This window comes from Cnephaeus nilssonii, assembly GCF_951640355.1.
Source record: "Cnephaeus nilssonii genome assembly, chromosome: 20".
NCBI lineage: Eukaryota > Metazoa > Chordata > Mammalia > Chiroptera > Vespertilionidae > Cnephaeus > Cnephaeus nilssonii.
In genome coordinates, this window is record NC_137091.1 from 38,840,920 (window position 1) to 38,912,375 (window position 71,456).

Genomic DNA, 71,456 nt, shown 5'->3' on the forward strand with positions numbered 1-71,456 from the left:
CCGCAGTCTGTATCCTTCCTCTTCTCACAGAGCCCTGACCTGGCAGAAATCCCAGGTGGAGTTACTACCATGGGAAAAGGGAGCCCACCCTGACCTCAAAGGAATCAGGGGATGTCTCCCATTGCTAAGGTACCTGGTCTATGGGACACTTTCCTGTGGTCCCTGAAGATATCTCACCAGCCCAAGGTGTCCTGGGGAACAAGGGGGACTTCCCATGCAGGATGGGACAGGAGAACCCAGGATCTGGGGGTTCTTCCATCTCAGAGGGGCTGAGGGTCCCACGGGGGCCTCTTCTCCCCTAACAGAGGGACCCACAGGATCCCTGGTTGACATTTCACGTGGAGCTGCTCCAGATCCTGGGCCCTGTGGGGAGGCCTAGAGCAGATGACAGAGAGGGACACAGATGACTTGGATGCAGTGCCCCAATGCTGTGATGGGGACACACATAGGGGATTCTCAGGACCAGTCCTTCAGGCTGGCACACTCTTCTGTAAGCCTCAAGAGACTCCTCACCAGGCCTTTCCTTGGAAATCTCAGGGACAATGAGCTTCTCCTAAAACAGCATATTCCCCTGGGGGGGCAGTTCCCCTGACACTAGATCAGGATTTCTCTGGACAATGCCTGTCCTCTCCCTGCACTCACCCTGCCCTGGGAAGAAGTCAGGCAGCCTGAGACCCACCGTGACTAGCCACTCAGCCTGGAGGTCAGAGTCCACCTCTCCCAGGTCTCAGGGTCAGCTCTCAGCATCTGGAGCCTGGTCAGCATCCCTGGCTCTGTCCCTGACATTGGCTGCAGGTCTCCTTCATGACCTCCAGGTGGCAACATTGAGACACACAGACAGCACACCGGAAATGCACACAGGAACCTGGCTTTGGCTAAGGAGGTGCAGAAGAGCCTGATTTCCATCCCCTGCTCCAACAGGCCTCTGGGCTCCTCCCTAGTTCCCGGCTCCTTCTAGGGGCCTTGGAGTACCTGCTCTCTCAGGGGTCTCAGTGCTGCCGCCCCACCCCATGGTTGGCACCACCCATGAGGAAGGCAGGGTGACCACAGGAAAGCCCCCCAGGCAGAGGAGGGACAGAGGCTGCTCCGACCATCAGGAAGCACATGGACAGGCCCTGAGCCACAGCTCAGCCAACAGGCATAGAGAGGGAGGGTCTCCTTGAAACCTTGAGTCCTAGGACCGGGGAGCCCACAGCCATCTAATCTGACCACCAAGCACAGTCCTCACTTGAGAGGACACACAGGACACCTACACCTTCACCCCGGGAACTTCAGGTCCTTCTGAGACACCTGGTCCTGGGTGTCTGTCCGGGAAGCAGGGGCCAGGCAGGTGACAGCTAGAGACAGAGAGGGAGTCCCCTCCCCTGTCATCATTCAGCTGACCCCTCTCTCACCCCAGAGTCACCTCTGTGGCCCTCCTGCTGGGAGGAAATCCAACCTTCCCAGCGCATTTGAGAACACAGGGAAGACCCAGATGAGTGTCCGGGTCACAAATGGAAGGAATCCCCAGGTTTGGGGCCTCCTGGAGCTCTCTGTGTTGGTGACAGACCCAAGGCCTCTCCACAGCAGAGGCCAGGGCTGTGTGCAGAGTCTCAGGTCCACCTGTCCAGTCAGAATCTGCATTTGAACAGGATCTGGAGACCCTCTCTGTGCACAGGAGAGGGGGAGCGGCTGCCCCACCCACACAGCATGGGTCTCAGCCTGGCGGGTATCCACCTTAGCTGGGCAGCTGCTGAAGCAGCGTTTCTATGGTGCCACGTGGGCATCGCAATCTTTACCAAGTTCCACAGGTGATTCACATGCACGATGGTGATGACATCCCTGTGACAAGAGTTCCTGATGAGGCCCCTAGGCTCCTGCTCTGAAGGAAAAATCCCAAGTGATGAGAGGGGGCTCTAGGGGATGCCTGAGACCCACACACCCCAACATTCCAGGCTTGTGTTTGTTCCAATAGGACGTGTGTGTCTGTGTGTCTGTGTGTCTGTGTGTGGTGGATAATCAAAGAAACCGAAGCTTCAGCAGTTCCCAGGAAACAGAAAAGTAGACAGAAGGAAAAGGGAAGGAGGGGACAGGGGACTCGAGAATGAGAGGGAAGGGAGAAGGAGAGAACTAGGGATAGACGCCGCCCCCTCCCACGTGACCGGGAAGCATTCCTGCCTTGGGAGGAGGTTCAATGCACTGGAAGGAAAAAAACAGCAGATCCCACGCAACCAGAACAGAGGTGCCTGGGAGTATTCTCCCAGCTCTTCTCACAGAGGGAGGGATACAACAGACAGCAGACACCATGAAGTCCCCCTCAGCCCCGGTGCACAGAGGGAGCATCCCCTGGCAGGGGCTCCTGCTGGCCGGTAAGGAGGGGACAATACCTGGGGGTGGACAGGAAAAGGGGAGACAGAGACTGGCTGGGGTCTCCTGTGAAGCACAGTGCTCTGAGAGGGGACAGAGGGCTTCTGTTTGGACCTGAGGAGAGAGGATAAGGGAACAGAGTAGGTTGGGGGAGGGGGCTCAGCAGCAGGACAATCCCATGATCTAGAAGGGGTGAGGGGCAGGAACACCTTGACTGCTGTGTGTTTCTAAAGTTAATAATTTCTGAACAATAAGTTTTAGAAACCAATGACAATAATCACAATTTATGTCAGGAGGCAAAACACTTAACCAGGGGTGCTAAACCTTACCACCAAGCTCAGAAATGGGCAGATACCTCCCAGGAGGTGCAGGACCCTGCAACCCTCACTCATTCACCCACAGGTGCTCACAGCCTGCTGCAGGCACTGGGGGTGCAACACGATCAGACAAGCCCCTGCCCCCATGGAGCTCATGTTCTATGGGAGGAGGCATACAAGGGAAGATCTAGATGAGATGTCAGGTCCCCCCTAGTGTCATGCAGGGAACAGCCCGGGGACAGGTCAGAGAGTGAAGACAGAGGTCTTTAGAGGAGGTCATCAGGGAAGGGGTCTCCCAAGGACACCCCTGAGTGTCAGCAGGGGTCTGAGGGCAGACACCTGGGTAATAGTATTCAAAACAGAAGAAATAAGGTCAGAGGTGCTGAAGTCATGGTGGCCATGCTGCTAACCTTGACCAACGGAGACACACACGCACACACACACACCAAGACTGAGAGATGAAGAGACATATTGATCAACTTCTCTCTTCCCTCCTAGCCTCACTCCTAACCCTCTGGAGCCTGCCTACCACTGCCCAGCTCACTATTGAATCAGTGCCGCCCAATGCTGCCGAAGGGAAGGACGTGCTTCTCCGGGTCCACAACCTGCCTGGATTTCTTGGAGGCTATGTCTGGTTCAAAGGGCAAAGTGTGGACAGCGACCTTCAAATTGCATCATATGTAATAGATGCTCAAGAAATACACCCAGGACCTGCATACAGCCAAGGAGCGACAATATACCCCAATGGATCCCTGCTGTTGAAGAAGGCCACCCTGAAGGACACAGGGAACTACACTCTACTAGCCATAAAAGGAAATTTTCAAGGTGAAATAGTAACTGGACAGCTCCGTGTATACCGTGAGTGATTGCTCTCTGACCTCTGGGTATCGGGTGGGGTATATTCTACTGCACACACAGGATTGACATCCCTGGACTCTGTCTCCATCCCCCTCTGCATCATGTCCCAGGTTGGGTTTGGGCATTTAGTGCAGGACACACCCAGTGGAGACAAACTTCCTAAGGTCAGAGTTCCCCTCCCGGATTCCAGCCCTGCAGACATTCTCCACAGAGAGAAGGACCAGTCTGATGGGAGTGACTCAGCAGAGGGAGACCAGTCTTATCCAGGCCCCTGGGCCCCTCCCCATGACCATGACCCTGAGACAGGCTCTGCAGGGATCGGTCAGGGCGTGGACTCAGGGGCCCCTAGGATCCTCACACAGAAGTTCAGCCCAGTCAGTCCCTCCCCAGACCTTTGATCCCAGGCTTCTGATTCCAGGGACTTTGGGGAGCCCATGCCATGTTGGATTTGGTTTGTGGGCAGGGCTGACCGGGAGCAATTACTTCCCAGGTGCCCAAGTCACAAGGCTCCTGAGCTGGTCACCAGCCAGAGCTCAGCCCCAAGAGCCACATCTGGGCAAGGACGGAGCCTGGCCCTTCACCTGAGACTGTGTGTGGAGAGCACAGATGGACAAGGTGGCCAGGCATTTGGCTAACTTCCCTGGGGGACTTAGAAGAGTCCAGAGAAAGGTCAGCATCCTCAGGAAGGAAAAGAGGAGAGATGATGCTTGGGGGTGTGTGTGTGGGGGGGGTGAGGGCAGCTCCTCATCCACCAGGGATCAGCCCAGGATTTAGGTCAGAAGCTGTGAATATTTTATTGACAACCTGGCAGTCAAATATTCATCCTCCTACATTGAGAGGAAACCGAGGCACAGGGAAATACAGTCACTAAAGCGGAGTCCCACAGACCATGAGCAGCTGATCAGAGTCACCTCAGGTCTGTCTGCAGCCAGATCCCTGTCCTCTCCTCCACTCCAGGGGCCTATTAGGTGTCTGTGGTTCCCTAGACCAACCATTGGTTCAGATCCTTTCTTCTTAGGGGTCCTCAGCTCAGAGGGAGAGATTCTGGTCTGGGGAAGGAAAGGAAATGGAGAATTAGTCTGTTTTTATGCTAAAACAAAATTACCTGCAGTAACAATCAGAGTCAGTGCTGGGAACGCCCAGGCCTTCCCCTCAGGTGGCTGATCCACGCCTCCCTGCACTCCCTCCCTGCACTGAACTTGAAACCACTTATTTGCTTCCTGTGTGTTGGTGTCACGCTCACTGGATATAAAGGAAAGGACTTTGCCTTCTCACTCCTCACTCTACACCTGCAACCAGTTCAGGGACCTACGTGTAACAAACACCCAATTGCTTTTGATGAATTAGGAAGAAATAAATGGTGAACAAATGAATGAATGATTCCAAATCTCTTCAGAGACTGGAACCTGGCTGCCGAATCCTTGGAATTCTGGTCACATGGGACAGGCTCCCTGTCCATCTAGGGGCTGAGACCCATGTCTCAGGCCCTTTGCTGCTCTCTAGAGAAATAGTCATTCCTGCCCTGGCTGGTTTTGCTCAGTGGACAGAGCATTGACCTGTGGTTTTGCTCAGTGGACAGGGCATATACCTTGGTTGCAGGCCTGATCTCTGGCCCTAGTTGGGGCGCCTGCAGGAGGCCATCAATCAATGTGTCTCTCTGGCATTGATGTTTTTTTCTCTCTCTATCCCTCCCTTCTACTCCCTCTAAAAATCAATGGGAAAAATATCCTTGGGTGAAGAGTAGCAACAACAAAACAGAGAGAGAGAAAGAGAGAGAGAGAGAGAGAGAGAGAGAGAGAGAGAGAGAGAGAGAGAGAGAGAGAATAGTCTTTTTTGCTATTGGTCTTAGGCTCCTAGGTATTAATAATACTTTTCACATATGAAATACTTTAAATTCCTTTCAAGTTTCTTTCATAACCACCAAACACAAACGGTCCACAAGGGCCAGAATGTCAGCAATCCATGCTCCCCTCTTGCTGTCCATCACCCCTTCTGCATCTGCATCTGCACAAGTCCTCCCCTGCCCTCAGCAGAGGGAGAATGACCAAGGGCAGAGCACATGGTTCTGCTGCCACAGTCAGCTCCTGTCTGTCCCTTCACTCTTTTCTAGCTCATTCCTTGGACTCTGCTCTGTCATTTATTGGCTCACTGGCGCATGTCAGTCACACTTACCTGGGAAGGCCTGACCCAGCTCTTGGCCCCGGGGCCTGAGTAGTCAACTGACCACCAGCTTGCTCTTGGATTCCATGCGTAATTTCTGCTCCAACCCCAGTCTCTAGGATGTCCTGGGAAATGGTGCCTCATAGAAACACACTTCAGCTGGGTGATGGAGGTCTGTGCTGCTGAAAGAAGTAGCCCCTGGTCAGCCAGGCAGTCAGCTGTTCAGTGAAGAACCAGGATAGTGCAGGGTGGTCTCTAGCTCCCCATCCTGTGTCTTTCCATGACCAAAGATAGTTAATGGACACCTGAGAAAGTCTGTACTTTTCCTCAGATATAGAGTTTGAGCTCTCAGATCCCCATGTGTTTATCTTGTGATATACTGGCCTGCTTTACTTTCCGCCCCTCTCTCCCCGCCCCCCGCCCCCCACCCCCCGCTTTACTCTTATGAGGACTTAAGTTGGCTGAGAGGTGAGAGGTCCAACTCTGATTGACGATGCCTTTGGAGGAAGCGAAGGTACCACACAGAGCAGTGTTCTCTTTGTTACCTGCACAGAGTTAACCACACCCAACATCACTAGCAACAACTTCAACCCCAAGGGTCTTGATTTGTGTTTTCCTAGTGATAGTGATGTTGAGCGTCTTTTCCTGGGCTTATTGGCCATTTGTATATCTTCTCTGGAGAAATGTCTACTCAAGTGTTTTGCCTACTTTTCAACCCTGGTTATTTGGTTTTGTTGTTGTTGAGTTGTAGGAGATCTTTACATATTCTGGACATTAACCCCTCATCCTATATATGATTTACAAAGTATTTTCCCTCATTCCATACGTCACCTTTCACTCTGTTGATTGTGTCCTTTGATGAACAGTTTTTCATTTTTATCCAGTCCAGTTTATTAGTTTTTTTTTCTATTCTTTTTTTGGGGGGCATGTGTTCTTAGTGTCATATTCAAGAAATAATTTCCAAATCCAATGTCATTAAGCTTTCCTCTATATTTTCTTCTGGGTTTTATAGTTTTAGGTCCTACCTCTAGAGTTAAATCCATTTTGAATTAATTCTTGTTCACAGTATAAGACAATGGTCCACTTCATTCATTTCCTTGTGGATAAAGTTGTTCATCACCATTTGTTGAAAAGACTGTCCTTTTTCCATTGAATGGCCTTGGCTCCTTTATTGTAACCATTTGATCACATAACCGAGGTTTTTATTTCTGGGTCTCTGTTGCATTATTACATGGACTATATGTCTGTCTTTATGCCAGTGACACACTATTTTGGTTACTTTAGCTCTTTAGTAAGTTTTGAAATCAGGAAGTATGAGACTTCCAATTTCATCCTTCTTTTTAAAGATCGTTGCAACCATTTGGGGCCCTTAAAATTCCATATGAGTTCTAGGAAGGATTTTTCTATTTCTGCCCCCCAAAAATCATTGGGATTTTGATGGGGATTGCATTAAATACGTAGGTAGTTGGGGCGGGGGGGGGGGTGTGTCTTCCAATCCATGAACATGGATGTCTTTCCATTTATTTGTTTCCTCTCAAATATGTTTGGTAGTTTTCCATGTATACATCTCCCATGTATTGGTTAAGTTTATTCCTAAGTATTCTATTATTTCTGATGCTGTTGTAAATGGAACTGTTTTCTTAATTTCATTTTGGGATTGTTCATTGTTGTTGTAAAGAAATAGAAATGATGCTGAGTGTTGATTTTTGTCTCCTTCAACTTCACTGAAATCATTAGTTCTAACAGTTTTTTCCCTATATGTGGAATATTTAGGGTTTTCTACATCTAAAATTGTCATCTGTTAAAAGACATAATTTTCTTCTTTCTTTCCAGTTTGTATGCCTTTTATTCCATCTTCTTGCCTGATTGCTCCAGCCAAGCTTCCAGTAGCGTAGAGAATAGAAATGGTGAAAGCAGCATCCTTGTTTTGTTCATGACCTTAGTAATGTTTTCTGAGTTTCTCCACAGGGAGTTATGTTAGCTGTGAGCTTTCATGTGTGGCCTTTAGCATATCAAATAATTTTCTTCTATTCCTGTAGTCTCTGCCTTTTGTTAAAACCTCTTCTCTCTAGAGATGTCCTTCATGGCAATATCCAATCACAGACCAGGAAGTAAAGTCCTGTTCAGATTGAGAAATCCTTTAGATGGAACCTCTCCAGGTCCAAGATCATGAAAACTGGACTGGGCTGTTTTTATTGCCCAATAAATTATTTAACAAGAGGTAGATACTTTTTCACTTCTGTAAAGTTTCCCTGACCCCAGAAATGGACTGAGGTGGTAAGCTTGCCTTCCCCAACATGCATGAAGTTTACATGAGGAGCAGGAGCTGATCTTTTTTGAAATCAAAGAAAGTTCTAGAAAAGGATCAATATGTTTGTAAAAAAAAAAAATTCCACTTGAGAATGAGGTCGCAGGACACAGCCTGGCCCTGCATGCTGACTGGCCCCTGCCTGCCCTGCTCAGAAAAAACTCCACCTGAGAATGAGGCTATAGGAGACATGGGCTGAAAAGGTGTTCCTGGTGTTGCTTATACAGAGATGTCCATGGGGACAGGTCAGGCATCATCCTGGGGTGATCTGGGGTCAGAGAAGAGGTGCAGCCCCCTCTTACACATTGTCACCTGAACAAAATACTCATCCTGCAGAGGTCAGGGCCACCTTCTGGTGCCCTTTACAGAGACCACTGTGGCCTGTGAGTGGCTGACATCTCTGAGGAAGGAGCCTACTCCCAGTCAGTCACCTCCTCTGTTTCTCCACAGAGCCAGTGGGAAAGCCCTCCATCCGAGCCAGCAATGCCACAGTCACAGAGCATAAGGACACCGTGGTCCTGACCTGCCTCACAAATGACACAGGGATCTCCATCCGGTGGCTCTTCAAGAACCAGATTCTACCTCACAAGGACAGGATGAAGCTGTCCAAGGACAACAGCACCCTCACCATAGACCCCGTCAGGAGGGAGGACGCTGGGGGTTATCAGTGTGAGGTCTTCAATCCCGTCAGTTCCAGCAAAAGTGACCCCTTCAGGCTGAATGTGTATTATGGGTAATCCTCCTCGCTTCCTCTATGCTCTTAAGTTCTGAATAATTTTTTCTTTTAAAAAACTATATTTTTATTGATTTCAAAGAGGAAAGGAGAGGGAGAGAGATAGAAACATCAAGGATGAGAGAGAATCACTGATTGGCTGCCTCCTGCACACCCCACACTGGGGATTGAGCCCCCAACTTGGGCATGTGCCCTGACTGGGAATGGAACTGTGACCTCCTGGTTCATAGGTCAACACTTAACCACTGAACCACACCTGCCAGGCTGGATAAATTTTTTCTTATCTGAAAATGATAGCTATGATGCACTTTCTAAATAGGTTCCTTGTGATTAGTCAGTGACAAAGGTGGAAAGTCCTTACAAGACTTGCATTGAGTCAATACATGCTCAAAAATGTGAACTGACATTGTCGTTATTGTTGACTCAAGGTCACATTCCACACCAGAACCCATCTCTGCTTGATCTCAGTTGCACCATCTCCACAGTGGAGGCAACACCGAGTTCCTCAGAGGATGGGCAGTGGTCGTGAAATGACCGGTGGGAGCACGTGATGAGCTCGCAGGAATCTGAGCTCTGTGCCTCCTTAAGGGGGTTGTGTAGATGGCGCCTAGACTCTGACATGGACAATGGGAATAGACAGGAGGTAAGATCGAAATGAAATGCACTCAACACAAACCAATTTGTCCACATCGTCCTTCTCAAAGGTGGGAGGGAAGAGGATCAGAGAGCCCAGGTCTCATGCTGAGACCCTGGGACAAGGTGAAGCCTGGAGTGAAGGAAGTCTCCAGGCAGGTTCCACCCTCATCTACAGACCCCACCACACATCAGCCTACCTGAGAGGTGCCTCCTAAATGGCAATGTGTGAATCAGGGACATGATTCTGCTGTAGAGACAGGGACTTCCTGTGCTGAGACTCAATGATAGAGGAACCCATGCAGGACAAGATCTCTCTCCAAATGAGGTTTCCCCATTGCCACAGAAGATGCACCCCGGCACACCTGCTCATAGGGGATAGCAGCCCAGGCGGATTCATGCTAGAGGTAAACCCCAAAGTCATGGGCATCTCACACTCTCCATGCCTGTTCCAGCTCCTGCAGACTTTGCCCTCCTGGGCAGCAACCCCAATCTTCAGTCTCCAGGGAATGGCTTTCACCTCACTAGGCAACAGGGATCCTGGACACCCAGCCATCCCTGCAGAGGTTGGCCACGTGGGCACCTGTCCTTGTCTTTCCCCTGAACCTCTCAGGGCCCAGGAGGCGCTCCTGCTGGGATCTTCCTTTATTCAGGGGCCCAGGGAACTGCATATCCCTGAACCCCACTTGAAAGGAAGCTGCCCCTACACTCTTCCTGACTCCATGTGGATAGCTGCACACAGGTGGGCACAAATTGCACAACTTCAGGGGGCGCCCTAAGCTAGAAGACAACATCCAGTGCCTATGGGACTCACCAGCGGTACTGACCTCTCTCCTCCACAGGCCTCAGCTCCTCTCACAACTCAGTCATCCTAGTGAGCTCCATTCCCTCTTTCCACACTTGTCTTCAGGGTATAATTGGCCCACCTCAGCATTGCCAGTCTGAGCACAGGGTGGGTCCCTGTTCACTGTGGAAAGCGGAGGGGCCTCATCCAGAAAAGGGACAGGGCTGAGGTCCCCAGGAGAGGAGCACCCCATGTTCCCATCTGGGCAGCTGACTGGTGACTGAGCTCCCACTCAGTCCCTCAGGCCTCCCCAGAGAGGTCCAGCAATCCAACCACATCTCTGGGGAGGGCTCTCGGGGAGGCAGCAGGAGGTTGGGAGGTTCTGATGCAGGGGGATGCCTGTGGAAGGTGCTCAGTGGGATGGAGAGAAACCTGGGGACAGGGCAGGACCTGGTGTGAGGAATGGATAGAAGCAAAGAGAAGGGTGAGGGAGATCGAACAAGCTGCCCCTCATCTCAAAGGCCATGGGGACAGTGAGCTCTGAGGGAAGTGGTGGCATGAGGTCCATCTGGGGCCCTGCCAGGTCTCCCCTCCCAGAGTATGTCTTGGGGACACTGCCCATGGGAGGTGACTTTGCCCCAGCCTGGCCCTGCATGCTGACTGGTCCCTGCCTGACCTGCCTGACCTGTCGGGCCCCATGAATGACTTAAGTTTGGAGGAGCTGAGTCCCTGGGGCACGTATCTGACATATTCATCAGAAAGTGTCCTTCACCAAAAAACCCCCAAACAGCCCGATTTAAAAATGGGCAAAGGACCTGAATAGATACTACTCCAGAGAGGACATACAGATGGCAAATCAATATATGAAAAGATGCTCAACGTTACTAATCATCAGATAGATGCAAATGAAAACCACTGTGAGATATTTCTTCACACCTGTCCGAATGACTATCATCAATAAGTCAACAACCGAGTGTTGGTGAGCATGTGGAGAAAAGGGAAACCTGTGTACTGTTGGTGGGAATACAGATTGGCGCAGCCACTGTGGAAAGCAGTATACAGGTCCCTCAAAAGTTAAAAATGGAACTGCCGTTTAGCCCACTAATTCCACTTCTGGGAATGTATCTGAAGAAAACCAAAACACTAATTCGAAAGAATTTATGGAACCCTATGTTCGTTGCAACACTATTTACAACAGCCAAGATTTGGAAGCAGTCCAACTGCCCATCAATAGATGAATGGATAAAAAAGCTGTGGTACAGCCCAGCTGGTGTGGCTCAGTGGTTACGTGTCGATTCCGGGTCAGAGCATATGCCCGGGTTGTGGGCTCATTCCCCAGTGTGGGGCATGCAGGAGGCAGCAGAAGCCAATCAATGATTCTCTCTCATCACTTCAGAGAGGCCATTAAACCTTCCCCAGACAAAATAATCAGTGCTGGCACCAGGCCAAGCCTTTGGTTGAGGTCTCAAGGGGCTCATAGGGGCTCTTTAAGAACTTGCAAAAGGGGCCGGAAACACCCCATATTTGGGAGACAAAGAAGGTAAAAACATATTAATAGGGAAAATTCCTCCATGTTGAGGCCCAGAATTTGAGAGACATTTTCCTCTGGACCCACGTGTAATAAATGTAACTCCATCTAAGTATTGCTTGGTTCTTCTCCAGTTTTCGGTAACACAATAGCTGTGCATACAGCAGTCCACAAAACACAGAAGTGAAAATCCAAAGCTTATTAATAAATCCATGCTAGTGTTTAACTTGACATTGTTTGTAAATATTGAAATTTGTTTGTTTAAAAATTATGAGAGCATTGGAGCACAACTGCAGTAGCAAGGCTGATGGAGAACCTTTCACCTGAGAGGATGAGACTCTCTCACTCCAGCCTTGCTATGTCTTGGGTCTGTCAGCACCACTCAGATAGCCCCTCTGGTCCCCTAACCTGGGGATTTTTCTATTTGTAACACTCAACCAAGCTGGGCCCATAGCGCCCCCCAGTGACCACACATCTCTCCCAGCACCCAGACTTCTCTACCAGGACACACACCTACATCCGGGGCTCAGATATTCATCCGGATCCCAGACCATCATGGCGGGGCCGAGAAGATCATCCCAGGGCCCAGGCCTCAAACACAGAATTCAGTCTTGTATCAGTTGTATGGTTTTCCATCTGTAACCCAGACCACCACTTCATAACCCAGATGTACAGTTGAGGTACCAGACCGCCCCCGGGGCTCATACCTCCCTCCCCGGTCCGAACTGCCTTCACAGGACCAAGACCTCCATCCAGGGCTCAGACCTCCATCTGGGTCCCAGACCTTTATAGCGAAGACCAGAAAGCCATTTGGGGGACCCAGACTAGAACCCAGTGCCTATTCCCGCTTTGGAGTCTAAATATCAAGGCTAGTCCTCACCACCATTTCATCAACCTGAGGTCCTGCCCTTGAGCCAAACCTTCCACCTGGGCCCATAACGCCCGCTACTGACCACACCTCTCTCTCAGCACCCAGACCTACATCTGGGGCTCAGACCTACATCCGGGGCTCAGACCTACATCCGGGTCCCAGACGATCATTGCGGGGCCGAGAAGGCCAACCATGGTCACAGGCCACAAACTCCGAAAACAGTGTTGTATCAGAGGACTTGGTCTCCAGGGGTAACCCAGACCACTATTCCATAACCCTGATGTCCAGGTGAGGAACCAGACCACCCCCAGGGACTCAGACCTCTCTCCCCGGCCCTCACGGACATCACAGGAACCAAAACTCCATCCGAGGCTCAGACCTACATCCAGGTCCCAGACTATAATAGCAGGGCCAAGAAGATGATCCCGGGGCCCAGGCCTCAAAAACAGAATCCAGGCTTTTATGAGCGGTGTAGCTCTCCATCTGGAACCCAGACCACCATTCCATAACCCAGATGTCCAGGTGAGGTACCAGACCGCCCCCAGGAGCTCAGACCTCCCTCCGGTGCCCGAACTGCCCTCACAGGACCCAGACCTCCATCCGAATCCCAGACCCTCATGGCGGGGCCAAGAAGATTATCCCGGGGCCCAGGCCTCAAACACAGAATCCAGGCTTGTATCAGGGTTGTAGTACTCCATCTGTAACCCAGATCACCATTCCATAACCCAGATGTCCAGTTGAGGTACCAGACCACCTCCTGGGGTTCATACCTCCCATTCTGGTCAGAACTGCCTTCACAAGACCCAGACCTCCATCCAGGGCTCAGAACTCCATCTGGGTCCCAGACCTTTATAGCAAGGACCAGAAGGCCATTCGGGGGATCCAGACTAGAACCCAGTGCCTATTCCCGCATTGGAGTCTAAATATCAAGGCTAGTCCTCACCACCATTTCATCATCCCGAGGTCTTACCCTTGAGCCAAACCTCCCACCTGGGCCCATAGCACCCCCTACTGACTACACCTCTCTCCCAGCAGCCAGACTTACATCTGGGGCTCAGACCTACATCTGGGGCGCAGAACACCTTGGCCGGGCTGAAAAGGTTATCCTGGGGCCCAGGCCTCAAACACAGAATCAAATCTTTTTATCAAAAGTGCAGTTCTCTATCTGTAACCCAGACCACCATTCCATAATCCAGATGTCCAGGTGAGGTACCTGACTGCCCTCAGGGGCTCAGACCTCCCTCCGCTGCCCGAATTGCCCTCACAGGACCCAGACAGCCATCCGGGCCTCAGACCCTCATGGTGGGGCCAAGAAGATTATCCCGGGGCCCAGGCCTCAAACACAGAATTCAGTATTGTATCAGTTGTGTGGTTTTCCATCTGTAACCCAGACCACCATTCCATAACCCAGATGTCCAGTTGAGGTACGAGACCGCCCCCTTAGGCTCATACCTCCCTCCCCAGTCTGAACTGCCTTCACAAGACCCAGACCTCCATCCAGGGCTCAGACCTCCATCTGGGTCCCCATACCTTTATAGCGAGGACCTGAAGGCCATTCGGGGGACCCAAACTAGAACCCAGTGCCTATTCCCGCATTGGAGTCTAAATATCAAGGCTAGTCCTAACCACCATTTCATCATCCTGAGGTCCTGCCCTTGAGCCAAATCTCCCACCTGGGCCCATAGCGCCCCCTACTGACCACATCTCTCTCCCAGCAGCCAGACCTACATCTGGGGCTCAGACCTTCATCCGGGTCCCAGACCATCATTGCGGGGCCCAGAAGGCCTACCATGGTCACAAGCCACCAATTCCGAAAACAGTGTTGTATCAGGGGACTTGATCTACATGGGTAACCCAGACCACCATTCCATAACCTTGATGTCCAGGTGAGGAACCAGACAACCCCTGGGGGCTCAGACCTCCCTCCCAGGCCCGAACTGCCCTCACAGGACCCAGACCTACATCCGGGGCTCACACCTACATCGGGGTCTCAGAACACCTTGGCCGTGTTGAAAAGATTATCCTGGGACCCAGGCCTCAAACACAGAATCAAATCTTTTATCAAGGGTGTAGTTCTCCATCTGTAACCCAGACCACCATTCCATAATCCAGATTTCCAGTTGAGGTAACAGACCGCCCCCGGGGTCCAGACATCCTTCCCTCGCTCAAACTGTCCTCCCAGCACCTAGACCTCCTTCCGGGGCTCAGTCCTCAATCCGGGTCCCAGACCTATATGGCGAGGACCAGAAGGCCAGTCCGGGGACCCAGACTAGAAAAAAGTGCCTATTCCCTTATTGGAGTCTAAATATCCAGCCTAGTCCTGACCACCATTTCATCATCCTGAGATCCTGCCCTTGACCCAAACCTCCGATTGGGCCCATAGCGCCCCCTAGTGACCACACCTCTCTCCCAGCACCCAGACCTAAATCCGGGGTTCAGAATTACATCCGGGTCCCAGACCTTCATGTCGGGGCCGAGAAGGCCAAACCAGGGCTCAGGCCACAAACTCTGAGCAAGGCGTTGTATCAGGGGACTAGATCTCCATGCGTAACCCAGATCACTTTTCCATAACCCAGATGTCCAGTTGAGGTACCAGACCGCCCCCCGGGGCCAGACATCCCACCCCGGCCCTCACAGCCCTCACAGGACCCAGAACTCCATCCGGGGCTCAGACCTACATCCGGGTCCCAGACCCTCATGGCGGGCCGAGAAGATTATCCGGGGGCCCAGGCCTCAAACACACAATTCAGTCTTGTATCAGTTGTGTGGTTCTCCATCTGTAACCCAGACGACCATTCTATAACCCAGATGTCCAGTTGAGGTACCAGACTGCCCCCGGGGCCAGACCTCCCTCCCCGACCCTCATGGCCCTTATAGGACCCAGAATTCCATCAGGGTCAGACCTACATCCTGGTCCCAGACTATCACAGCGGGGCCGAGAAGATTATCCCGGGGCCTAGGCCTCAAAAACAGAATCCAGGCTTTTATCAGGGGTATAGTTCGCTATCTGCAACCCAGACCACCATCCATAACCCAGATGTCCAGGTGAGATACTGACCGCCCCCAGGGGCTCAGACCTCCCTCCGCTGCCCGAACTGCCCTCACAGGACCCAGACCTACATCCAGGTCCCAGACTATAATGGCAGGGCTGAGAAGATTATCCCGGAGCCCAGGCCTCAAACACAGAATCCAGGCTTGTATCAGGGTTGTAGTACTCCATCTGTAACCCTGACCACCATTTCATAACCCAGATGTTCAGGTGAGGTACCAGACAGCCTATGGGGCCCAGAACTCCCTCCCTGGCCTGAACACCCCTCACACAACCCCGACCTCCATCCGGGGCTCAGACCTCCATCCGGGTTGCAGAACACCGTGGCGGGGCTGAAAAGATTATCCTCGGCACAGGCCTCAAACACAGAATCAAATCTTTTATCAAGGGTGTAGTTCTCCATCTGTAACCCAGACCACCATTCCATATCCAGATTTCCAGTTAAGGTAACAGACCGCCCCCAGGCTCCAGACCTCCCTCCCTCACTCGAACTGCCCTCCCAGCACCCAGACCTCCACCCGGGCTCAGTCCTCAATCCGGGTCCCAGACCTATATGGCGAGGACCAGAAGGCCAGTCCGGGGACCCCGACTAGAATAAAGTGCCTATTCCCTTATTGGAGTCTAAATATCCAGCCTAGTCCTGACCACCATTTCATCATCCCAAGATCCTGCCCTTGACCCAAACCTCCGATTGGGCCCATAGCGCCCTCTAGTGACAACACCTCTCTCCCAGCACCCAGACCTACATCCGGGGTTCAGACTTACATCCGGGTCCCAGACCTTCATGTCGGGGCCGAGAAGGCCAAACCGGGGCTCAGGCCACAAACTCTGAGCAAGGTGTTGTATCAGGGGACTAGATCTCCATGCGTAACCCAGACCACTATTCCATTACCCAGATGTCCAGTTGAGGTACCAGACCGCCCCCAGGGCCACACCTCCCTCCTCGACCCTCACGGCCCTCACAGGACCCAGAACTCCATCCAGGGCTCAGACCTACATCCGGGTCCCAGACTATCATGGCGGGCCGAGAAGATTATCCGGGGGCCCAGGCCTCAAACACAGAATCCAGGCTTTTATCAGGGGTGTAGTTCTTTATCTGTAACCCAGACCACCATTCCATAACCCAGAGGTCCAGGTGAGGTACCAGACCGCCCACAGGGGCTCTGAGCTCCCTCTGCTGCCCAAACTGCCCTCACTGGACCCAGACCTCTATCCGGGTCAGACCCACATGGCGGGGCCGAGAACATTATCCCGGGGCCCAGTCCTAAAACACAGAATTCAGTCTTGTATCAGTTATGTGTTTCTCCATCTGTAACCCAGACCACCATTCCATAACCCAGATGTCCAGTTGAGGTACCAGACCACCCCCTCGGGGCTCATACCTCCCTCCCTGGTCAGAACTGCCTTCACAAGACCCAGACCTCCATCCAGGGCTCAGAACTCCATCTGGATTCCAGACATTTATAGTGAGGACCAGAAGGCCGTTCGGGGGACCCAGTCTAGAACCCAGTGCCTATTCCCGCATTGGAGTCTAAATATCAAGGCTAGCCCTGACCACCATTTCATCAACCTGAGGTCCTGCCCTTGACCCAAACCTCCGATTGGGCCCATAGCGCCCCCTAGTGACCACACCTCTCTCCCAGCACCCAGACCTACATCCGGGGTTCAGACTTACATCCGGGTCCCAGACCTTCATGTCGGGGCCGAGAAGGCCAAACCGGGGCTCAGGCCACAAACTCTGAGCAAGGTGTTGTATCAGGGGACTAGATCTCCATGCGTAACCCAGACCACTATTCCATAACCCAGATGTCCAGTTGAGGTACCAGACCGCCCCCCGGGGCCAGACCTCCCACCCCGGCCCTCACAGCCCTCACAGGACCCAGAACTCCATCCGGGGCTCAGACCTACATCCGGGTCCCAGACCCTCATGGCGGGGCCAAGAAGATTATCCTGGGGCCCAGGCCTCAAACACACAATTCAGTCTTGTATCAGTTGTGTGTTTCTCCATCTGTAACCCAGACGACCATTCCATAACCCAGATGTCCAGTTGAGGTACCTGACCGTCCCCCGGGGCTCATACCTCCCTCCCCGGTCTGAACTGCCTTCACAAGACCCAGACCTCCATCCAGGGCTCAGACCTCCATCTGGGTCCCAGACCTTTATAGCGAGGACCAGAAGGCCATTTGGGGGACCCAGACTAGAACACAGTGCCTATTCCTTCATTGCAGTCTAAATATCAAGGCTAGTCCTGACCACCATTTCATCATCCCGAATCCTGCCCTTGAACCAAACCTCCCACCTGGGCCCATAGCGCCCCCTACTGACCACACCTCTCTCGCAGCATCCAGACCTACATCCGGGTCCCAGACCATCATTGTGGGGCCGAGAAGATTATCCCGGAGCCCAGGCCTTAAACAGAGAATCTAGGCTTGTATCAGGCGTGTAGTTCTTTTTGTGTAACCCAGACCACCATTCCATAACCCAGATGTCCAGGTGAGTTAGCTGACCGCCCCCAGGGCCTCAGACCTCCCTCTGGGTCCGAAGTGCCCTCACAGGACCCAGACCTTCATCCGAGTCCCAGACCATCATGGCGGGGCCGAGAACATTATCCCGGGGCCCAGGCCTCAAACACAGATTCCAGTCTTTTATCAGGTGTGTAGTTCTCCATCTGTAACCCAGACCACCATTCCATAACCCAGATGTCCAGTTGAGGTACCAGACCGCCCCTGTGACCCAGACATCCATCCCTGGCTAGAACTGCCCTCCCAGCACTCAGACCTCTATCAGGGGCTCAGAAATCCATCCGGGTCCCAGACCTATATGGCGAGGACCAGAAGGCCCTTCAATGGACCCGGACTAGAACCCAGTGCCTATTCCCTTATTGGAGTCTAAATATCCAGTCTAGTCCTGACCACCATTTCATCATGCTGAGGTCCTGCCCTTGACCCAAACCTTCCACCTGGTCCCATAGCGCCCCCTAGTGACCACACCTCTCACCTAGCACCCAGACCTACATCTGGGGTTCAGACTTACATCCGGGTCCCAGACCTTCATGTCGGGGCCGAGAAGGCCAAACCGGGGCCCAGGGCACAAACTCGAAACACAGTGTTTTATCAGGGAAGTAGATCTCCATGCGTAACCTAGATCACCATTCCAGAAACCAGATTTCCAGGTGAGGTACCAGACCGCCCCCAGGGGCTCAGACCTCCCTCTGCAGCCTGAACTGCCCTCACAGGACCCAGACCTCCATCCGGGTCCCAGACCATCATGGCGGGGCCGACAAGATTTTCCCAAGGCCCAGGCCTCAAACACAGAATCCAGGCTTGTATCACGGGTATAGTTCTCCATCTGTAACCAGGACCACGATTCCATAACCCAGATGTCCAGGTGAGGTACCAGACCACCCCCAGGGACCAGACCTCCCTCCCTGGCTGGAACTGCGCTCCAAGCACCCAGACCTCCATCTAGGGCTCAGACCTCCAACCGGGTCCCAGACCTTTATGGCGAGGACCAGAACCTATTCCGGGGACCCAGACTAGAACCCAGTGCCTATTGCCTTATTTAAGTCTAAATATCCAGGCTAGTCCTGACCACCATTTCATCATCCCAAAGTCATGCCCTTGACCCAAACCTCCCACCTGGGCCCATAGCGCCCCCTACTGACCACGCCTCTCTCCCAGCACCCAGACCTACATCCTGGGCTCAGACCAACATATGTGTCCCGGACCTTCATGTCGGGGCCTAGAAGGCCAACCCGGGGCCCAGACCACAAACTCCGAACACAGTGTTGTATCAGGGGACTTGATCTCCATGCGTAACCCAGACCAATATTCCGAACCCAGATGTCCAGGTGAGGTTCCAGACCGCCCCCAGCGGCTCAGACCTCCCTCCCGGGCCAGATCTGCCCTCATAGGACCCAGACCTCCATCTGGGGCTCAGACCTACATCCGGGTCTAAGACCTTTATGGCGAAGACCAGATGCCATTTCGGGGACCCAGTCTAGAACCCAGTGCATGTTCATTTATTGGAGTCTAAATATCCAGGCTAGTACTGACCACCATTTCATCATCCCGAGGTTCTCCCCTTGACCCAAACCTCCCACCAGGGCCCATGTGCCCCCTACTGACCACACCTCTCTCCCAGCACCCAGACCTACATCCAGGGCTCAGACCTAAATCTGGGTCCCAGACCTTCTTGCAGGGCTGAAACTTCCAACCAGGGCCTAGGCCACAAACACCAAACACAGTGTTGTATCAGGGACTAGATCTCCATGCAGAACTCAGACCACCATTCCATAACCCAGATGTCCAGGTGAGGTACAAGACCGCCCCCAGAGGCTCAGATCTCCCTCACTGGCCAGAACTGCCCTCACAGGACCCAGACCTCCATCTGGGGCTCAGACCTACATCCAGTTCCCAAACCATTATGGCGGGCTGAGAAGATTATCCCTGGGCCCAGGCCTCAAACACAAAATCCAGGCTTATATCAGGGATGTAGTTCTCCATCTGTAACCCAGACCACCATTCCATAACCCAGATGTCCAGGTGAGGTACCAGACCGCCTCTGGGGCCCAGACCTCCTTTCCTGGCCCGAGCTGCTCTTCCAGGACCCAGGACTCCATCCGGGGCTCAGACCTGTGAAGTCTGCCTCTAGATCTTCAAAGGGAGCCTTCCCACAGTGTTGAATTCCTATCAGCCCTACAGGACCCTGTCTTGCATTGTTCTGTGCACAGAGGAGGCAGTGCTGAGAGGCTGAGGCACATAAGGAGGGGAGATGGGCAATTAGATAGTATCTGCTTAACAAGGCTTCTAGAGCCGTCTTCCCTAAATGGGTATTACTCTTTGAGCTAACTGTCCTGGAAAGTAGACCCTATGATCTGGGAATATCCACCAACCTTCCTTTGCCCTTTTACCCACTTCTTATTGGGCCCATTCTTCTTCATGAGGGGTGTATTTTGGAGGTTCAGATAATTCAGGAACCGGCATGAAGTACGATGGTGCCGCCTGCTCCTTAGCAGCTAGCCTTTGCCTCTGTGTCTGCGCGACGGTTCCCTTCTGACACTGAGTCTTTTCCTTTTTGGTGTCCTCTACAATGAATGACTGCTCCTTCCTTGGGCCCCCAGACTGCCTCTAGTAACTTCAAGATCCCATTCTGATTTTTTTATTCCTTTTCCTCCGGCCATCGGAAGCCCCCTTTCCTTGTATATGGCCCCATGGATATGCAGGCTAGTGAAGGCATAGCGCGAGTCAGTGTAGATGTTGGCACACTTATCCTTACTGAGATTTAAGGCTCTGACAAGTCCCAAAGTTCTGCCCTCTGCGCTGACCATCCTTCAGGCAGGGCCTGTGCCTCTGTTATCTCAAAGTTTGATACCACTGCATACCCAGCTCATCTTTTTCCTTCATCTAGGAAGCTACTGCCATCCGTGAACAATACTAAGTCTGGATTCTGTAGAGGCCTATCTGTTAGATCTGGCCAGCTGGAGTAAACCCCCTCTAGGACTTCTAGACAATCAGGCTCAGGGGTTCCCTCTGTGAGGGGTAGGAAAGTGGCAGGATTAAGAGTTTTTACTGCCTCTAATCTTATTCGTGGATTTTCATGTAGGAGCTCTTGCTATTGAATCATCTGAGCATGAGTCAGCCAATGTTGCCCCTTAGCTTCCGAATGGGTGACAACAGCATGCGACACTTTAACATTCAAGTTCTGTCCCAGAGTGAGTTTGTCTGCTTCTTTGACTAATAGGGCCGTGGCTGCAAGGGCCCTGAGGCAGGGGGGCCACCCGGAGGCACCTGGGTCAATCTGTTTGGAAAGGTAGGCTACTGCTCTTCAGGGTCCCAACTCCCGAGTCAGAACTCCTAGGGCTCCCCCGTTGTTCTCGTGAACGAAAAGGTTAAAGTCCCGTGTCATATCTGGGAGCCCTAGGGCTGGTGCCTCGGTGAACTTTGTCTTTATGGTCGCAAAGGCTTTTTCCTGTTCAGGACCCCAGTTAATGGGTGCCTTTTTCTCTCCTTCGAAGGCTTCCTAGAGGGGCTTAGCTAGATCCGAGAATCCTGGGATCCAAATTCGACAGAACCCTGCTCTCCCTAGGAATTCCCGAATCTGTCCCGGCTGCTGGGGACTGGTATGGCACATAACGCCTGTTTTCTCTTAGTCCCTGGTCTTCGTGTGTGTGTGTGTGTGTGTGTGTGTGTGTGTGTGTGTGTGTGTGACCCATGGTCAAGGTCAGCAGCATGGCCACCATGGTTTCAGCAGCTCTGAACTTGTTATTTTTTCCATTTCAAATACTCTTTCCAGGTATCTGCGCGGGTCACCCTCTCATGCCCCCAGACTCCTACTGCCACTCAGGGAGTCCTTGGGAGACACTGTCACTCACCATCTCCTCTAAAGACCCTCTGTTATTCCTTTGTGACCTGTCGCTGCTCTGTTCCCTTCATGACACTTGTCTGTCTTCTCCCCAAAGAAGGTGAGCTGCATGGGGGCAGGGGCTTGTCTCATCTTGTACCCCCAATGCCTACAACAGGCTGCAAAAACCTGTGGGCGAATGAATGTTCACAGGGTCCTGTACCTCCTATGGAGTATTTGGCCATTTCCGAGGTTGGTGGTAAGGGCAATGTTTAGTGTTCCTGGTTAGGTGTTTCTGGTGTCCCAATGATGAAAATTGCCATTATCATCATCAGTTTTCAGAAATTGTTTCAGTGATGAATAACTTTTATGGTAAATGAGGTGTTCCTGCCCCTCACCACCTCCAGATCATGGGATTGTCCTGTTGCTGAGCCCCCTCCCCCATCCTACTCTGCTCCCCTGTCCTCTCCCCTCAGGTCCAAACAGAAGCCCTCTGACCCCTCTCAGAGCGCTGTGCTCCCCAGGAGGCCCCAGCCAGTCTCTGTCTCCTCTTTTCCTGTCCACCCCCAGGGATTGTCCCCTCCTTACCGGCTACCACTTGGGGCTCAGGGGGACTTCATGGTGTCTGCTCTCTGTTCTGTCCCTTGCTCCGCGAGAAGAGCTTGGACCCCAGGAAAGCTCGCAGGCACCTCTGTCCTGGTCGTGTGGAATCTGATGTCCTTATGCCCTGTGTGTTGAGCTTCCACCTGGGGCAGGAGCACCTGGCTGGCCATGTAGACGGGAAGCAGGGCCTGTGCCGAGGACCCTCCTTCTCCTTCCCTTCCCCTTGTGTTTACCTTCAGTTATATTTCTGTCCCCTGGGAACTACTGGGGCCTCTGTAACACACACACACAGACAGACACACACACACACACACACACACACACACACACACACACACACACACAAGGCCCTGTTTGGACAAGCACAAGCCCGGGGTGTTCAGATCCAGGGCGTTCCCCACAGCTCCCTCCCATCTCCAATCTGGCTTTTCCCTTCAGAGCTGGAGTCTTGGGCCTACCTCAGGAAAACCTGTCACAGGGATGTCACATCCACTCTGCACTGGAATCACCCGTGAGACTTTGTAAGGATTGGGATGCCCAGGTGACATTTTGGAAGTGCTGCTTCAGCAGCTGCCCAGCTAATGTTGATGCCTGGCCAGGAAGAGACCCCATGAAGTGGGGGAGGGGCACCACCTCCCCTCTCCTGTGCACAGGGAGGGTCTCCAGATCCAGTGAAACGGCAGATTCTGACTCAGCAGGTGTGCAGTGGGCCAGGGACTGCATCGGCCGGACTCTCAGGGGAGGTGGGTCTTACTGTCCCGTGGTGCACTTTCATTGGCAAGGCTGATGGGGACCCCTTCACCTGAGAGGATGACACCCACTCACCTCAGCATTGGTCTCTGTGTCCTGGCCTTGGGTCTGTCCACACCGCACTGAGAGCCCCTCAGGCCCCAAACCTGGGGATTGTTTCTGGTTGTGACACAGAAACCCAGCTGGGCACCGGGTCTTCCCCGTGTTCTCAAATGTGCTGGGAAGGTTGGATTTCCTCCCAGCAGGAAGGCCACAGAGGTGACTTGGAGGGTGAGAAGGGGTCAAATGAGTGATGACTGGTGGTGGGATCTGGGTGAGGGCCCAGGAGCCACCTCTAGTTTTGTATTTGAGATTTAAGTGGGGCGAGGGGGGGGGGGTTGGGGAGGGGAATAATTCCTAACAGGTCTCAAAATTGCAGGTAGCCTATTGCCAGAAGGGCACTCTTACATCATTGCAGAATGAATATAATGTACTGGAATGTTCTTTTGAGGAAAATAAACAACCATTTTCAATTTATCAGTAACTGTGTCGCATGTTTTGTTTTTCTAGTTCATCGTTTATATCACTTTTTGTAGTTTAGCTCTTAGAAAATGAAGAAAGCCACCCATGCTCCATGTTTTTGCTCATGAATGTCGATTTTATGGGGACTTTCCTATGGTTTTAAGATCTCAAGGGCTCATAAGGATCATCTTCTGTGAACACTAACACGATTTCTCTGTGCATTCCGGTTACTCATCCCCGTACACAGGGACACGTGTTCCCTAGAGCTGGAAAGCATCTGACTGCCATAAAAAAGGAAGGTCCAAGTGCTGTTGGTTGATGATGATGGCACTCAAGGTGGAGGTCTGCTCAGGATGGGCCAAGGCAACAGTTTTTGAGAACTTTCCCCTCAAAATCATGCACGGAAGGCACCTCCTGGGCCTGTCACATGTTGGGGTGAATGGAGGACAGAAAGAGAGGTCGGTAATTTAAGTATCACACCCAAAAGTGGACAACAGATTCTGCCTACAGTCTGAGAGGTGGAGGGACCAATGGTGAGGACACTACAAAGACCCCCACCCAACCCCTTAATGAGGGAACATGAAAGGTCCTATAGTTCAGAGAGGGGCCCAGGGATGGGGACAGGGGTTGTCAGCCCACAGGTGCTGGGAAGGAGACCTGACACTGTCTAGTCACCAGCTATTCCATTTTTTTGGGTGTTCATACATAAGGAATGATGCCACCGTATATGATTCTGAAAATATAGAGATACTCCTATGATATAATATTCCTTTTAGTAAGGCCTTTCTTTGAAAAGATAGTAGGGATTTTATATTCCTTGCTAAGGTTCTTGTTAAGATGGTAAGAATATCAGAGTAGATGGTGTAATGACATTGCATGTAAATTTATCATGTATTTTTTCCTACCCTGTGACTGCAGAATTTCCCTTCCTGACTTTTCAAGTACAACCCAGTGTTGTCATTCTGATTTGAATACCCCCAGTCTTCCAACTGGTGAGCTGTAATCACCTCTACATATGCCTCCAACCGATAAATCAACTTTCAGTTGATTAAAGTTAATGTTTCTTAGTGAAGATGTCTATTTCTTCTCTTCTTCACACCCTGAGAGCTACAGGCATCATTTGGTTACTTGATATTAGAGATCAGTGTAGGTCAGGGGTTCTCAACCAGGGGAGACTGTACCACCTCCTCTCCCGTCTCCCCAGGACATAGGGTGATGTCAGAGGAAATGTTCTTCACACTGGGGCGTGGAGAGTTCTACTGGACTCTAGTGGGTAGAGGTCTTGGGGTGGTGCTAATCATCCTACAGTTCACAGGACAGCCCCAACAAGAACTATTGGCCCCAAATATCACTGTTGAGTACATGGAGCACTTAGCTCCTGCCCTGCCGAGCAGGCGTCCCCTCTCCCTGCTGTTCTCACCTCTCCTGACCCTGTCCACCCCCAGTCCCCTCCTCTTGCATCTTCAGTTCCAGTGCTTCTGAACCTGCTTGTGCTTTTTCTCCAAGGCCAGCCCTAACCTCTCAACAATCCCGCCCCTTTCTCTCCTCCTTTAGCAGGGACACTCCACTAGAGGGCGCTCGCGCTCCTGCTTCAGCTTCTGTGGATCTTTCCATCACCTGAGACCAGTAAATGCAAGTGTTTTATGGCCACAAATCCAGCCCTCAACTACTCCGTAGATTTGCTCAGGGTGAAGCTCCTGCATCAGACATCAGGTTCCACAGGGGAGAACCTGACACAGGAACCAAACCCGGGACTCAAGTCATTAGAGAGAGGGGGTGAACAGTGTAAGCTGAGCACTGAGGACCCTGGTGTCCTCTCCCCATGAGTGGTAAATATACCACTGCTTTTTATCACTCATCTACTGATGGGCACTTGGGTTGCTTCCATATCTGGGCTATTGAAAATAATCCTGCAGTGAAAATAGGGGTGCATGTATTCTTTCTAATTAGTGTTTTGGATTTCTGCAAATATATACTCAGAATTGGAATAGCTGGGTCATAAGCAGTTTCACTTTTAATTTTTGTGTGAATACTTTTAAAAATTTTATTGCTTTTTAGAGAGAGAGGAAGAGGGAAACATCAGTGTGAGAGAGAAACATCTATTGTTTCCCTCCTAATGTGAGAAGGTGCAGGCCGGGCTGAGGGACCCCCCCCCCCCCACCCGAGTGCACAAATTTTTGTGCACTGGGCCTCTCATCTATATATATAAAAGCCTAAGCAGCTGAACGACCAAATGACTGGTCAACCAGTCGCTATGACACGCACTGACCAACACAGTGCTCACCACAGGAGCTGCTCCCTGGTGGTCAGTGCACTCCCACAGTGGGAGCGCCGCTCAGCTGACTGATGGGTGCCAGAGGCAGGGCTCCCAGCTGGTGAACACTGCTGTGGTGGCACAAGCCTCTCCCAATTGGGACTGACTGGTGTGAGCCCACAGTAGGCACAGCGGGGCCAGGATGAGCAGGAGCGGCAGGCACCGTTGGACTGCTGGTTTTGAGCTGATCCCTGCAGGCCACGCCGAGGGACACCACCCATGCATGAATTTGTGCACCAGGTGTCTAGTATATCAGAAAAAAATATGCCTGAAATGTTAATACCTTTGTTTCCTTCTATGATTTTTATGTTTTTGAGTCTAACATTTAAATATTTAATCCATTTCGAGTTTAACCTGGTGTATGGTGTAAGAAGGTGGTCTAGTTTCATTTTTTTGCATGTACCTATCCAATTTTTCAAGCACCATTTATTGTTTATACATGTTTACAACATTGTATGTTCTTGTTTTCTTTGTAGAATATTAATTGACTATAAAGTCATGGGTTTATTTTCGGGCTTTCTATGAAATCACACTACTTAGGGAAATGTTTCTCAAAGTCTCAGTGCTTTTGAGAATTCATGAGGTGCTTTTTGATATGGAGATTCCTGGACTCCATGTTCTCATGGCCAAGCCTGAGATCAATGGGGCGGCGGTGGAGATGTGCTGCCCTCTGGTGGTGAAAGCTGCAAGGCCTACCAGTGATGGCGAACTTATGACACGTGTGTCAGCACTGACACGTGTAGCCATTTCTGATGACATGAGGATGAAATATTTGCTGCTCCTGAGGATGAAACATCTGCGACTAGAGTCTTGGAGTTAGTTTTTTCCTCAAAGTGACACACTACCCGAGTTATGCTCAGTTTTTTGGCGAAGTTTGACACACCAAGCTCAAAAGGTTGCCCATCACTTGCCTAGGCAAAGGGGTAGGTGTCATTTTAACTTTGGGAAGGAAGGAAGGTGGAGAAGAGTTATTCCATCTGCAACATGAACCTTTGTTAGATGTAGAAGACCTCACCATGAATCCTTGCATTTAAAATAAATATTTATTAAATGACTCTCAAATTCCTTTACCTTGATATTCACAGGTGTGCGGAGGTACATCACACAAACACATATGCGCGCGCGCGCACGCGCACACACACACACACACACACACACACACACTCAACACTCAGGGAACCTTCATGGTCATGGACAGCACCAGGCAGCCAACAGGAGCAGAGCAAAGAGAGTGAATGGCACCCAAGATGTCCCTGGGCAGTCAGCTCAGAATCTGCTCTGAGGGCTGAGATGGGGCTGGGAAGGGGCAGTGCAGGCAGGGAGTGGGGAGGGTTCCAGGGGACTGGGTACTGCTGACCAGGAAGGAGCACTATTCCCAACACAGCACACAGCTCTCTGCAGCCCAGTGAATACAGAGGGGCCTGGGCCTGGCTGTCCCTGCCTCATCCCAACACCAGCCCTGAGCCAGGATGCTGAATTTGCAGTCTGCCTCCCAAGTGGGTGAGATTGAAGGTGATCGTGACAAACAAGGGGAATCTGTAATCCCAAACTCAAAAGCTTGACCTCAAAAAATAAGAAAATCTCCATCCATTCTCTGTTAAATTCCTAAGACATGAAACTCCTGACATCAAAATTACCAGGAAGTTCCATTGTTCCCTGGGTTCCTGCCCCACAGGTCCACTTGCAGACACACAGGGTGATAACAATTGTCCCTGCATCTCTCCTTTGTTCAGCTGCTGCCACCTCCTGGCAGGTGATGGTAATCAGGACATGGAGCCTGAGAGCCTGGTCCCATGGCTGACCAGGAAGGCAGGACTGGGCCTCCACACTGGTGAGGTCAGGGGCAGCAATGACCATTCTGCAGCCCTGGGGGGACTGGGCAGTTGGGCAGACAGGGCTGCCCGAGTGTGAAGGGGACAGAGTTGATGTAGGACTGAGTGGGGATGGACTGAGGCCTCAGCTGGGAGCACTGAAGGGGAGGTAATGGAATGTTCAAAGGGAAAGGGCTGGATTCTGCAGAGGAAACGCTCTGGTGCACTGACTCAGGTACAGGTGCTGAGCAGGCTGTGTGCCTCCTGCTGGCCCTCATCTCACAGCTCCCACCTCCAGGAATAAGGCTCTCTCCTCACGTCCACCTGCCCTCCCTCACCTGTGCTCCTTCATGGTCCACTCTACATGAAGGGGCTCTGGGTCCGTGTCCTGCAGTGCAAGGAAGAGAAGAGGAGTCTGAGTTCCCCACAGTCAGCCCTGCAGTGGTGTCCTGAGGAGGGTAGGGGTTCAAGGAGGTCCTCACCCTCCCACCTCCTGGGTCCTGATCTGAAGTTGATGGCAAAGCCCAATACCACCTGCTCCCTCAGGTCCTGAGAGAACCTCCCTCACCCACCCTGAGCAGGCCTCCCCTTGAGTGCCATCATCTGGACACTTTCTCCTTTCTTTGGGGTCAGCTGCTTTCTGGCCCTTAGGGAACGTGTGACTCTCTGTGTACAGGGATGAGTAACAGAAATGGGCAGAGGCCGAAACCGGTTTGGCTCAGTGGATAGAGCGTCAGCCTGCGGACTGAAAGGTCCCAGGTTTGATTCCAGTCAAGGGCATGTACATTGGTTGCGGGCACATCCCCGGTAGGGGGTGTGCAGGAAGCAGCTGGTCGATGTTTCTCTCTCATCGATGTTTCTAGCTCTCTATCCCTCTCCCTTCCTCTCTGTAAAAAATCAATAAAAATATATTAAAAAAAAAGAAAAGAAATGGGCAGAGAACTTGCTTTACTGTTCACAGAAGATGATCTAGTTGAACCTTTGAAAGCTTAAAATCCTAGTAGTGTCTATAAAATCAACATTTTCAGATAAAACATGAATTGGCTTTCACCATTTCCTTAAGAGCACAACTGTCAAAGGACATTAATGATGAATTAGACGTCTATGCACCACAGTTACTGGTAAAACAACCTTGTTTCTTTGTCCTTAAAAGAGCATTCCAGTGCATTATCTTCATGTTCACCATGTAGAAAGGGATTGCCTTTCAGTCACTATGTCTTCCCACCATCCTGATGCAGCTGGCTCTCTATAACTGTTATGACCGGATAGAAGTGACTCTTTCTCCTTTTAAATATCAAACACAAGACTAGAGGCAGCTCTTGACCCATCTCCCAGAACCAGCTACCTGCAACCATGTTCTTGTGGTACTGCTGAGCCCTGATGTCTCCGTGTCTGCCAGGTACCGGCCTGGTCAGTCCTAAGCACCATCCTATAGCCCACAGTCACCAGAACCCTGCCCACCTCACTCAGGCCTCATCGTAGCCCTTGGGACTTTCTGGAAGCCAAATCCCTGCACCAAGGCACTCACCCCACCACCTGCTCCTCTAGGTCAAGGTCAACAGAAGAAGCGAGGGTCCTGTGCCTGCCATTCCAGGCATGTGGTGGCCACCTAGGCTTGGAGGTACTTTCCAATGCACAGCTCCGGTCCCACAACCCAGCCCTATTCTCCAGTGCTGGGAGGGTTACTAGAGTCAGAGGGTGTGGTCTGCTCCGCACCAGGAGCAGAGTGTGGAACCTCAAGCTCGCTCTTCTGAGCACAGAGGGGCCCTTTTCCCTGTTCTCAAAATAGGCACCCAGATCTGTAGAGCCTCCACCATCAGAGGAGCACCCAGACCTCAGTGCCAGGGAGACCGTGCTGAGCGCTCAGGAGCCCGAGGTTTGACCAGCAATGGCTCTTCTTCAGAGGCCATTGGTGAAGAAGCCCCGGATGAGAAATGGGGCATTTCTTTCCTTGTGCCCTGAGGGGTCTCTGAACAGAAGCCTTCACCCCTGTCAGGGAGGATGAGACCCAAACTGCTGTGGGGCCACACCAGCCCAGGCCCAATCCTCAGCTGGTTGAGGACTCAACTCCAGGGCCTCGGGCCTGACCTGAGTCTGCAGTAGTGGCCACAAGTGGGGACCATTTTCTGCTAAGGACACCCACCTGCCAGGTCCCCCACAACCACCCAAAGGTCCAGCCCTGCCAGGCACCTCTAGAGACTCCTGTCTCAGCCACTTCCACCTGCTGGGCCTGCATCTCACCATCTCACCACCAGGGGCCACTGACCACCACGGGCCCCCTCACCAGCTCCCACTGACAGGGCTGCCTACCTCCCAGACTCCTGTCCACCTCCTGTGGAGCCCTCCAAGGAAAGGAGTTTGTTTGGAATCATGAGATCTCAGTCCCCTACATCCTGCTCTGTACTTCCTGAGGGCACTCTGCTCCTCCCATATAGAATCCACGTTGGGGCTCCTCAAAGAAGATTGGAAGCCACTTGTCATCTCCATACAGTCCCCAGCTACAACACCTCGCAGCCCTACCTTCCCACACTCCTCAACACCTCAGCCCCCACCTTTGCCAACCCCAAGGGCATCACACCCACCAGTGGCCTGTGTCCCCATCACACCAACCCCAGCTCAGACCTCAGCTGCCGCAGCCTCTTCCGGGTCTGTGAACCATGCACTCCCTGGTTCCTGTCTGGTCATCAGAGAGGTAGTGCTCACCACAGGGCTCCTCACCCATCTGTCTAGAAGCTGGAGGCCCAAGGCCTCTGTGCGAACCCAGGACTAGGCCAGACAGGACCCTTTGGATATGAACTATCCTCCTGTACACACTGGAGAGAGTCGTTCCTATCAAAATATTTTCCATCTCCCTGCCTGCCCCCTCCTTCTTGCCATCTTCTGGGGAGCAAACTAGCCAGAAAGACTCACTTTCCTCACCGGCCCCATTTGCACATGGACTGTCTCAGCCAACAGACACTGAGAGAGGGTCTCCCTGGAATTGTCCCCTGTGGACCAGGGAGCCCACAGCCACATGACCTTCCACCAAATCTTTGTTCCCAGGACATGCTGGACACCTCTCCCTTCACACCCGGGAACTGCAGTTCCTTTTGAGACACCCGGGCCAGGAAGTAGATGTCCGGCTGCTGGCATCTGGAGATAGAAGGTAGGTCCCCTTTCAGTCATCACCCAGCTTTCCCCCTTCTCACCACCAGAGACCTCTCTGTGGCCTTCCTGCTGGGAGGAAATCCAATCTTCCCAGAGCATTTGAGAAAACAGGGAAGACCCAGTGCCCAGCTGGGTTGAGTGTTACAAATAGAAAAATCCCCAGGTTAGGGGGCCAGAGGGGCTATCTGAGTGGTGCTGACAGACCCAAGACCAGGACACAGCAGAGGCCAGTTCTGGGGTGAGAGGGTCATCCTCATGGGTGAAGAGGTCTCCATGAGCCTTGCTACTGCAGTTGTGTTCCAATGCTCTCATAATTTTTAAACAAATTTAGATGTTTACAAAACAATGTCAAGTTAAACACTAGCATGGATTTATTAATAAGCATTGGATTTTCACACTTGTGTTTTGTGGACTGCCATATGCCCAGATATAGTGCTTGGGAGAGCAGGATAAGCTCAATAAATATGTCATAAATGACACACAAAAAAGGAGGAAAGACACAGGGTTCCACAGGCCAGTAAGATCCACCTCCCCTGAGAGCTTGTTAGATGTAGTCTCTTGTCCACTGCACACCTGCTGAGTCAGAATCTGCATTTGTCTTTGGCGTTTTTATTTTATGGTTTTAAAGTGATTGATTTTAGAGAGGAAGGGAGAGTGAGAGAAACATCGATTTGTTGTTCCACTTATTTATGCATTTATTAGTTAATCCTTGCAGGTGCCCGGACCTGTCATCAAACAGGTAGCCTTGGCATGTCAGGAGGAAGCTCTAACCAACTGAGCTCCCCAGCCAGGGCTCTGAGAATCTGCCTTTGAACAGGACCAGCGACACTCCTGTGCACAAGAGAGGGGTGGGGCTACCCCACCCCCAGTTCACTGGGTATTAGCCAGGCGGGCATCCACGTTAGCTGGGCAGCTGATAAGCAGCATTTCTACAGTGTCCTGTAGGCATCGCAGTCTTTACCACCTTCCACAGGTGATCCCATGCACAGTGGGGTGACATCCCTGGGACAAGAGTTCCTCCTGTCACCCCAGGGCTCCTGCTCTGAAAACATAAGGCCAGAAGGAATAAGGCAGACTCAAGGGGGCACTACTGTGCAGTCAACTTGTGCTCTAGGGAATTCCCCCACCCCCACCTAGATGTCCAAGACTCAAGCTTATCTAAAAAGGTAATGCGCCTATGGGGGTGGGGGTGGGGTGGAGAATCACTGAGGAAAAAGAGGTCTCATCAATTCCCAGAATCTGGCTTTTAGATGGAAGGTAACCAGGAAGGTGGAAGGCTCGAGGAAGGGAGGTGGAGGGAGGGTCCTGCGATCAGACCCCGCCCCCTGCCCATGTGACCAGGGAAGTGATCTTGTCCCTAGAGGAGGCTCAGCAGGTCCCACCAGTAGGGAGAACAGGGCCTGTGAGTGAGTGTTTCTGAACCTCAAGCTCTTCTCACAGAGGGAGGGACACAACAGCCAGCAGACACCATGGAGTCCCCCTCGGCCCCTGCGCACAGAGGGTGCGTCCCCCGGCAGGGGCTCCTGCTGACCGGTAAGGAGGGGAGACAATCCCTGGGGTGGACAGGAGGAGGGGAGCACAGCGCTCTGAGAGGGGACAGAGGGCTTCTGTTTGGACTTGAGGGAGAGGACAGGGGAGCAGAGTAGGATGGGGGAGGGGCCTCAGCAGCAGGTCAATCCCATAATCTGGAGGTGGTGAGGGGCAGGAACACCTCGATTATGGTAAATTTTACAAGTTACTCATCACTGAAATACTTTCTGAAAACTGATGAATATAACAATTTGTGTCAGAGTGAGAGAAGAAAAAATGAACCAGGGGCACTAAGTGTTGTCTTTACCGCCAACCTCAGAAATGTGCACATACACCCCAGGGGGTGCAGGACCCAGGGACCCATTCATTCACCCACAGGCACCTCAGCCTGCTGCAGGCCCTGGGGGTACAACAGAGCAGACCAGCCCCTTCCCCCATGGAGCTCACCTTCTATGGAGGAGACAGACAAGGAAAGATCTAGATGTGATGTCAGGTCCCCACAAGTGCCATGAGGAGAACAGAACAGGGACAGGTCAGAAAGTGGAGACACGGGTCTTTAGTGTCAACAGGGGTCTGAGCAGTGCCTGTGAGCATTTCTGACCTCAGGAGCCAGGAGCCAGGAGCCAGGAGCCAGGCAACCACCTGGGAGTTTACAAGCAGGAAATAAGGTCAGAGGTGCTGAAATCATGGTGGCCATGCTGCTGCACTTGACCACAGGAAATACACAGACACACACACACACACACACACACACACACACACACACACACACACCCCAAGGCTGAGAAATGGACAGACCTGCTTAGGACCCAGGGCCTCATCTCTCCATCCCAATACAGAGCTCCAAATATTGATCAACTTCTCTCTTCCCTCCTAGCCTCACTCCTCACCCTCTGGAGCCTGCCCACCACTGCCCAGCTCACTATTGAATCAGTGCCGCCCAATGCTGCCGAAGGGAAGGACGTGCTTCTCCGTGTCCACAATCTGCCTGGGAATCTTGGAAGCTGTATCTGGTACAAAGGGGAAAGTGTGAAAAACCACCTTAGAATTCTATCATATGCAGCAGACACTCAAGCAATTACCCACGGGCCTGCATACAACCATCGAGAGACAATATACCCCAATGGATCCCTGCTGTTCCAGAAAGTCACCCTTCAGGACACAGGATACTACACCCTACTAGCCATAGACAAAGATTATGAGAGCAAAGAAGTAACTGGACAGATCCGTGTATACCGTGAGTGATTGCTCTCTGACCTCTGGGTGTCGGGAGGGGTATATTCTACTTCACACACAGGACTAACAGCCCTGCACTCACTCTGCCTCCATCCCCCTCTGCCTCACATTCCAGGTTCGGTTTGGGCATTTAGTGCAGGACACACACAGTGGAGACAAACTTCCTAAGGTCAGAGTTCCCTTCCCAGATTCCAGCCCTGCAGACATTCTCCACAGAGAGAAGGGCCAGTCTGAGGGGAGTGACTCAGCAGAGGGAGACCAGTCTCATCCAGGCCCCTGGGCCCCTCCCAACCATGACCCAGAGAACAACCCTTCTGGGCTCATGCAGGGCCTGGCCTGGGGGACCCTGGGATCCTCACACAGAAGTTCAATCAGGCAGCTCCTCCACCCCCTCCCCAGACCTCTGTCCTAGGACTCCGGAATCCCAGGAACCTGAGGAGCCCTGGGCAGTTGGGTTTGATCTGTGGGCAGGGCTGACTGGCAGCAACAATTTCCCAGGTGCTCAAGTCACAAGGCTCCTGAGGTGGTCACCAGCCAGGGCTCAGCCTTAGGAGCCACATCTGGGGAGGGATGAGGCCTGCTCCTTCACCTGAGACCATGCATGGGGAGTATGTGGACAAGGCCACAGGCCATTAGCCAACTGCCTGGGGGACAGGAAGGAAGAGCAACATGGTCTCCCCAGGGAGGAAAAGAGATGTTCCTCGAAGCTCCTAGTCCACCAGGGATTTGCCCACGGCATCCTCTCTCACGGACACAAATAATAACAGAGGCTGTTAACTTGGGCAGCTCCTCTATTCCAAGCTTTAAGTTAGGAAATTGTGAAAGATTCAAGGTTCATTCACAGGCAACATGGCAAACCTGAGACCATTTACCATTTATCCTGTTTCACTAAGGGAAAACTGAGTTACAGGAAGATACAGTCACTCAATCAGAATCACACAGACTGACTGACCAATGTGAGTCATGCCAAGGCCTCTCCTCCACGCCAAGGGCCTTATTATGCTCTTCACCCCTGACTCGGGACTGGTGTGAGGTGCCCATTCCTCCCAGTGGCTCCTGAGACCGTTCCCAGGTGGGCCTGGTGACCCTGCACCATATGACTGGTTCACTGCCTGTTTCACACACGTGTGTCCTCATGATGACATCAGGACCACAGGGTGGGATCCTCTCAGATGGTGAGATCCACCAGCCACTCTCCTTTCTCTTAGACGCTGCCCATTTGAATGAATTTGACTCAACTCCAGTTGTTTCCTGAGTTAGAAAGACAAGGAAGAGCACATGCCACATGCCGTGTTGGGGCTCCTCCTCCTCTGCCTGACTGTCCATAGAAACAGGGAGGGACCTTCTCCCTAACTTTACTAACATGGCACATGTCCTTTCTACCAATCTGGTGTCATCCCTCCCTTTATACAGCAGAGACAGCTGGACTCGCCCCCCATCACTTCTGTTCTCTTAGCAGGACTCACCTTCTCTCCATCGCAGGGAGTCCCTGACTTCAAACCCACTGTGGCATCTCCCTTTGGTCACAGTGTGACCTGGTTGAACGGCAGAACTTGGTCTATGACCTTCGTGCTCTCTATACAGAGATTCCTCCAAAAACTGGCATTAGAACTTTGGGGCCTGAATATTGATTTTCACATATTCTTTCACAGTTTAACTCAAAATCTATCTCATAACTGCCAGACACAAATGGTCCATGAGGGCCATATTTTCAGCAAGTTCATGCCCCCCACCTCCACAAGCCCCCTTCTGTACGTGCTATTGTCTGAGTGTTGAGGAAGGATCCCTGCCCTCTGCAGTGGCAGAAAGGACATTACAGACCAGGGGCAGAGAGCATGGCTCTGCTGCCTCCGCCAGCCAGCTCCCGCTGTCCCTCACTCTCTTCTAAATCATTTCTGGACTCTGCTCTGCCCTTTCTGGGGTCACTGTCTCATGTCAGTCACCAGTGAACTCCTGGGCAGACGGCCACACCTCGTGGCCCTGCAGCCTGGGTACTGAACTGACCGCCAGACTTACTTCTAGTCTCCCGTGTATTGTTTCTGCTCAGACACCCAGTTCTAGGCCGCACTGCCCAGTCCTCTCGGGGTTTAAGGACTATGGAGTGGCCCATCATTGCTCATCTCTGGGTGAACCCTGGAATGTGAGGCTTCAGTGGAAACACATCTCAACCCGGCAATGTAGGTCTGTGTAGCTGGAGGGGACTCAGGACCTGCACATTCCAGGTGAGACCCAAGGTCAGCCAGGCAGTCAGCTGGTCAGTGAGGAACCACGACAGGTGCCAGGTGGTCTCTGACTCCCAGTCCTGTGTCTCTCTGTGATCAAACCCTGATAGTTGTCTGACACCTGAGAAAGCCTCTGCTTTTCTCCCAGACATAGAGCAGGTGGCCTTACATCCTCTGAGCACTCAGCTCCTCTTGCATTTGTTTGTCTTGTGATGCACAGACCTGCCTTATTCTTTTAAAAACTCATGTTTTCTGAGGGGTAAGAGGTGTCAACTCTGATGAAAGAAGCCTTTGGAGGAATCCAAGGTACCACACAGGACAGTGCTCTCTCTGTTACCTGCACAGAGGATTTACCCAAACCCAGCATCACAAGCAACAACTCCAACCGTTGAGACAAGGACCCTGTCATGTTAATGTGTGATCCTCAGGCTCAGGACACCACCTACCTGTGGTTGATCAGCAATCAGAGTCTCCCGGCCAGTGCCAGGCTGCAGCTGTCCAAGGACAACAGGACCCTCACTTTACTCCCTGTCACAAGGAATGACACAGGACCCTATGAGTGTGAAACCCGGAACTCTGGGAGTGCCGGCCGCAGTGACACATTCACCCTGAATGTTCTCTCTGAGTAATTTCTGTTCCTGCCCGCACCAGGCTGCCCACCTAAATCCACACTGCCAGAGGCCAGGCCACATCCATATCTCCCAGGTACATGTACACAGAACCACACTCTGAACACCCAGGGTGGCCAGGAGTTCCTATACCAGGCACATCTGGGCAGCTCTTGGGACTGGGACAAACAAGTTAATGTCTCAGGCTCAGGTTCAGTAAACACGGGGGGTTATAGTCGGGGCTTTTTTATTTATTATTATTAATATATGTTTATTGATTTCAGAGAGGAAGGGAGAGGGAGAGAGATAGAAACATCAATGATGGAACAGAATCATTGATCGGCTGCCTTCTACACATCCCACACTGGGGATAGAGCCCCCAGCCCAGGCATGTGCCCAGACTGGGAATTGAACCGTGACCTCCTGGTTCATAAGTCAATGCTCAACCACTGAGCCATACCTTCTGGGCTGGGCCTGGCTTTTTAAAACCAGACTGGCGGGGGGGAGGGGGGTTGGTGTAGGGTAGAAGGGGTCAATGAAGAACAAGGGGGGCATCTATAATATTTTCAATAATAAAGATAAATTTGTATGAATATACTGGGAGTTGGAAGTTTCAGGATAGCTAACGTTGACCACCAGCACCTTCTTGTTTTTGTTTGGAGGGGTAGGGAGAGTCCTGTGTGGGACATAGAGGGTTTTGCACATAAACAGCCATTGCTTCAGAGGAGGGCAGTTGTTCTAACTCGTTTTATAACTGCTCTTGGAGCAGAAACACTTGGCAGTGATGGTATCTACTAGGAAGACAATATCACTGAGGAAGTGTCAACAGGCAGGTCATTCTCTGTATCTCGGTAGCAAAGTCAAGGAACAGAGACATGCATTTGGGTAGAGATTTCTTATATTACATGCATCCCAATAGCTGTTTCATTTACTGCAAGTTGTGAAATGCATCTATCAAACAGCTGCATACACATGAAAAAAATTTCATAATTTTTCCCCAATAAGGAAAAGTCAATTAATTTCACATTCACACTAGTGTTAGGAAGTCTTCTTTAGACCCCAGAAAGAGAATTTGGGCAAGCATTGGGCATAACACTTGTGTAATTCAAATTGATTGTTAGTGTGAATTGAATTGAATCCAAAAACAAACAAACAAACAACAACAACAACAACAAAAAACGGGCTGAAAACCAGCTCAGAGGGAGAGTGTGGCCCTTACAACACCAGGAGCTTCCTCTTCCCTCTGATGACTTCATGTGTGGCTGTGTTCTCTTTGCTCCAGATGGCCCTGACCCCCCACCACCACTTCCCCCTCAGAGGACCCTTACCTACCAGGGGCAAACCTCAGCCTCTCCTGCCACTCGATCTCTAACCTGCATAGAGTATTCTTAGTATATCATTGGGAGGCCCAGCAACCCACATAGGAGCACGTTATCCCCAACATCACTGCAGGTGATAGTGGATACTATAATTGCCTCACCCATAACTCTGTCACTCATCCCTAGAGGACCACGGTCAAGACTATCACAGTCTATGGTAAGTGCCTCTTGGATTATTAGCACCAGGCTGTGGTGTGAAAATCTGTCTGGTTTTCAGAACAGAGCCTAGAGGGTGCTGTCTCCCATCCTGTGGCCATGGACACAAACAAATCACCAAGTCTTCCCCTGCGCCCTCCCACTACATCTCTGTAGACTCTCCTCCCTTGCTCTTCTGATTTCTCATGGCAGAGCTGGGGTCCAACCTTGGAAAGGAGGGAGTTCTCTCAGCCCCAGAAAGAGTCAAGTGGTGGGGAAAGGGAGCTTTCCAGAGGGGAAAACAAAGGTCCTCAAGGTCAAGTTGCTGCTTCTGTCACTAACACTTTCCTTCTGTCACCTCTTGTCTGCTACCTGCTCCATGTGCTACAGAGAACAAACAAGGCTTTGAACAAGCTCACCTCTTTTCCCCAAACTAAAGGAGGACACCACCTCTGAGGAGGGGTGAGCAGGTGAGATCCCTGTTCCCTGCGCTGCTCCAGGCTCCCCTGGTGACTGGCTGCTCTGTGCCCTCTGTGGTGGGACAAGGGTCTATGGTGAAGGTGCATGGGTGGTCTGACCTCAATCTGGACACTTTGAGTCACCCTCCGACACCACAGCCTCCCTCAGACCAGGCTACATGGAAATGGGGAAGAGACTGAGCCACAGGGGAGCCTCCTCGGAACTGTGTCCTGACTCTCAACTCACCAGCTGTACAACACTGTGTGACACGAGCGCATGTGACATTGCTGAGGAGAGCAGTGAGCAGTGGTCCATACCTGACAAGTAGGTAGATTCATCCACGAAGAACCTTCCTGGGACAGAAGGAGCAGTGCCACAGTTTATAGTTTACAGAGGAAGCTAAGCGTACCCGCCTTTTGTTCAAACAGTGACCTCTTCTCCCTGGTATTCAGTCCACAGGCCAGGAAGTGAAAGCCCTATTCAGACTGAGAAATCCTTTAGATTGAAACTTCTCCAGGTCCTAAGGTCATGGCTGGTCCATTCTCTTCTCTAATAAATTATTTAACGAAAAGGAAATGCCTTCCCATCTCTGTGTGTAGCCACCATACCAGAGAGGGGGGGTGAGTGTTTAGAAAGTCACAGGAAGGTCTGGGAAAGACTCACACAAACGTCAATGGGTGGAGCCCAGCTGATGTGGTTCAGGGGTTGAGCTCCGACCATTGACCTGTGAACCAGGGGATCATGGTTCGATTCCTGGTCAGGACACATTCTGGAGCTTGATCCTGAGTAGGGGATGTGAGTGAGGCAGCCAATCAATGATTCTCTCTCATCATAGATGTTTCTGTCTCTCTCTTTCCCAGTCCCCTCCCCTCTGAAATCAGTAAAAGTGTATATATTTTAAAAGTCAATGAATGGAAAATTCCACCTGATGATGAGGATACTGGACACAGGGTCTGAGAAGAGGTTCCTGGTGCTGATACTACAGATGTTCAGGAAGACAGGTCAGGGGTCATCCTGAGGTGATCTGGAGGGAAGAGGGGAGGTATAGCCCTCTCCTTACAGACTGTCACCTGAACAAAGGTCCTCACCCTGCAGAGGTCAGAGTCCTCCTCTGGTGACCTTAGCAGAGCTCACTGTGGCCTGTGAGTGGCTGACATCTCTGAGGAAGGAGCCAACTTTCAGTCACTCGCCTCCTCTGTTTTCCACAGAGCCAGTGGGGAAGCCCGTCCTCCGAGCCAGCAATGCCACAGTCACAGAGCATAAGGACGCCGTGGTCCTGACCTGTCTCACAAATGACATTGGGATCTCCATCCGGTGGCTCTTCAAGAACCAGATTCTACCTCACAAGGACAGGATGAAGCTGTCCCGGAACAACAGCATTCTTACCATCGACCCCATCAGGAGGGAGGACGCTGGGAGCTATCAGTGTGAGGTCTTCAACCCTATCAGTTCCAGCAAAAGTGACCCTCTGGAGCTGGACGTACAATGTAAGTGACCCCTTGCCCCATCCTACATCTCCCTGGGAGGATTGCTCTACCAATGATGTGACAAATGGACAGAGGACACAGAGCAGATTTTCAATCAGGAGACATTACAGTAAAAAGAATGGCAAAGTGGTTAAGAACTCAGTTTCTGACCCTGGGTCTGGCATTCACTGTGACCTTACACAAGGTTGTTTTTTTGTGCTCATTTTTTATGTGAAAAACTATACATAAAATTTACCATTTTCACTGTTAAGTGTACACCTCAGTGGCATTAAGTGCATTCACAATGTTGTGCAATCATTACCACACTATCCATCGGGAACTTTTTCATCTTACCCCACTAAAACCCAATAGCACCCCAACCTCCAACCCTAACCCCTGGAAACCACCATTCTATTTCTGTTTCTGTGAATATGACTACTCTAGGTTCTTCATATCAGTGGAATCATGTGGTATTTGTCCTTTTGTGTCTGGCTTTTTTCACATAGCATTATGTCTTCAAGTTCCATCCATGTTGTAGCATATATCACAATTCCATTCCTTTTTAAGGCCGAATGATATTCCGTTGCATGTATCCATCACATTTAATTTATCACTCATCTGTCCATGAATTCTGGGTTATTCATACCTATTGTCTGTTGTGAATAATGCTGCTTTGGACAAGGATGTACAAATATCTGTTCAAATACCTGATTTCAATTCTTTTCAGTATTTACCCAAAAGTAGAATTACTGGATCAAATAGTAATTTTTGTTCAATTTCTTGAGGAACTGCCATGTCGTTGTTCATAGTGGCTGCACCATTAAATATTCCTGCTGGCAATGCACAGAAGTTCCAGTTTTTCCCCATCCTTGCCAATACATTGTTTTCTGGGTGGTTTTTGTTTTTTTGTAGTAGCCATTTCAATGGGTGTGAGGTGGTATCTCATGGTGGTTTTCATTTGCATTTCTCTAATGATTAGTGATGCTGAGCATCTTTTCATGTGCTTTTGGTCCATTTCTGTATCTTCTTGGGAAAAATTTCTATTCAATTCCTCTTGCTATTTTTTAGTCTGATTGTTTTGTTGTTATTGTGTAGGAGAAAGAAAAGAAAGATTTATGTTGTGGTGCCATCTTTTGTTGTTTTTTGTTTTTTTGTATGTTTGTTTGTATTTATCCATCTTTGTGAATTAACTTTGGAAGATAGCAAGCCATCTGAATGAGAAGTTTTGAAACTATGAAAGATTATTAGATAAGAATACTTAGAGAACACTTAAAGGATAGAACATTACTGTTTAGGATTCACTTGGCAAACTGAAGAAGAAAACTCCTGACATTCTGCCCCTTTCAGACAATTATTTTCAAGCTTTAGTTTGCACAGGAGATCTTTAGGGTGCTTGGTAAAATTTCAGATTCCTAGGCTCTGCCCATAAAAGATCTGACTCAGAATGTCTAGAGTGGGAATGAGAAGTTTGCATTTTTAGAAAACATCCCAAAGAATTCTGTTGTAGATGGTCTTTGAAATACAACATTTGGACATACTGTTTCTAAGGTCTTAAGTAACTCTAGACAACATCTGTAGACAAAAATAGGCCTGGGATAGTGAGTGTTTTCTTCCTAGAATCTCTTTGGATCTCATGCAAAAGTCAAAGGAACACAAACTCTTCGGATTCAGTGACTATGGAAGTGAAGATCCCTCTAACCTAAAGAGCCCTCCCAATTGCCCATAAAGATCATCAAGGATGAATATCTGTAATGCCCAACCCATTACTTTCACAAGAGGAAAGTAGGAGACCGCCCTTCAACTCTGCCACCTGGGCTTTTGGAAGCTCCAAACGGCTTCCTAAGATGTGATCTTTCTCCATGAGCCGTGGGCCTATGAGATGAGAACCTATCACCACCCAATGCACCATCTCTCTGCTAGGTCCCCTCGAGCATCCCTGCTTTCCAGGGGGGAATGCTGTGGACAAAACAAAGGTGTTAGTGGTGACTATTTGGGAGGGAATCATCTACTTCTGAAGGAATTACACGTGCCCCTCTCAGGATGGTTGGAGAGCACATGCCTGTTTCGGGTTAGGAAAGGGAGCCGGGGGTTCACAGACTGCCTGAACAGCAGCATCTCCACGACCGACGCTCAGTGCGCCTCTGGGCTTGCCACCACCGTGCTTACGTGGAAACTCTCCTTTCGCGGTCCAGGAGCTCGCAGAACTTTCTGCTCTAACATGAACAGGAAAGAATTCTCCTGCACAAGACAGCTTTAGGTTCATTTGGGGGGTTAAGCCTAAGAAGAGACCTGTTTTAAAATTTCTTTTAATTCAAGCCTGGAAGTAGTGAAGGGAAGCAGGGTGGACAATACCTTTAGTTCTCCAGCAGCTCTCACTTTAAAGCATGTTGGGAACACCTCCAGTGCCATCTTTTTTTTCCTTTCTATATTGATGAAGGTGTTACATATGAGTCCTTATTTCCCCATTCCCTTCTCCCCCGGTCTTGCCCTCATCCCCTGGTCCATTGGTTAGGCTTATATTAATGCATACAAGTCCTTTGGTTGATCTCACCCCTTTACCCCCATCCTCTCCTACCTTCCCTCTGAGGTTTGAGCATCTGATTGATGCTTCTCTGTCTCTGGATCTGTTTTTGTTCATCAATTTATGTTATTCATTATGTTCCACAAATGACTTAGATCATGTGATATTTATCTTTCTCTGCCTGGCTTATTTCACTTAGCACCATGCTCTCAAGAACCATCCATGCTGTTGCAATTGGTAAGAGTTCCTCCCTTTTTATAGCAGCATAGTATTCCATTGTGTAGATGAACCACAGTTTTTTAATCCACTCATCTGCTGATGGGCACGTAGGCTGTTTCCAAATCCTAGCTCTTGTAAATTGTGTTGCTATGAACATAGGGGTGCATAGGGGTGGTATACCCTTTCTGATTAGTGTTTCTAGTTTCTTGGGATATATTCCTAAAAATGGGATCACTGGGTCAAATAGGAGTTCCATTTTTAGTTTTTTGAGGAAACTCCATACTGTTCTCCACAGTGGCTGCACGAGTCGGCATCCCCACCAGCAGTGCACGAGGGTTCCTTTTTCTCAGCATCCTCGCCAGCACTTGTCGTTTGTTGATTTGTTGATGATAGCCATTCTGACAAGTGTGAGATGGTACCTCATTGTCATTTTGATTTGCATCTCTCAGATGATAAGTGACTTTGAGCATGTTTTCATATGTCTCTTGGCCTTCCTATGTCCTCTTTTGAAAAGTGTCTATTTAGGTCCGTTGCCCATTTTTTGATTGGGTTGTTTATCTTGCTTTTGTTAAGTTGTATGAGTTCCTTGAAAATGTTGGAGATTAAACCCTTATTGGAGATAACATTGCCAAATATGTTCTCCCATGCAGTGGGCTTTCTTGTTGTTTTGTTGATTTCTTTTGCTGTGCAGAAGCTTTTTATTTTGATGTGGTCCCATTTGTTTATTTTCTCTTTAGTTTCCATTGACATAGGAGCAGTATTGGGTAAGATATTGCATCAGCATATGTCTGAGATTTTGCTGCCTGTGGATTCCTCTAAGATTTTTATGGTTTCCCATCTTACATTTAAGTCCTTTATCCATTTTGAGTTTATTTTTGTGTATGGTGTAAATTGTTGATCTAGTTTCATTTTTTTTGCATTGGGTTTATTGCAGATCTCTGCTGGGAGCCTGTGAGATGTCTGTGCAAAGGAGGTGGTGCATTCACCACCTTACATCAGTTAAGTCCCCACCAAGGAGACCTGACTCGCACATATTCATGGCGGCCACACCTGGTACAGAAAAACACACAACCATGAAATGTGGGAAGTTATAAATTACAAAAATGGCCATCAGCTTTCTCACATTTCCACAGCTCCAAACATATCTCCGTGCAGAAACGCCAGGATGGAATTGTGGCAAGTTTGGACACCAACCTAGAAATGCATTGAGATAAAGAATTACAAGGATATAGTGAGCTATTAACCTCACAGAAACCCTCCCAGGGGAAATTTCTTCCTTGGAGGAACAAGTAGAGACAACTTCATGTTGAGAGTTGTTTCCCAGGGCACCCCCATTGTAGAATAACATCCCCTCCACTCATTCTTCTCTTTTTTCTATCCATGACAGATGATCCAACGCTACCAAGTCCTGGCCTCTCAGATGGGGCTATTGCTGGCATCGTGATTGGCGTCCTGGCTGGCGTAGCTCTGATAGCAGCCCTGGTGTGCTTCCTGCATATCAGAAAGACTGGAGGGTATGATGGCCTTCCCTCTTGTCCTGCTTCCTCCAAAGCTAAGGACCATGCTTGGGAGAGGGAAGGAGACTCCCCTCTGTTTCTGGGCCTGGATCTGCTCCTCCTTCCTAAATCCCTGCTTCTCAGAACTGATTCCTGAGGCCTCTTCATCCCTGGTTTCAAGCTCCTGTGCCCCTCTTTCTTTGGAAAATGGTATTCCCATTCCCCTCTGGTTTAGATGGGGCAGATCTGATTATGTTTCTTGGTCCTAGCATCAGGGAAACCAAGGTCCAAGAAGGAAAACAAATCAGTAAACAAAAAGAGGAGCAGGAGAAAGCGAGTTGTGTGCTCTGTCAACCATAGAAAGAGGAGAAGAGAGGGGCAGGCCAGGAAGAGAACCTTAAAAATACGTGAAACCAGCCTGGCCTGTGTGGCTCAGTGCTTGAACATTGACCCATGAACCAGGAGGTCACAGTTCAATTCCCAGTCAGGGCACATGCAAGGGTTACAGGCTCAATTGCCAGAACAGCGCTTGCAGGAGGCTACTGATGGATGATTCTCTCATTATTGATGTTTTTATCTCACCTTCTCCATTCCTCTCTCTAAAATGTACAAATATATATATATATATATTTTAGGCTCAGAAGCAACTGATAAAGAATAGACCTTTGTGTCCTGTCCAGGTGGCTTGGTTGGTTGGAACATGGTCCCATAGAAAGGTTGCAGGCTACATTCTCAGTCAGGACACAAACCTATGTTGAGGGTTCTAACACCTGGTGTGGTATCTCTCTCTTGCTTGCTTGCTTGCTTGCTTGCTCTCTCTCTCTCCCTCCCCTCTCTCCTCTTTCTCCCCCCTTCCTCTTTCTGAAATTAATAAATATGAGATGAAGATTTTTAAAAATGGGATGGACCTGTGTGAACATCAGGGCAGCAGGAAAGGAGTGCTCACTGGAAGGGACGGTGGGTACACTGAAGAGGAGCCCTAGCAGGAAAGGCAATGCTGACTCTGATAAATGAGCTGACAGTGTCCTTCCTACTTCAAGGAGCAAAGAGCCTATGCTTGGGAATAGCAGTCACAGTCTCTGATATTTGTTTAGGGCAAGCGACCAGCGCGATCTCACAGAGCACAAACCCTCAGCCTCCAACCACAGTAAGTAAAGCCATCACCAGTGAGAGTTCAGTACCTTCTGAAATTTTAGAGGGGATGTCCATTTCCCAACCTTAGTTTGCCATAGGTCCTCCCAACCTTCTAGTCACAAAAGATCCCCCTGAGACCCAGCCCTGGGAGAGACTCACTCAGCCAGACCTGGCAGGCTTGAGTAAGATGGCCATGTTTTCCAAAGCCATTCCTCACTTACCCCTTCCCCTCCTCCTCTATTACGGGTGTGGGCACTCTCCTTTGGTGAGACTTTCCCTGTCTTGTGGTGCTCTGGGTGCTGGTTCTCAATGCCCCTCCTTGCCACTGGTGTCTGGTGCTTAGAAACACAACTGGGCAAAAATCAAGGCCTTGTGAACTGGAAAAAACATTCAGAAGTGGACTAAGGCCTCCCTGTCACTATTGCTGCCTCCCTCACCCCTCAACCCCACCCCCTCCTGCTGGTACTAACACCCTGGGTCTGGACCACAGACTCTGAGAGAAGTGATTTCCTTAAGTTATCATGGGCCACATCCCACCCCCTCCAACCACCTGCCACCTCCTTCAGCGAGAAATCACAACAGCTTAGGAACACCAAGCCTGTAAAGCTATAAGTCAGCTTAGCATTTTTCATGGATTGCTAACTCTTCTTTCAACTCCGAGGTGAGGGCCTCTCTGACAACTCACCTGACAAGGTAAGCACAGCCAGTCTCACTGGCTCATTTTCTCATGGACATACCTCTATAGAGAATGGGGTACTCTTGGAGACAGAAGTGGGATCAAGTTTGAATCAAGGTTCCTCAATGTAGCAACAAACCAAGATGTATTGGTTAACTATTCCCATGGGTCTACTTCATGCAAGAATGTGGGCTCTGGAGTTAGCCCCTTCCCGTGTTTGCATCCTGGCTGTGACTCTTAGTTCCTCTGTGCCCTTGGGCACGTAACTTAATCTCTCAGATCCTCACCCTGTCATATGTAAACATGAAATGCTGCATACTCAGAGAGCAGCTGAAGGAATGAAATGACATCACACATACAAAGCACCAACACGGTGCCCAACATAAGGAAGGCACTGAGTCATTCTCCCTCCTCTACCTTCAATCTCATCCTGTTCTTCCTGTCAAAAGATAATGACCATTCCAATGGGTCTGAGGTCTTAATTCCTTCACTTTATAATAACTTTACTGAGCTTCTCTCATTTAGCCTTTCCGTAGAGCACACATATGTGTTGAAAAGTGCTTAAAGCATATGTATATGTTAACAATGTATAAATTATCATGAGTTGAGCATACCCTTGTAAGCAGCACTGACATGAAGAAACAAAACATGTCATCTCCCTGCAAAATGAAACCCTTCAGTCACTTATCTATCTTTTAATGATCATTCAAAGGATGTCAGCAAGCAGAGAAAATGGATAATAAAAATCCTCCAAAGCTAGAAGTTTCCAAGTGGTGAGAGCAGGTGCTGCCTAACCACAGGAGGCAAGGTGAGGGCCTGGCCTGGGACACTGATTTAATTAGCCACTTCTCATCCCTTTCAGATGCATGAAGTGACATATTCTTTGCTGAACTTCAGTGGCCAAGAATCAAAGAAACCAACATCAGCCTCCCCACCCCCACCAGCCACAGAACCAGTTTATTCGGAAATAGAAGTAATGCAACCAGCCCTGCTCACCACCCAGCTGACTGATTCCAAGTCTCATCTCCATCACTAGGAGACCCCTTTGCCCTCAGGGAAAAGGAGAGGCTGGGACCACAACCCTGGAAGAGCACACCTGGAAAGCTTCTCTCCCCCCCCCCCCCCCCCCCCCCCCCCGCCGCCCACTCTGTCATGAGGCAGCTCCAGGCTCCTGGTCACAGCCGCTCCCTTTGGTGTCAACAGGTGAAAGGGAGTCTGTAGGAAGCCCAGCCTTCCTTTGCATTGAAATTTGGCTCATTAAATTAGTAATAGAACCAACAAAGTCTAGAGATGATTCTTTAAAGAAGAAACTTCTGGATGAATTATTTTTAAAAATGAGAGTGGGCACAATAAGCAATATTAGGAGTAAAAAGGGAAACAATGACAGCAGTCAATAGGAGGACATCAGGAGCATCCTTATTGCAAATATTTAAAAAATTAGATTAAAAGGAATAAATGCTTAGAAAAACAAAATGAAACCAGAGCTGAGTCAAAAAATAAGAAAAGCATGAGTAGCCCTATTAACCAATAGACCAACTGAGTTTTGTGTTTTTAATCCTTCCAATAAAGGATACATATAACCTGGATTATTTGACAGGAAGTTTTCCAAACATTCAACCAACAATTAATTCTTTCTTTCTTTTTTTTTTTTTTTTCAGAGAGGAAGGGAGAGGGAGAGAGATAGAAACATCAATGATGAAAGAGAATCATTGATTGGCTGCTTCCTGCACACCCCACACTGGGGACCAAGCCCGCAACCTGAGTAACACCCTGACCAGGAATCAAACTATGACCTCCTGGTTCATGGGTTGATACTCAACCACTGAGCCATGCCAGCCAGGCAAGGATCAACTAATTCTAATCCTACAGGTGCTCTTACAGAAAACAAGAGAGAGAACACTTCCCCAGCTGTCATTGTGTGGCTAGTATAATATGGAAAATAAAAATGGATTTATTTTTTATCAGTTGACCACCAAATCAGAAGAAACTTGCTAGACTTGAGCAGAGCAGGGACAATGAGCCAGGTACAGAGACTCACCAGGGCAGAAAGCTCCAGATGACTAACAAGGGGCAAAATTGAGAAAACTGAACCTGTCCTTCCTGTAACATATCATTGGTCATGCAGTTTGGACCGGGGATCTTTCACATCACTGGTCAGGAAGTTTAGATCGCCCTGACCTTTTCCTTCCTAAAGATAATATCTAGTTGTATTTCAGCTTCAGGCCCAGAAAAGCAGAAAAACCAGACAAGTGACACAGGGCTGCCTCAGGACCTATTACATTGACTAATAACTTCCTGCCCTGGCATCGACCAATCAGTAGAGACCACAACCCTGAAAGCACACCTGGGAAGCTGATGAATATTCTATTAAGACCCTCCCCTGAGACCTCCCATAAGATTTCCACCTGCAAGAAAGAGATAAATGTGCTCAGGATAAAGGACCCCAGGAGCACTCCCTCCAAGGAGCATACCCTCCCCATACTCCCACAAACAAGTGTTCCCCCAAACTCTAAGGGATCGCATGAGACCTGCTACCAGGGGAGCAATGGGCAGTGGCAGCTTGTCCCCGGCTAACCCCCTGAACCTTTCTCCAACGACCCTTTTCTCTGACTTCTCAGAGAGTCAAAGCAGCCCAGCCTAGCTTCTCTGTTGCTTCTCCTATGCCCTTCCTTGTTTCACAGTCCTAAGTACATTTTTGCTGCCATCATGGATCCCATACCTTTTGCTCAGTGCTGTGTAGTCCTTCCGATTGCATATCCTCATCTCCCATCCCCTTTTCCTGAAGTAAATTCAGTGTTCCTTAATCATTGTCTGAGATGGCTATTTAGCCTGCCCGAGCACCACCCACTTTAATCTTTCAAAACTCAGAAAGGAAAATAACAGGCTTAATATTCTCATGTACGAACATCCTTCATGATCAGTAACAATAGCAATGAATAAAAACGTTAACGTTCAGGAAATGTGGGTTTATTTCAGAAACAGTTTAACAGTATAAAAGTCACTGTAATTCACGACATTAAAGGTTTAAAGGAGAAAAACCATGTAAATTTTTCAAAAGACACTTTCAAGAAAAACTCCACCTAAAATTCAGCCGCTTTTATGTTAAGAACTTAATAAGCCAGAAATAAAAGGAACTAAAAAAAAAAGGAACTTCCTTAGTCTGAAAATGTGTGTTTACAAAATGTTATGTTAAAGTGTGGACCCAAAAGGGGTTACTCACTAAACATAACAAGCTCAAGGGAGGCCTGGGTGGTGGCCTTGCAAACTCAGAGACCTAAAGCGACCACAAAGGATGGTGTGAAATTAAAACTTTAACTAACAGCAGTTTATGGCAGCTAGTAATGTCCTAGGCTAGAATCTTCCCTAGCAAAAGTCAGTCTTGACCTTAACTGAGCCTATCTAATGTCCCTTGCATCTGCTATAACATCCCTATGGAATGTCAGGGAAACTCCCCTTTCCTTTGACTGTTAATTATCCTGTACCCACCTAGGTCAAAGATGTGTATCATTTTTCATCCAGTCCCAGGGGTCCCCCCATTTGCTTTCTCCCACCTCCTTAATCTATCACCAATGGATTTCAAGGGACCCACTTGCCTCTGATCTTTTGATTGAAATGTATAAAATCAGACGCAAAACTGCCATTCTCTGGGACATTATCTCCATCCATTGAGATTTTGCTCCCCAGCAATTGTCGATAGTTTGGCCCAAATAAACTCACAAAAATTCTTCACCAGTTTGAAGTTTCTTACTTTGACCTTTACTTGTTACAGTGAAGATTCCAAAGAGGCTCACCCAGGAGCACCGTATAGACCCAGACCCAGTGCTACAATACAGCAAGAGGTCCGCTGAGCCCACTGACCTCCTGGTCCCGCCATCTTGTAAACTAGATTGAGTTGTCTCTTGGACCCAGGGCCTTTCCTTGCTTGTGGTAGAGGATCTGACTTTATTTGAGCTGTATTTTAAACCCTCAAGGTGGAACTAGTTAAGGTTAAGTGTTGACAGAACCAAGGCTAATAAGCGACAGAATAAAAAATGGGTGGCTGGTTTTCTTAACTCAGACATTTCAATTGGAATTGTTTTCTGAGAGTCTGAGCAAAAAAACCTTCACTGTATAAATGAGAGAAGTTGTTCAGCTTTGAAGATAAGGGGCACATCCTCCTCCCAGCCCAAATCTCAGGTGTTCTTAAAGGCTGGGTGGGAGCCTTGACTTGCAAGTGATTTATAGAAATGGGGAGATTTACCTAGTAATTACATTAACTTAAAATGGTCAAAATGCACCTGGCTGGTGTTGCTCAGTGGTTGAGCATTGACCTATAATCCAGGAGGTCAGCTTTAGCCGGTTTGGTGCAGTGGATAGAGTGTCAGCTTGAGGAGGAAGGTCCTGGGTTCAATTCCGAACAAGGGCACATACCTCAGTTGCAGGTTCCCCAGCCCCGGTTTGGGGAGCATGCAGAAGGCAACCAATCGATGTGTCTCTCTCACATCAATGTTTCTCTTTGTCTCTCCCTGTTTCTTCCACTCTCTCTAAAACTCAATGGAAAAATATCCTTGAGTGAGGACTAACAACAAAAAAACAAACAAAAAAACCAACCGCACTAAATCAGGAGGTCATAGTTTGATTTCTGGTCAGGGGACAAGCCTGGGTTTTGGGCTCAATCCTCATTGTGGGTCATGTAGGAGGCAAACAATCAATGATTCTCTCTCCTCATTAATGTTTCTATCTCTCCCGCTCCTTTCCTCTCTTAAGTCAATAAAAATATTTTTAATATAATAAAATGGTAAAAATTCAGTTGCCTTTGGTGCCTAAATTAATGTTTTCATGCAAAAATTAGGGGGAAAAATGGAGGTTCTAAAATTAAACTGAATGAATGAATGGGAAATGTGTCTTAGTTTGGAAATTAAAAGTTCCCAGTAAAAGCACAGATCATATTTTGGAAAAAAATAATAAGAAATTTTAGAGATTGTCTCTGACCTCTTCTGAAGTGATAAATGCCTACACCTCATTCTTCCTTCTTCTCTACCGCCTCCACTGTATCCTTTGCTCTCAGAGCTTCCTTGTTCAGACTTGCCCTTCCCCTCCCTTCTTCCTTCCCCTTCTGTCTCCTCCACTTCTATTCCCTATGGACATAAAGGAATTCTAACAGCTCCCTTTGGAGAAAAGTTGGTCTCAGCCACAGAGGAACAAGCAATTGTTCCTGATTTTATCTGGGAACCTGATGGGTTCACAAAGAAATTTAACTGTTAGAACGTGTGATCTTGGCTATTCTAATTTATTGCAATTAACATACCTACTGGTTTCTGGAAGCAAAAGCAATAGAATTACTAAATAAGGTTTGCAAGAGAACTCCTGTAGAGAAGTCTACCCATTTTAAGGATTATAAGAAACCGAAATGGGATTTAGGGAAAAAAATCAGAAACATGCATAAAGCTTCTGTGGACTACAAGAAGGCATTTCTTATTAATAGTTTAGGTGAAATTAAAATTCCCAAGAAAAAGGAGGAGCTTATAATTCCTTATATGAGCCCCTGTAATTCTTCTATCCTTCCAGTAAAGAAACCGAATAGTAAAGGGAAATTTGTGCAAAATCTCAGAGCTATAAATAAGCTAGTTATCCCCACACATCCTGTAGTTCCAAATCCACACCTTATTATGAACCATTGCTATGACTGCCAATATTCTCCAGTAATAGATTACGTAGTGCCTTTTCAGCATTCCAGTAGAAAAAGACAGTCCATACCTCTGCTTTCACCTGGAAGATTAAAGTTGACTTGGACAGTAATGCCCAGGGATTTTATGAAGAGTCCCACCTCTTGTTGTAGATACTAAAAGCTGATTGAAATTATGTCAAATTTTCTAGATATTCCACTCTAATTCTACATAAGGGTGATTTGGTTTTATGCTCTAATCTAGAAAATTACTAGACTCCCAAAAGGACACAATATCCCTATTACAACAGCTAGCTGTAAAGGCACATGGATACCAAAGAACAAGCTCTGATTCTGTTGACCCCATTAAAATCCTTGGCTTCTAATATTAAAGATGGGCTACTAATTAGCCAAGAAAGACTAAGAGGAATCCTATCTTTTCCTCTAACAAAAACAACAAGAAAGCAGGTTAGAGGATTCCTGGGTTGGACTAAATATTGTCACAACTAGGTTCCAAATTTTTTATTAATGGCCCACCTGTAGATGTCTTATTAAAATCAAATTGACCTAATCCAATTTAGTGGAACTAAAAAGAGAAACAAACTATAAAATCCTACCTAATAATAGAGTAATATGCAAATTGACCACACCTTTGCTATGCCCAAGCCACGCCCACCAGCCAATCAGGGCAAGTATGCAAATAAACCCAACCAAGATGGCTACAGCCACAGAGAGCAATGTTTCCCTGGTAACAAAGGCAGCCAAGCTTTCTGCGAGCCATTGCAGGCCTAAGCCTCCCCTCAAGGCTACAAAGTTTCAATTATAGAAGGTAAACAAATTCAAACAGAATGGCGGCAGCCACGGAGCTGGAGAGACCAGGCCAGGATTGCTCATGGCAACGGAGAAAGCAAAGCTTTCCCCACACCCTGGCTGGGCCAAGGCCTCCACTTAAGGCTACAAAGTTTTAATTATAGAAGGTGAATTAACCCAAACAGAAATGGCTGCCGGCTGTGGAGCATGCAGGAGGCTTGGCTCCACTCCAAGCTACAAAGTTTCAATTGTAGAAGGTAAATAAATTCCAGATACCAGGGCCTCGCTTGGGTCGCCAGGGGGCGTGGCTGGCCTGCAAACCACCACAAGCCCCTTGCTCAGGCTGCCCCACGCCCCAAGGGAACCCCCACCCTGATCAGGGACACCCTTCAGGGCAAACCAGCTGCCCCCCACTCCTGCACCAGGCCTCTATCCTATCTAATAAAAGAGTAATATGCAGATTGACCATCACTCCAACACACAATATGGCTTCCCTCATGTGGTCAAAGATCCTGCCCCCATGTGGACACAAGATGGCCACCACAAGATGGCCAGCAGGAGAGGGCAGTTGGGAGGGACCAGGCCTGCAAGGGAGGGCAGTTGGGAGGCACCGGCCTGCAAGGGAGGGCAATTGGAGGCGATCAACCCTTCAGGGGAGTGCAGTTAGGGGTGACTGGGCCGGCAGAGGAGGGAAGTTGGGGGCAAACAGGCTGGCAGGGGAGCAGTTAGGCATCAATCAGGCTGGCTGTGGAGTGGTTAGGGGGTGATCAGGCTGGCAGGCAGAAGCAGTTAGGGGCAATCAGGAAGGCAGGCAGGCGAGCAGTTGGGAGCCAGCAGTCCTGGATTGTGAGAGGGATATCTGACTGCCCGTTCCCACTGGGATTGGGCCTAAACGGGCAGTCGGACATCCCTCGAGGGATCCCAGATTGGAGAGGGTACAGGCTGGGCTGAGGGACATCCCTCCCTTCTTGCACGAATTTCGTGCACCGGGCCTCTAGTCTCTAAAGAATTATCTAAACCTTCCATTCTTAGACACACTAATTATAGAAACTTTAACTAAAATATAAAGATTATATACCTATAGGTTGTTATAGTCAGCAACTAGACAAACTAGACAAAACGGCCCCTCCATGCATAACAGCTATTTCTGCTACAGACATACTATGCAAACAAATTAACAAAAGATAATTATGGTCTCTCTTTAGTTTATGTTCCTCATTCTATTAAATCTCCACTGAATTTTCATCACATTCAACTCTTCTGTCAGCTGATTGGCTCTTACCTTCTGCAATTAATTTCACTTAAGCTCAATGTAAATCTTAACCCTGCCTCTTTGCTACTTTCTTTGCAAGATAAAGACCTCCACAATTATGTTTTGGTTATTGACCACATTCTTATTCCTAGAAATGGTTTATAGGAAATGATTTAATAATACTGACTTAATTGGTTTACAGATGTTAGGGGCAGAAATAGAATACTGGGGATTATCTATAATTATCTATATATATTTAAAAGCCTAAGCGACCATTACGATCAAATGACTAGAACGACCGGTCGCTATGATGCCCACTGACCACCAGAAGGCAGATGCTCAATGCAGGAACTGCCCTCGGGTGGTCAGTGTGCTCCCACAGCCAACCTCCCATGGTCCCTCCCCCTCCTGCCCGCCCCCCTACATACCCCCCATGCACAAATTCATGCACCGGGTCTTTAGTAAGAAATATTAACCATGCTCTATTAACCATTATTGTTCTGTTCTGATATAGAAAGAACATTCTAACCTGGCTAGGAGTTGTACCCAGGACCTGGGGGCCCACCTGGTAATGCAGCCCATCCTCTTCCTTGTAGAACTGCCTATTATCATGGAAAAATTAAAAAACTTCTGCAGAAACCAGAGGAGCAGCCCTTTACAACAGTCCTTTGCCAATATTTGGGTAGCAACCCAGTTGTTGAGGTATTTAAAAACAGATAAATTTTAAAAAGTAATGTCCTTGTTTTACAAATGCCATCCTTACAGGGCCAAAGGTGTGGTTCCAGAAAATCAAAAGCCCACCAAATCCTTTTACCTCCCCTATTCATCTCAAGAGTCTGGTAGATGTTAGGTCCACGCCTGAAAGAGGCAGGCCAAGAGACATTGTGAGATTTAAGAAATTTCATTACATTGTCTCATAGTGAGCAGAGAGCAGTGTGTAGGTGTCAGCCCCAAGGGGGTGGTGAGGTTCACTTATATAGGGTAGAAGTATGCAATATAGGGTCAGGGTGTGGGTGCACGAGTACTGAAAAGATTTCATAAATGCACCAATGGGTGGATTTCAAAAGTCTGCAGTACTACTGCCAGATGCCTCTAATAGGGAACTATTACTCTAGGCTTTGTTATGCACATTCTTGCACTCCATTATGCTGGGCTTGGGCCTTAGCCCCTCCCTGGAATGTTATGTACATTCTTGGGCTCCATTATGCCCCTGGGGGACTTTTGCCCCTCCCAGTGATTTTACAGTTATTCTTACTGCAGTTTTCAGGATTAATGGCCTTCCGTTTCTAGTAAACTGCCTCACCCAGTTTCCAGTGACCAACTACACCTGGCTCCAATCTGAACTGGGTCCCACTGATTACTCTGACTGACCTTTACAAGAGACAAAATATCCCTCTCCCCCTACTCTGTGCTGCTCATGCCCTTTTGGCTTCATCACTTCTGTTAGCAGATATTAAAATTTATACTAATAAAAGGGTAATGTGCTAATTGCCCTTTTATTCTTCTGGATGTCCTTCAGGACAAAGCCACGGTAGCGGGGGCCGAGAAAGAGGTGGTTAGGGGTGATCAGACCAGCAGGGGAGAGCAGTTTGGGGGCGATCAGACCAGCATGGTAGGGCAGTTTGGGGGCAATCAGGCCAGCAGGGGAGCAGTTAAGGGGCAATCAGGCTGGCAGGCAGAGGCAGTTAGGGGTGATCAGGCAGGCAGGCAGGTGAGCGGTAAAGAGTCAGCGGTCCTGCATTGCAAGAGGGATGTCCGACTGCCTCTTTAGAACCGATCCCTCACAGGAATCGGGCCTAAACCAGCAATCGGACATCTCCAGAGGGGTCCCGGATTGGAGAGGGTGCAGGCCGGGCTGAGGGACCCCCCAAACCCCCGTGCACAGTTTCGTGCACCGGGCCTCTAGTCTATATAAAAGGGTAAGCTACCATCCGATTGGCCTGTAGGTATGATGCGCCCTGACCACCAGGGGACAGATACTCAATGCAGGAGCTGTCAAGCTACAAAAACTTGGCAGCGGCGGTTCTTAGGGGATGTTGGAGGGCTGTTTTCGGCCTGACCCCCGCAGGCCAGTCCAAGGGACTCCACAGATACCCTTTGAGCCGTGGCGCTGCCCCAGGTGCGGCCAGCCAGGGAGAGACCAGAGGCTGGCTCCAGGGCATGTCCGGCTGTCTCGCTCAGTCCCACCCCACCAGCCACCTTCTAATTAATTTTTTTTCAATGTGCACTAATCCACGCACTGGGCCACTAGTAAGTTTATAATGCTTTACCCCTTTTGGCTGGTGGGTTCCGTTTGCTGACCCTAACATTTGGTGCTAAAACTCAGGAAGGTTCCACTGGAAGGGGAGCCATAAGCCAGGCTTTGGTCACCCTGCGTTTGCTACTTGGAGAACAGGAAGCAGCGGCAGCTCGTCCTGGGCTTATCTCTGAATCCTACTCAGGTGACATGATTGCTGACCTAGATTAGTCCTTCCTGCTTTACCGTCTTTCCTGAATCAGCGAAGGAGGATGTTGGACTGGAAACCTCGCCTTCCCATTGCTGACCCTCCACTCAACACCGGCTCATGTCATCTCTGATAAGAAACAATTGGATCACCCTTCTGGATTTCTGATTTTCCATCTCAGACAAAAGACCTAGTGCTAGGCCAGAAGTCCTGTCCAGTCCGGCCTCAGCCCCTGGACCAGGTCCCACAGTCTTCCTTGTTGCAGGGACACCTGCCATGTGGGTTAGACTCTCTTCCTGCCTCCAAGCCTGACTAGACAATAGGGACACCCGCCTTCTAGTCTTGCTCCCCGGGGAATCCCCCTGTTGTGTACCTCCTCTTTCTAATTTACACCATGAGGTATTCTTTTTCTGTCTCCCGCTCCCCCCCTCCCCCCAAAAACACACACACACACAAAAAAAACACACACACTCTCTGGGATGTCTTCTTCATCCTTTCCATGGAGATCCAGCCAAAGAGCCTTATCCACTATATAAATTAGACAAGGATTCACACTGGCCTGAGAATGGAACTTTCGATTTTAATATTCTCCAGGACTTAAACAATTCCTGTCACACAATGGGAAATGGTCCAAGATCCCCTACGTCCAGGCCTTCTTCCTTCTCCGCAGTCACCCTTCTCACTGTCAGGACTGCACCACTGACGAAATTCTCCTTCATTCTAAACCTTCCTCGATGTAGTCCCTTCCTGATGAACCTTTCTTTGACCCAGCTGATCATTTAGTCCCAACACCTACTGCTCTCTCTTAGCCATAGCACCATTCTCTCCTATAATCTCCTCTCTTCTCTGTCAAATAGAAAACCACAAGATTTGTCTCTTAAATAATTAGAAAAATCCGAAAGTCAAACTTGAAAAAGAGAGATTGATTTTCTTCCCCAATATCAACTCTAGTCTATAAAGGAATCTCTAAATTGTAGAGATTACAATTAAATCTGGTCTTCAATTACATTTGTTTTGCTATTGCTATAGCCCTCTTACCAAGATAGGAATTTAAGGAAAACTCTCCTCACAGTCCCTGCGAACTGCCTGCCTCTCAGAAAGGCAGAACAGCTGCTTTCCTCCATCCTCCACCCCACTCTTTCCAGGGAGCAGCAGCTGTTTAACCCTTTCTTTGCAGGCACTTGCCTAACAGTCCTGCCACTAAAAGGAGTGGAGCTCATTATCACCCAAACCTGAGCATCTTATCTCTAAGGAAAGTACTACATTAAAAAAAATAATAATAACATGAAAAAGAAACTACTTGGGTGAGTTAAGGGCCCAAAATTTTTGTTATATATTTTATCCAACAGACTGTCTCAGGCATTAGACAAAATGACAAAAACTAGCCTTAGCACCCCAGGCCCCCAGTGAGCAATGAACAGATGTAACTTTCAGTGTTTTTAGCACCTAAGACAGAGAAAGGGAAGGAAGTCCTCCTGTCCTCCAGCAGCCTGCTGGGCCCAGCACCTCACTCCCGGAGGCTGGCTGTGTGCTCCCTGGGCAGGGAGGAGCCCAGGACCAGGCCTTGTCCGGGAGCTGGTGCAGGTCAATGCAGTCAGACTTGAAGGGTCAGCAGCCATTCCCACCGCGCAAAGTACCAGCATCAGATCCGGCTGGTCTGAGCCTTGAAGCTCCTGATGAGTTGCTCCTTCTCGGCCCCCTCCCTCACCCAGAATTTGCGGGGGTGATGTAGCTGGAATGGACACAGCACTGGGGTCAGGTCCTGATGACATCCAGTGGGAAGTCCTGGTGGCTCTTCTTCAAGGGCTGTGCCCCCTCTGCCACAAGTTTAGCCACTGGAAGAGGGACTGGAAGGTGCCCAGGACCAGAGTCTACCCACACACTGGCCTTCAGCGGATGGGGCCCAGCACTCCGGTCAGATTCCTCTAAGAGCATCACCATTAAAGGGATGGAGCCAAAGGTAGCCCTCAATGCGACAGGTAAGAATTAAATGTTTCTTAAACACGGGCTCCTTACCCTCTTACCAAGGCCTCTTGCTTCCAAAGCCTTGTTTGATGACTGTGGTAAATAGGCATCCTCAATGCTATCCTTTCATTCTGCCCCTTTAACAGCAGCCTCAGGAATCTTACTTTTAGTCATGCCTTTCAGAAACTACAGGGAGGAATACAGCCCCTCCCCTCGTAAAGAAAGAATGTGATGTTTTTGAATCCAAGCACATGACAAGCATTAAGGCCTGCATCTCCCACCCTTCCCCCTGACCCCCCTCCCACACACACACACACACACACAAAACTATTTCTGCATTCTAAACAAAACGGCTGCCTATAAGGCAGTCAACTATGACAAACTTAATGAAATCACTCAGGGCCCTGATGAAAACCCAGCTCTCTTCCTTTCCCACCTCACAGAGGCCTCACAGAAAGTTACCACCGTGGGCCCCACCTCCCCAGAGGAAACCCTTCTTCTGATTCCATCTTATATTCCAATCAGCCCCCAACATATGCCACAAACTTCAAAAAATATACACGGGTCAACAAATCCCTCATAAACACCTCATTAACCTGGCCTTTAGAGTATTTAATAATAGAGACAAGGAAATCCAAATCCAAAAAAAAAAAAAAGGGGGGAGATCAGGTCAAGGCTGAGGCCCAGAAAGAGGTCTTCCAGCTCCTAGCCACCACTCTCACGAACCACAAACAAAGTGCCCGTCCTCCAACCAAGGGTAAGTCAAGGGCTAAGCCTCCTCCGGGCCCATGCTTCGAATGCAGCAAAGATGGACACTGGACCAAGTCCTGCCCAAACCTGAGACCCCTGCCTGGGCCCTTCCCACTAGAAGGAATAGCCTCTGGAAATCAGACTGTAATGCGATCCCCTGGTTCGCACCTTGGCCAGTCTAGCAAGACCACCCTCTGGATCCGGTTTGGAGTCCCCAGAAGATTGAAGCTGCCCAGGCCCTGACAAGACCCCACAGACTTACATCACTGGGTAATGATTGTGCTGGCAGGTAAGCCCATCTCTTCTTTCATTCACACTGCGGCCACGTATTTTGCCATCCCCAAATTCGCTGGGACCCTTGTCCCCTCCTCATTCTCTATTATGGGGTTGACAAACTAATATCACAGCTATTAGCCACCTCTCCTCTACACTGCATCTTACTAGACACCCCCTTTGTCCACTCTTTTCTCACTCTATGTAGGTGCCTGACCTGGGCTGCCACTCATCCCCTCATAAAGCCCAATTGTCCCAAACCACAGTCAGCTACCTCGGTTTCACTCTCACCCCACAAAGCTGAGCCATTACCTTGGGCCATCAATGCCTTATGCTGTCTCCTCCTCTGAACAAGAAATACTCTCCTTTCTTGGGCTCACTAGGTTCTTTCGCCTCTGGGTTCCCAACTTCAGTCCTCTCTCAAAGCCCTTCTATGACACAGTGAAGGGACCCCTCACTGAACTTTTAGATCCCAAGGCCAGCATTTTCACCCCTTTTAATGCTCTTCCTGGCACTCATCTTTGGTCTGTGCATCCTAAGAGCTCTCTCCTCCTTCCTCCAAAACCGATTTCAGGCAATTACCAATAGATCCATAGGGGCAATGATGCTATTCCAGACGTACACTAGACATCATCCCCTCCCTCAAACACCAACTAATTAAGGACATCTCTACACTCCACCTAAGCATGAAGAAGCTACAGAAGAATGAGATTGGCATCCCTCATCAACCCCAGCTTGCAGATACCCCAGCTTGCAGGAACCCCAGCTTACAGGAAAAAAGGAAAGAAAAAAAAAGGCTGGAATATTAGGCACATTCTTACACTCCATTATGCTCTGCTTGAGTCCCTAGCCCCTCCCTAGAATGTTGGGCACATTCTTGCACTCCATTACGTCCCCCTGATGGGTCTTTTCTAAGGTGACCAGATTTTAACATTGGTATAGCGGGACACCATTGACTGGGGGCGGGGTGGGGTGGGGGGTGGGGGGAGATCTTTTAAAACGCCGCGGGACGCGGGACAAATGGTTAAAAATCGGGACTGTCCCGCCAAAAGCGGGACGTCTGGTCACCTTAGTTCTAATATCCTATTTCTTCAGTGAAGTGGTATGTTTTCGGGGTTTATTAAGTCACTCCATATCCAATATTTATATTACATATAATCTTTTGTGAATAGGAAATATGTCCCATCTCTGATCTCATGATTGGGACCATCCATTTGGAATAACTAAGGATACCACCACCGTGGACTTTCCAATTTCTTTTGAAGGTTATTGATGTCCTCAGCACCTGGCTAGTGGGATTAAGGGAAATACGCCCAGTCCCACCAAGATCTCAGCTCAGCCCTCTAAAATTTTCAACTAGAACAACTGGTCAGAGGCACAAGATGTGTGAAGCCCACTGATAAAAACTTGCCCGCAAAACCTTCTCTATGCTACCTAACAGCCTCTTGCCACAGGCTCCCTGGTCCTCACACAGACCTAGTGCACTTACCATGACCTTCTTTGGCCTCTCAACCCCCTTCCAAAACCTGTCCATAGTAATTAAAGTCTCCACGCCAGTGCCACTTCTGAGGCCAATTACAGGCACCTGTGCTTCAGATCTCACCCAAGCTATTAACAAAGGGGACTCTGGGTCCCCAGGTAGGTAAGCCTGTTTCTTCACCTTTACAGTGGAATTAGAGAAGTGACAATATATATTTAATAAGGTTGTAGTCAGAAAGATTCAGGTAAAGCACAGAAAATATTTAACCTGAAGTACTGGTAAAAGTACCCTGATGTCGGCTTCCCCACAACGTAAGACAGTGGAATGAATTAAATTGAGATCACACAAAAACATGGTCCAGTGCAGTGACGCTCATATTCCCCATGACAATGTACACGTGTGCACGCACACGCGCAAGACCTCTCTCTCTCTCTCTCTCTCTCTCTCTCTCTCTCTCATTCTCTCTCTCTCTCTCTCTCTCTCTCTCTCTCTCTCACACACACACACACACACACACACACACACACACACACAATTTGAAGGCATCAAATGACAAGATTGTTCTATAATTTAGTTGTATCTGCTGCCCCTTTTATGGCCAGAGAGAGGAATTACACTAGCATTCTTCCTCTTTCCTCCTTATTTACCAATTTACAAAAGGAAACAACTACTGCGCAGAGGAAAGTGGCTCAGGTCTTCAAATGTCTCAAAATTCCCTCAGCAGGAAAAGAGATCTGCAGGGGAGGTAAGAGAGATTCATCTGTGGTCAAAAAAGTCTTGTGAGGATTTAAATGAGATCCTAATACTAGCATTGCAAGGGACACATACCAAGTATTTTTCCATTGATTTTTAGATACAGTGGTAGGGAGGAGGGGAGACACTGGGAGAAAACATCCATGTAACAGAGACACATCAATTGATTGTCTCCTAAACCTAAACCAGTGCTGGGAATAGAGCCTGCAGCCCAGGTATGCACCTTTGACCAAATCAAACCCCTCAACGTTCAGTCCTCAAGCCAATGCTCTATCCACTTAGCCAAACCGGCTGGGACTAAAGTAGGCAGAGGATAAGGCCTCTCTCCTCTCAGCTTTATGAAATTTTCAGGTGGAACTGTAACACTCAGGGACACTGTAGGGGCAATATGGCAGGTTATGTGGAAGAAACACAACCCACACTGGGTGTTTTTCTCTCAGTGTCTCTCCTCCTCCCTACCACTGTATCTAAAAATCAATGAAAAAATATCCTCAGCTAAGGATTAACAACAACAACAAAATGCATATTCGATGCCAGATGCTATGTGGCTGGTGGGATCTGGAGAGAGGGATTGGGGTTGCATGCATCAGGCACGTGAATTTGCAGAAGTAAGTCTTTTATTTTTTTTTTCCTTTTTTTCCCTCCCAGTTAAATATTTATAGAGAAATAATCCCCTGGCTTTAAATAGTTATGTACATACAAATATGAACAAACTTAAAAAACAAAACAGCCCCTGGATCATAAGGGGGTTGCCAGGAGCCCCTTTATCCTTCTCCCTCACCCAAGGGCAGAGGACATGAGTATGATTTTTTTAAATTATTAGTTTGGCCATCCCTGCAGCAACAAGCAACAAGCAACAAGGTGGCTGTCAGTGGAAAAATTCAGAGTTTCCACTCTCTGAATTCCCACTCTCTGAACTCTGTCTCCTATAATTAGGGTTACTGCTTTCTTGTTCTGTCTTTTAACTAGTATATTGGGCTAACTAGTGTATTCAGGAGGGTCAAGAAATAAGATAGACACATAGTTTAAAAAGAGGGGAATGTTGAGGATCTCAGTCACTCTGATCCTCAACATCTTACAGAAGATGTTGCTGTAGAAGAAAAAGACAAGACAAAGGCATACAGACCCTAGGGAAATACCCAGTTCCCACACTCCTCTGGGAGATATTGTCCAGCCCAGGTCCATGCCATAGGCCTTTTGCTCTAGCCACCCCCTATTTATTTGGTATTGTCAGAAGACAAGATTCAGTTCCTGGGTACTGGTGGAGGAGGGAGAGTGGTTCTGGGACTTCCTACTGAATGAACAATTTGAGCTTAAAAGTTGCCTTTTAAAAAATATTTTCAAATAAACAAATCAAACTCCATTATGTGCTGTACACCGCCATTTGGACTCCCTGACATTGATGTGAGGAAAGAAGAAAACAACGTTGGAAGGGTCTCCTCACTTCCTTCCGCCTCTTGGGTTTGGCTTCTCCCTTTGGTGCTGTGCTGTTGGGCTTCGAAGCTGCAGTGGCTCAGGGCCAGGATGAGGAGCTGCAATGTCCCATTGGACATCTGTCCTGGGGGTACTTGAAAGATTGGGCTCTAGAAATCCTGAAGGTCAGCAGGAGGGGCATCTGAAATGGCTCTCTGTCGCCCATGGGTGCCTGGTATCCGAGAACCAAATGAGACGTGATAGGGGACTCTATGAGTATCTGGGGAGATTCCCACTTGCTGACATCGAGCCCACTCTGTGATGTCATACAACTTTCCATCCATCAGTGCAAAGTAGGTGGTCTTGAGGCCCAACATCCTTTACTCTGCCCCAAAGTCTCCTTCTTCAGCAGGACGCAGTCTATTACACTCAGCACAGTATCTGGCACTCTTAGGTTCCCGGTCCATTTCAAACCTCCTATGCTTTCCCTGGCAGCGGCTGCACATCATAGTATTCATTGGCTCTTTGAGGTCATCCTGCAGCTTGGACAGAAACTCATTCACTGACCAGCTCAGCTCATTCTCTGCCATTCCTTTTATCTCATATTCCTTCTGCCTTTCAGGATTGCTGGCAATGTCCCAAGCTGCCCGCAAAACCTTGAAGGCCTCCTCAGCCCGGGGATGATGATTTTTGTCAGGATGAACCATCACTGCCAATTGCCTATACACCTTCTTCATTTCAACATCTGATGCTGTGGCTTCAACCCCCAACACATAGAAAGGGTTTAGCTCATCTTCAGGAACCCCAGCCATGGTCAAGAGTTGAGTCACTTCCTCTTTAGGCTGGCAGCAGCGACCACTAGCTACAGGTGCATTCTCTTATCTGTTAGTCCTCTGTTTGACCAAAGACAACTCCAGCCAACCCCATTGAACCACTCTTACCATCTGCTGTCCATGGCCTGCTATCTCTCAGCACAATCAGACAACGCTGCAAGGTGGGAGGATCCAGCCAAGAGAAGAGCCAGGTGGCTTTACCCGTCCAGCCTCACTGGTCACCACGTCTCACAAGAAACTGCCAGCACAACCTCAGACAGACCAACAAGAAGCCCAGGGCCAGGAGCAGCAAAGCACCCAGTAGCCTAAGAAAATGAGTGAAGAGCCCTGCCCCATAGCAAAATCCCTGTTTCAGAAACTGGAATATTACCAGGGCCCAGGCACCCAATCGCCCTGCTCAGACTCCTGCCCAGACTCAAAAAAGGTCCAAATCACTGCCTTTCAGCTGCCTGCATGCATAGTTGAGATGGCCACAAGTTTCCCCATACTTTCCCACCAAATCCAGCAGTTTGATCAGCCACCAGAAGCCTGCTTGTCCGAGCTGACACACTTCTTCTGCTCCCCATCATCCCAAGCCTCTGCCCTTATCTGCTTGACTTCATTTCCAGCCCAGCCCATGTCTACCAGGGAACCTGGGATCCCTGCATCCACCCTCCCAAGCATTGTCCTGGGCTGAAACATGGTACCGCTGTCTCTGCTGTCTCCGGGGTGGAATTACCTTACCAGTGGGCACATGTGAAAAATCACTGGGGAACTTGGGTTCCTCATCATCATATTCCTCTTCCAACTCTACATGTTCCCCTAAAACTGGAGAGGTACAAAGGGGGGCAGGGGACGGGGAAGATGTTAGAAGAGCTGTCTCTTCTACCAGAGTAAGACTCTTCAGGATCCCAGGGGTTCCCTGACTGTTGCAAGCAGGTGGAATGGAAAGAAACGGAGGTTTTTTATCCTTCCGGTGCCCAGCCTCATTCTCTCTTGAGAGTTCCTGGCCCACTCCTAACTCCCTCTGAAGATGCCTCACTCTGATCAGGGTCCTCTCCATTTCTAGGGGTCCTAGACCTGTTGGGGGGCCATGGCCTACATTCAAACAGTGGGCTGGGTTTGGGGTCTATGTAGACTTAGGACTAAAGTGCTTTGTGAGGCAGTGGATACCATTAGGAGCAGGCCTCACTGAGTCTCTGAGTCCTGAGAATGAAAGTATTTCAGGGTCCACAGAGGGTCCTAAAGTCCCAAGGGAGGCCCCACCACTGTGGTGGGCTCCACACTACCCTCTTTCTCCAGGGTGCTTTGGGCCAGGACCCCCTGGCTTCCTGAAGATTTCAGGTCACAGCCATGATGGTAAGTTCTGATGCCAAAGAGCGGCGGTAACTCCTCCCCCTCCAGCTGCTGGGCCCAGAGCCAGGGGAACTAATAGAGCAGCTCCCCTGGGTCCCCCAAGCAGTCTTTAGCACCCCCCTACTCTTTCCACAGCCACCAAACACATAGGCTCTGCATGTAAAATCTTTGCTGGCTTACTCTTCCCTGAGACTTTGCTGCCTCAGGCCATGGGAATCTACAGGACGAAGGCTGAGGCATTAGTCCTGCAGAGTATTGGGAGTCCCAGGGAGGGGAGCAAGTGTTCAGGAGAGACTGAGGACTCCAACATGGGGATTGGGTGGGGAGTGGGGGTGCAGGTCCACCCCAGGAGGACAGAGTCACTGGAGCTGGAGGATAGGGTTGGGGAGGAAGAGGAAGCCATTCCAGACCTGTGTGTGGTCTTGACAGGCAGGATGGCTTTTAGGAAGAAAGAATAAGATTCTTGAATACTCAGATGAGTGCCCTTGATCCTGGGAACAACCAGTTGATTTGGGGAGTCCATAGTGGAGTGTGCACTGGCTCACATGGGGAGAAAAGACAGCAAAGCACTTAAAGAAAAAAGGAAGAAAACAGAACATGGGTTGGGGTGGGAGTGGCAGACATGGTGTGTGGGGGAATGGAACCCTAAAAGAGGTAGCCAAACAAATGTGGGGCACTTGTGACTCTCGAGGCTCAGGAGTCTGAGGTTTAGGACTTGTTGGCCTCAGAGGAAGGGGGATGGGACACTGGAAGCGGAGTGAGAGGGAATGTATTGGGTTTAAAGAAATGTATTCAACTTTTATGCTTTTATATCTTCCTCCATCTGCCCTATTGGATGGTATGTAAGCAGATTGTTGTGGAAGTAACTTTGGAATTACTGGGAGAACCAAGATGGCAGCATAGGTAAGCGCCTGTACTTGCTGCCTCTCACAACCACATCAATACCACAACTAAACAGCAGAACAACTACCACCCAGAACCATGGGAAAGCTGGTTGAGTGGAAGTTCCACTAGAGAGGTAAAGAAGGTGCATTGAGACTGGTAAGAGATGCAGAGGCGCGGAAAGTGCTGGCACCTGGATATGCTGTGCTTTTTAATCGGGAGGTAGATACAAGTTCCCACTTGCTCTGAACTCCAGTTCCAGGCGAGATTCTGGGGGACCCAGGCACATACAGTGAGAAACTGGACTGTCTGGCATCAGGACAGGAACACGAGGGTGGCTTTCTCTTAGAGGTGCTCTCAGCGATCATTGTTCCTGCACATGGGCATCGAATACCGAGAAATGGAACTTCTCAGGTTCTAGTTCAGCCATTGTTGTTTCCCATGCCCTGGTGATTCCCAGAGACCCCATCCCACCCAAGCTGTGTGCAATGGCTTTTGCATATGAATGGCCTGTTCTTTCACCTAAAACCTGTCAAACTGCACCTGGGTCAGCAAGCACAAGAGTTTTCAAAAGAAAGCCCAAGGCCCTACTGGCCTTGCTTCACTGCTGGGTCTCATCTGAGCACTTCCAAACCCCATAAAAGAGGAGGAATCTGCAGATCTCTCTGTAGCTCCTGCTGGGTGGCCCCGGACAGTGGCTTACCTTGCACCTCCTTGGAGATCCAAGAGCCAGAGTACCCAATGGTCAGAGTGAGACCACACCAGATTACAATTCTTCACATCCATAAGAGACACACTCAAGGGGCAGACTCAGTGAGTACCAAAGCCCCACTGAAGCAGGTCATGCCCCACAAGGGTGTCTCGTGTGCAACAGATCTTCCAGTATAGACACAGCTGGTCATCACAGCCAATTGGCTTAGAGGTCAATTCCTCCCAGTGATACCAACAGCAATCAAGGGTTAACTACAACAAGACTGTGGAAACAGCTTACAAAGGGGTGCACCAAGAGTATCCACCTCAGGTGACTGGAGAGGCTGAGCCACTGGGCCCTATAGGACACCAACCACACAAGGTCACTCTATCAACTCAAGGAGACTTAGCAGCTACCCAATACATAGAAACAAACACAGGGAAGCAGCCATAATGCAGAGACAAAGAAATAAGTCACAAATGAAAGAAATGGATGAAAGCAAAATACTGGATATAGAGTTCAAAACCACGGTTATAAGGTTTTTATTTTTATTTATTTATTTTTTAAATATATTTTATTGATTTTTTACAGAGAGGAAGAGAGAGGGATAGAGAGTTAGAAACATCGATCAGCTGCCTCTTGCACACCCCCTACTGGGGATGTGCCCGCAACCAAGGTACATGCCCTTGACCGGAATCGAACCTGGGACCCTTGAGTCCACAGGCCGACGTTCTATCCACTGAGCCAAACTGGTTTTGGCGGTTATAAGGTTTTTAAAGAATTTTCTAGAAACCTCTGAGAAATTTAGTGAGACCCTCAAGGATATGAAAAAGAACCAATCAGAAATTAAGCATACACTGACTGAAATAAAGAATAATATACAGAAATCCAACAGCAGACTAGAGGATTGCAAGAATCAAGTCAAAGATTTAATAGGAAAAAGCAAAAAACACCCAACAGGAAAAGCAAAAAGAAAAAGAATCCAAAAATATGAAGATAGTGTAAGGAGCCTCTGGGACAACTTCAAGCATGCCAACATCTGAATTATGGGGGTGCCAAAAGAAGAGAGCGCGCAAAATATTGAAAACCTATTTGAAGAAATAATGACAGAAAACTTCCCCTACCTGGTGAAAGAAATAGACTTACAAGTCCAGGAAATACAGAGAACCCAAAAGAGAGGAATTCAAAGAGGACCACACCAAGACACATCATAATAAAAATATCAAGGGCAAAAGACAAAAAGAGAATATTAAAAGCAGCAAGAGAAAAGCAGTTAGTTACCTACAAGTGAGTACCCATACAACTGTCAGCTGATTTCTCAACAGAAACTATGCAGGCCAGAAGGGAGTGGCAAGAAATATTCAAAGTGATGAATAGCAAGAACCTACAACCAAGATTACTCTACCCAGTAAAGCTATCATTTAGAATTGAAGGTCAGACAAAGAGCTTCACAGATTAGAAAAAGCTAACAGAGTGCATCACCACCAAACCAGTATTATATGAAATGCTGAAGGGTATTCTTTAAGAAGAGGAAGAAGACGAAAAAGGTAAAGATAAAAATTATGAACAACAAAGTGACAAAAAATACATAACAAGTGCATCTAAAAATCAAGTGAATAAAAAATCTGATAACAGAATAATAAAGTGGTGAATATAATAGAATCAGGGGCATAGATAGGGAGTGGACTGACAAATCTCTGGGAGAAGGGAGTGTGGGGGTGTGGGAAGATATTGGACAAAAATCTTACACCTATGGATGAGGACACTGGCGGAGGGGGGGCGGGGGGTGGTAAGGGCATGGGGTGGAGTGGGAACCTGGTGGAGGGGAGCTATGGTGGGGGGGGGGGGGGAAAGAGGAACACCTGTAATAATCTGAACAATAAATATTTATTTTTAAAAATCATAAAAACAATTTTGAATTACTGATATTTCAGTTAAGTAGTATGGAGGAAGGCAAGTATAATTAATTGATTATACATATTTAATTTCCTTAAACCATATTTGTACACATTGGTTCTCAAAGCTTCTTCTTTTAAAATAAATGTGATATTTCCTACAGTGTTAATGATAAAAATGTTTTTTCTATAGCAGCTGCAATCATTCTCATTAGAAAGATAAGAATATCTTCAATGATGTAAGTATACATCCATTTTATGTATGTCATTGACTCCTCCTTTAGATATGTTGTTAAATCCTCCAGCAAAAATTAGCATCATCTTATCCATGAGAAGTGTTGCTAGGTTATGCCCTAGAAATTGGGTTAGGTTTTTTATATTTCTTAATTTCTGTAAGCCAATTAAGCAGATGTGTGTGTGTTTTTTAACAAACCAATTCTAATTATTTCCTGCAGACTTGAATATATAGACATATATACTGATGATACAACCAGCAACCTACTTTAAAAATAGTTTCATTTAAGAAAAATTTAACATTCTGAGAAGATGGCAAAGATCTGAGAGCTTTATCATGTCACTTAGAAAGAAATGAGAGAGAAATGGAGAAGAGAAATAGTGAGAAATTGTGGAAGTTGGACAGGAATTAATTAATGGAGATCCTACTAAGCTTGGAGCTGATATTTGGACCTATATGAACAGGTGAGGAGTGCAGCCTAGGCTATGGGCAGGAAGACTCAGCTCGGCTTTGCTATGGAGTTGGGAAGACAGTTCTGTGACAGTCACAGAGTCAAGCACTACCTGGCATGAGATTTGAAGCCATGGAAAGATATGATGATGCTGTACAGCTGTATGATCGAATTATACATGAAGGTCCAACTAACACTGCACCTGAAAAGCATAAGATTGCCACTTTAAACTTGGGGTTTGGGGCGGAGCCCAAGCTTAATTGAAAAGACTTGCATGGTGATTCAATGCCATCTATAATAATAAAAGCATAATATGCTCATTAGACCAGACCTCCTTCTGGACAAAGCCATGGGGGCCATGGAGGCAGGCAGGGATAGAAGCAGATGCGGCCTTCGTGGCGGTGTGGGTCAAAGCTCTTGCACGATTTCATGCATCGGGCCTCAAGTAGAATATAATACACCATGAAAATGAAAGACAAACCATACACTGAAAACAGGTGAATATTAGAAATATGATGATTAGTTTGTTTTTTAAAAAATGTATCTTAATTGTTGAAAGTATTACAGATGTCCCCATTTTTTCCCCCATTGACCTCCTCAACCCTTGCTCCAACCCCTCCCCAGGCCTTCATGCAGTATTGTCTATGTTTTTAAAAAGCAAGTTACAGAATACTGTGTATAATATACCTTTTTTACATAGATCAAAAGCAAGCAAATCTAAGCAACATTTATTATTCAAGCTTATTATATACTAGAGGCCCAGTGCATGACTAAATCATGTACGTGTAGGGTCCCCTATGCCAAACCTGCCCTCAGGGCCATGTCTGCCACCCTGTGAAGCCTCACACCCTCTGCTGAAGCTGCCTGCGGTCCAAAATGCTCCTCAGACACTGCCTGCACCACCCCCCCCTCCCCGATGATCCAGAAGTCCCACCCACCGCAGCCACAAGGGGACCAATCAATGCACCTCCTGATGAGTCCAATTGTTGGTTGTGACACATTACAGCTTCACAACCACAGGCCTTTTATGATATAGATATGTGATCACAGTATATAAAAATCTAAGCAACTACTTCATGGCAGGAAGCAAGGAGGTGGGATGGGAAGAAACATACAGGTAAAATGCAAGTTACTCCTGACATCCTATTTCTTTTTGGTGTTAAGTTGTATGCATTCCTTATATATTTTGGATATTAACACTTTACCACATGTATCATTATTTTTTCTCCCTCCCCCAGCTTTATTAAGGTATCATTGACAATAAAAATTGTATACCTTTAAGGAATACAACTTGATGATTTGATATACATTGATAAATAATCATCACGCTCAAGGCAATTAGCATATCCATCACCCCTCATAGCTATCTTTTGCTTGTGTACATATGTGTGTGTGTATTATTTAGTTTATTGAGGTGACATTGGTAGATGTGTCATTGTTGAATATCTTCTCCCACTCAATAGGTTGTCACATTCCCTATGCTGTGCTTTACATCCCCATGACTATTTTGTAACTACAAATTCGTTCTTTTATTCCTTCACCTTTTTCACTTAGCCCCTCAATACCCCTCCCCTGAAATCTGGCAACCATCAGTTTGTTCTCTGTGTTTATAAATCTGTTTTTATTTTATTTGTTCATTTATTTCATTCATCAGATCCCACATATAAGTAAAATCAATTGGTATTTGTCTTTGTCTGACTTATTTCACCTAGCATTATAACTTCTTGGTCCATCCATGTTTTTGCAAATAGTATGATTTCATTTTTATGACCAAGAAATATTCCTTTGAGTATATGTGCCACCTCTTCTTTATCCAATCATCTCTTGTGGACACCTAGGTTGGTTCAATATATTGGCTTCTGTGAATAATGTTGCAAGGAACTTAGGAATGCATATTTTTTTTAAGTTGGTGTTTTGGAATTCTTAGGATAAACACCCAAAAGTGGGATTGCTGGGTCATATAGTAGCTCTATTTTTAATTTTTTGCGGAACCTCCACACTGTTTTCCATAGGGGTTGTACCAATTTGCTATCTCACCGGCAGTGCACAAGGGTTGCCTCTTTCCCCACATGCTGGCCAACATTTGTTATTTGTTGATTTACTAATGATAGCCATCTAACAGGTGGAGGTGACATCTCATTGTGGTTTTAATTTGCATTTTTCTGATGAGTAGTGACACTGAGCATCTTCTCATATGTTAAAGGCTCTCATGGA

At 48.7% G+C, this 71,456-nt stretch overlaps 2 protein-coding genes and 1 pseudogene across 3 annotated transcripts; 2 read left to right on the forward strand and 1 right to left on the reverse strand.

Annotated features, from left to right (window-relative positions):
• The first annotated feature begins 2,124 nt into the window (after window positions 1–2,124).
• On the forward strand, window positions 2,125–11,888 carry LOC307092624 (cell adhesion molecule CEACAM8-like). Its single transcript, XM_079759958.1, has 3 exons — window positions 2,125–2,348; window positions 3,162–3,521; window positions 8,440–11,888. The coding sequence occupies exons 1-3, from the start codon at window positions 2,174–2,176 to the stop codon at window positions 8,724–8,726; spliced, it is 822 nt and encodes a 273-aa protein (XP_079616084.1). The 5' UTR covers window positions 2,125–2,173; the 3' UTR covers window positions 8,727–11,888.
• Window positions 11,889–32,399: 20,511 nt separating this feature from the next.
• LOC307092620 (cell adhesion molecule CEACAM21-like) lies at window positions 32,400–50,859 on the forward strand. Its single transcript, XM_079759953.1, has 7 exons — window positions 32,400–32,588; window positions 33,463–33,822; window positions 39,833–40,111; window positions 44,218–44,344; window positions 45,421–45,473; window positions 46,122–46,153; window positions 46,999–50,859. The coding sequence occupies exons 1-7, from the start codon at window positions 32,525–32,527 to the stop codon at window positions 47,170–47,172; spliced, it is 1,089 nt and encodes a 362-aa protein (XP_079616079.1). The 5' UTR covers window positions 32,400–32,524; the 3' UTR covers window positions 47,173–50,859.
• An 11,723-nt stretch (window positions 50,860–62,582) lies between these two features.
• LOC307092519 (dnaJ homolog subfamily C member 14-like) lies at window positions 62,583–66,400 on the reverse strand (annotated as a pseudogene). Its single transcript has 3 exons — window positions 66,365–66,400; window positions 62,952–65,038; window positions 62,583–62,597 (listed from the first exon to the last, which is right to left on the reverse strand). The product of its transcript is annotated as a dnaJ homolog subfamily C member 14-like (transcript).
• Window positions 66,401–71,456: the final 5,056 nt, after the last annotated feature.

Bases quoted from the DNA above. Each gene is read 5' to 3' on its own strand.
- LOC307092620 (XM_079759953.1), top strand. From the start codon at position 32,525: ATGGAGTCCCCCTCGGCCCCTGCGCACAGAGGGTGCGTCCCCCGGCAG. The intron at 32,589-33,462 runs GTAAGGAGGGGA...CTTCCCTCCTAG, and splicing joins GCAGGGGCTCCTGCTGACCG to CCTCACTCCTCACCCTCTGG. The intron at 44,345-45,420 runs GTATGATGGCCT...ATATTTGTTTAG, and splicing joins CATATCAGAAAGACTGGAGG to GGCAAGCGACCAGCGCGATC.
- LOC307092624 (XM_079759958.1), top strand. From the start codon at position 2,174: ATGCACTGGAAGGAAAAAAACAGCAGATCCCACGCAACCAGAACAGAG. The intron at 2,349-3,161 runs GTAAGGAGGGGA...CTTCCCTCCTAG, and splicing joins GCAGGGGCTCCTGCTGGCCG to CCTCACTCCTAACCCTCTGG. The intron at 3,522-8,439 runs GTGAGTGATTGC...GTTTCTCCACAG, and splicing joins TGGACAGCTCCGTGTATACC to AGCCAGTGGGAAAGCCCTCC.